This window comes from Erithacus rubecula, assembly GCF_903797595.1.
Source record: "Erithacus rubecula genome assembly, chromosome: 26".
In the NCBI taxonomy this organism is placed as follows: Eukaryota; Metazoa; Chordata; class Aves; order Passeriformes; family Muscicapidae; genus Erithacus; species Erithacus rubecula.
Genome location: NC_136678.1, coordinates 564,205 through 628,237, shown reverse-complemented (window position 1 = coordinate 628,237; position 64,033 = coordinate 564,205). Strand labels below are relative to the sequence as shown.

The 64,033-nt window shown below is 50.1% G+C and overlaps 1 protein-coding gene across 2 annotated transcripts; it reads right to left on the bottom strand.

Moving 5' to 3' along the window:
- Window positions 1-10,958: 10,958 nt before the first annotated feature.
- On the bottom strand, window positions 10,959-59,988 carry PKP1 (plakophilin 1). 2 transcript variants are annotated; one of them, XM_079327135.1, is made up of 14 exons: window positions 59,558-59,988; window positions 51,823-51,923; window positions 40,122-40,540; window positions 31,934-32,078; window positions 29,389-29,596; window positions 28,529-28,706; window positions 26,376-26,490; window positions 24,910-25,065; window positions 24,631-24,807; window positions 22,172-22,325; window positions 21,544-21,730; window positions 16,504-16,588; window positions 15,180-15,279; window positions 10,959-14,206 (listed from the first exon to the last, which is right to left on the bottom strand). In XM_079327135.1, the coding sequence occupies exons 1-13, from the start codon at window positions 59,757-59,759 to the stop codon at window positions 15,208-15,210; spliced, it is 2,199 nt and encodes a 732-aa protein (XP_079183261.1). In that variant the 5' UTR covers window positions 59,760-59,988; the 3' UTR covers window positions 10,959-14,206; window positions 15,180-15,207. The 2 variants fall into 2 exon arrangements, with proteins under 2 accessions (XP_079183261.1, XP_079183262.1); XM_079327136.1 differs by lacking the exon at window positions 59,558-59,988 and adding an exon at window positions 57,165-57,247.
- Window positions 59,989-64,033: the final 4,045 nt, after the last annotated feature.

Here is a 64,033-nt window from a genome sequence, read left to right as displayed (position 1 = left end):
CAAATGTCCCCAAGGCTTCTCTCCACAAACCAGGCAAGGAACCAGAGTTGCTCCAGGCATGTGGGTACAGCATGAAACCCATCACTGGATTGCTGCTGAGGAACCAGGCACAAAACTCCTCCACAGGTTCCAGACCTCAATGTTTGAGACAGATGTTTTGGAAATCCGTCCCAGTGCTCCATGGAAAAGAGCTGAGCCTATAAGTTCTGCCTCAGGGTGGAGGTTACAGGTGTAGAAATGTTCCTCTGAGGCCCCTGACTCCTCCAGGGGAGGCTGCAGCTCTGGTTGTGGATTTCCAGTGCTTCAGAGAGCAGAGAGGGACAGCAAGAGCATTGAGGCAGCATCCTCAGCACCCTGCAGCCAGATGGAATGGGTGCCCGTGCTCCAGCTGGGAGTCCCTTATGGAAATCCAGCACTCCTGCGAGTGGGGGCTATGAGATGGGGCCTGGCATCCCTGAAAGGTGTCCTGGAAATGGGCATCTCCCTTGGAAAAGCCCCTTGAGCAAGACCCACAGCTGTGTTTTCTCTTCAGCAATGCTCCACAATCTGCCAGCTGGAATTTGTTGTAGATTGGAGGCACTGGGTTTAATTTGGACTGATGTTTCAAGGTTCTGCCTCAGAGACAGAGCTGGGATGTTTCCTGGTGGAAATACACACAGATCAGGAATCTCCAGACAAAATTTTTGCCTTGAAATCTCTACATTCTTCTGTAGGGCTGAGGCTCTGACATCATTTATCCATGTAAAAACCCAGTGTTCTCATCTCTATTTTGCCAGCTGAGGACCTGCAAGAGAAGTCACATTCTTGTGGCATTTAAGAATTTGCCCAAAGCAAGGAATAAGAGCTGGGACTAAACAGAGCTCCTCGAGCTGGAGGTCAATCTGCAAGGCTAAGTGTGTAGCACCCACAGTTATGTTAAGGAAAGCAAATTCTGCCCTAGCAGACAGTGGAATGGAGCTCATTTGGAATGAACAGTCCTGGGGAGAGGCTGTTTGCAGCCAGAGCCTGGCTGTGTGCAGCAGGATGGAGCTGAGCGGAGCACAGGGGTGTGAGCTCAGCAGTTCCACCTGCACATGAAACAGAGGAAGCCACTGCTGGGTTTGGGGCATTCCTGCTGAAGTGTTGCTCTTTTGAAGTTGCTGGGGCTTCTCCTGGGCTGGGTCTGTCCCTGGAATGTGGATTGGGGCGACTAGTTGGGCCAGTAAAGCCCTTCCTCCAAAATGAGTTTTTACTGAAAACTGCAAGGAGCTGTTGCAAGCACATTGACTCACTTGGTTTCTCAGCTCTTAGTTATGAGCTTGTGCTCTGGACAGTTAATTATTTGTTCTTGTGGAGTCTTTGAAGATGCAAGGCAGGCCAGGAGAGTGAAGTGTTATTAGCTCATTATCTGCAATCCCTTTTTTGTGACGGAGCAATGAAGTCCAGGCTCAGCCTGAGATGCTGAGCAGCATTAAAATCTGAATTGTCTTCATGCCCAGCTCTCTGATTTCTCTTATTCAAGGCTCAGTGACTCCTTAACACCAGGCAGGCAAAACTGGAGGGCTCAGAATCTCAGCCCAGGCAATCAGCAACAGCTCCAGGACTAACCTTGACAGAACACCTGGAAATTTTGAATTTGGGCCATGAATTTTAATCTTCTCTCGACTTGTTTCCACTCAGACACAAACAGGGAGACTGAAGCCATTCTGGGTTTTTTACAATTTCTACCCTGCTGTGGGTGTGTTCAGGGACAAGATCAGCAACTGAGAATCTGAGATTTTTATAGAGAGGAGTTAAACTGAAGCCACCCAGAAAGCCATGAATGAGCAGCTGGGGATGGCAGAGAGTATGACTGAGGAGCTCTGATGAGCTCTGTCCTCAGGAAGCAGCTTCTGTGTGTCTTAAAGAGCAGGATCAGTATTGAGAGTTTTGTCTGTGTGTCTGCAGAGGAGAGCTGGCCAGGCCCCTGCCCTGGGCACCACGGCAGCTCCAACCACTCTGTCTTATAGCTGGGCACTGCTGCTCCTCCTGGCAATTCAGGATCTCACCAGAGGCACTTCAAAAGTTGAAGTGTGCAGGGATTTGGGCTGCTCCAAGGAACTGTGTGTCAGGATTGGTGCTTCACCTCTGCTTGCCCCATTGCAACGGTCTCACATGCAGAATGAGCCTCTTGTTGAATTCCAGACCATCCCTGAGCAGAAATATCCATCTGTTCCTTAGGGAGGGATGGCACGTGGGCTGTCCTGGTCACCCTGCAGAGCTCTGGCCAGAGGCTGCAGTGGGGCCTGGGTGTGCTCCAGGAGCACCACAAGCCCTCTCTGTGGGAAAGGGCCCTGCTGAGTGTGAGCCTCAGCCCTGGGTCCTGCAAGGGCCTGAACATAAATGCAAATTTAATACCCAGCTGTTTCCAGGGCTCTCTCCTCCCTGCAGGTTTCACTGGTACCATCCCCCTGTGCCAGACCTGAGCACTCACCTTCCCAGTCTGTTACGAGTTTGGTTTCCTGGTGTGGCTGGACAGAAATGATTAATTCCTCTTATCCCCTGATACTAGGATGACTTCATGGCATTCCTTGTTTGGGAAACAAGATGTCTCCTTTTCACTGCCTTTTGTGGTTACTGGCACCAGTTCCCAATTTCCAGCTCTCATTTCAGTGCTGGCTCAGAGCCCCACGAGAGACAGGGCTGGACAACCAGGTGAAGCTTCCTTTGCTACCCAGCCTCTCTTTGCACTGCCTTGTCTGACCAGAGATAGGGAAAGCAGCCACAAATTGCCAAGGAAATGCAATTAGAAGGGTTTCCACAGAGGTTGAGCACAATGAACGTGAGTCAGAGCACTCAGGATTTACAGAGAAGTCTCTTAATCCTGGCCATAAAGATGCATTACCCTGCAGCACAAGGGTGGTACTGAGTGTGCCAAGCTTTTCTCTGAAAACTTCTGCTTGCAAACAGAAGAAAGCAAAAGTCCTGGGTAGGGTAATGACTGCAGGAGGAGGGAATTTCAGGGGAATGGGGAGCTGACAGGAGCTGGCAGCCTGCAGTGGTGGGAGCTCCTCAGGCACTCACACTGCTGAGCTGCTGTGTTTCACCTCCTGGGTTGGGCTGGCAGCAGTTACAGCTCCTGTCAGAGACACAAGGAATGTGTTGATGGACATCCCATCCTGCCAGGCCAGAGCTGGTCTGGCTTCCTGGAAAGAAGATTGTTCCTTTGCAGTGCATTTTTAGAGTGGGGGTTCTATGCCTGTGCTCTCCCAGAAGATAAAGGGTGAGGTTCAGACCACTCTTCTCTGCCTGAACATTGCTTGTCTTAAACTTCCTCAACCAGCAGTGGGAATAGAAAACTGTTCATTTGTCCCTCCATCCACCTCTGCCTGGCCATGAGGTGAACCATGTGCTGGGCAGTTTATTTCTCTCCACTGGCTGTGAAGGGAACCCAGAGCAACTATCTCAGACTTCAGTGTTCAATTTTAAGCTGTCCAAGTGAGGGTGGACTGATCCTTGGAGATTCCTCCTAACAAGGAAGGAGCAATAAAGGCCAGGAAGGTGGAGAAACCTTCCTACATGTGGTTGTTGAGCTTGGTTTGTGGACAGGTGTTGGTGGCACCTTAAAAAAAACAAAGGAAGCTGTCAATACTGCAACTCCATCCAGAGAGATGGGAGGGCAGGTGCTGTGGGCATCTTCTGCTTCCACACCTGGCACAGCTGCCCTGCCCTGCCCCAGCACTGCTGGCACTGCTGGAACATTTGTCCTGAATAAATTATGTGTGGAGGCACCCCAAGCTCAAAAACACAGAATCAAAGAACCATAGAATGGTTTGGGTAAGAAAGGACCTCAAGGATCATCCAACCCCCTGCATGGGCAGGGACACCTTCCACGAGACCAGTTTGCTCCAAACAGGTGCCTGGGGGTGTCACAGAGCATCTGAGGTCATGTGAGGAGTTTTCTGCCAGGATTTCCAGGAACTCCCCAGGATGCCTGAGCTGCCTCTCCAGCAGGGAGTTGTGGAGCCAGCTCAGGACCAAAGCAGGTGCCCCATGTTAATTGCCTGGGACCTTCCCAAACCCAGCACAGCAGACACCCAGGGGCCCAAACAGGCACTGGAAAAGAGAAACACACTCCTGGCTGGGCCTTGAATGTTGAAGAAAGAAACTGGTGCCAGCCCCACTCCCTCTGTAGTCCCAAGGTAAGGTAATGAGTGGTGGCAACAGCCTGGGCATGGGAACCTTGTGTTCCTGGTCCTCCTGGGAAGGAAGAGCAGCCCTGTGGCACATCTACAAACATGGACAGAAATAGCCACAGTGCTCTCACATGGCCACTGTCCCTGCAGCATCTTCCCAAAAGAAAGCTGGACACCAGTGGATTGATGATTTTGGCCTGATTCCTCCTCAGGGCTTGGCCTCGGGCTGTGCCCACTGTTGCTCCCATGGTGAGCAGCCCAGCTCTGCACTGGAGGGTGTGGAGGGGCTGCCCTTGGACAACTTCTGGGCAGGCTGCATTGCCCTTTGGATAGTTCATGGAAGATGCCTTTGGCTCTGCTGCTGCTGGATCACAGTCACCACCCTGTCCTTAGCACAGCCACAGGGCTGCAGGACACTGCATCTGCCTCCTGCCACCATCTGCTCCTGTCCCCCAGCTCAGGTGAAGGGGAAAAGGGTCCCTCACTCTGCCAAATCCCAGGAGACGTGTGGGACAAACCCCAGCCCTGGTTTCTGGTGACTGCACAGCTCCAGAAATGTGCTGGCACTTCCCCCTTCAGGGATGGCCCATGGCAGGAGGGTGATGGCAGGAAACACTCATTGGAAGATGCACCCACATCCCATGCTCTTGGCTCTGTCAGCACTGGACTCCGCTTGACCTGTCCCAGGGCGAAGAGGAGCAGTCCTGCTCATAAGTGAAGGTGTCTGCTCATCCCATCCCATCCCATCCCATCCCATCCCATCCCATCCCATCCCATCCCATCCCATCCCATCCCATCCCATCCCATCCCATCCCATCCCATCCCATCCCCATCCTAGAGACCTGACAGTCACAATTCAGCCTATCTCTGCCTCAGTTGCTGGAGGAAAAGCTCATCCATCCATCATCCATCCATCCATCCATCCTCCATCCTCCATCCATCCATCATCCATCCATCCATCCATCATTCATCCATCCATCATCCATAATCCATCCATCCATCCATCCATCCATCCATCATCCATCCATCCATCATCCATCCCTCCATCATCCATCCATCCATCCATCCATCTATCTATCCATCCATCCATCCATCCATCCATCATCCATCCATCCATCCATCCATCCATCCATCCATCCATCCATCCATCCATCACTGCAAATACCACAAACACTCCTTGAGACATCTCCTGCTCCCTCTCTCTCCTGCTCCTCTTCTCCTGCTTTGGCATGTTCTGCAGGAAATAATTTCTGTGACTTGTGGCTTCCCTTGGGAAAAAACAAGGAAAATATTTGGGATAGGCACAGACAGTTTCTCATTGCACAGCCAAGAATGACAGAAGACATTTAAGAGAGGTGCTGCTGCCTGGGAAATCCAGGGTGCCACTGAAATCTGCCACTGGACCTGCTCCAAAGATCCTTTTCAGTGTCTTTCTCCCTCCTGGCTGTGTCTTGTCCCCTGGAAGGAAGCAGGAATCAATTTCACCATGGGTAAAACATGCCTAAAGAAAAGCTGAAGGTGGAACTCAAAGGCTCCCAGATAATCTCCAATTTTTCCCTTTATATTTTTTGAGCATTTCTTTCAGCCCTGGGAAAATCAGCAGGACTGATTTTCCTGTTCTGCCAGGAGAGCTCCTCGTTGATTGAAGCAGGAGTTACCTGTACTGGGAGACAAAGAGGCTTCCTAGAGAAGGAGTAAAAAACATTGGGAAAAAAGCACTGATATGCACAAAGGAAATCTCTGCTGACTTTTATTGGATAGCAAAGGGCATCTACCACACTGAAACTTGGCCTGGGGACCCAAAAGCAGTGACAGGGAGTGCCTGAGCTCTGTTCTCTCAGTTAGATCCTTGCCTTGTGAGGCTCTTTGTGGAGAGAAGTGCCAGGGAAAGGCAGGAGAATACTTCTCTGGGAAAGTATTTGGGTTTTGCAGTGCCAGGAATATCCAGTAGATTTATGACCTTTGAGAATTTCCACCTGCTTTTTTTCCCATGGCATGCCCTTGGGAGGCCAGACCCACCCGGGACACGAGGGGGCTCTTCCCTGCTGCCCAGCTGGGGGGTTTGGCTGCTTTGCTCCTTTGCAGAAATGCAGCCAGTGCAGGGCACCTGCAGCTCTGCACCCACACAGTGCTGAGCTCTGGGGCTGCTGCAGGAACTGTACTCAGCTTTGGCCACATCCCACCTTTGGGATACTCGAGACCTGAAATATTGGCCAAAATGTGGATCAAGACTAGATCTGCTTCCTAGAAATGCCTGTCAGCAGTTTCACCTTCCCAATGCCATTCTCTGGTACCCTGCCATGATTCCTGCAGTGCTCTTTTTGTGCCAAAACATTTCCTTGGTCTCCATCAGCTGGGATGAGGAGGCTGGGAGCACGTCATTTCTGCACCAGGGATCTCATCTCATTTCTGCCACCACGTCCAGGAGGGGGCAAGAGGGAGGTAATTACATCAAAACCTCTCATAAAGCCTTTTGTGCATGAGAGGATCAAGCTGCAGAGTTGTGATGGGAGCCTGAGAAGCATTCCTGGGGCTTGGGATTAGATGCCACATCTGATGAACTGCTCTCAATTTTCTTTACCTGGGAAATGTTGCTCTGGGTGTCACTGCTGCCCCACTCTGATGGAGACGGTGCTGTGAAGGCTCAGGCTCAGCTTTCTGCATCCCAGCAATGCAGAGGAGAGGCTTCCTGCTCCTGGGTGAAAGGGACATGGCCCTGTGCTTGGGGTGCCTCCTGGGGGTCCCTCAAAAGGCTCTCCTGAGACAAAGACAAGCTTTGGAAGCAGCAAAAGGGGGCCAAGGATGATCTGGGATCTGTAACAATTTCTGTGCACGATCCAGTCTCCAGGGCTGGAGAGGTACAATTGGGGTTGTGTAGAGGAGCTCAAAGTGCTGCCTGTTCCTGTCCCTGCCTGTTCCAGGGCAGGCAGGGAGGGACTGAGTCCGTGTGGGACTGCTGCCCTCTCCTGAGCCAGCCCCAGCCCAGGGAGCTGCTCTGGCAGGTGCTGGGGGCTCTGGGTACAAATGCCAGACCCTGATGCATGGGGCAGGGGCTCCTGCCATTCACCCCCAGTGTCCCCTGGGGGCTGTGGCACTGCCACCCTGTCTGGCCATGGGGCCAGTGCCCGGGGTGACCCCACCCAGCAGCTGGGAAACTGAGGCACAGGGACTCTGCTGAGCCAGTTTGTCCCAGTGGGAGCTTTGTGTGTCCCTGCAGGAGGAGTTGGTGCTGACAGGAAAATTGATCCATAAACACCAGAAATTTATGTTCAAAAAGGAGACAGAGGAGTCCCTTTACTTCATACAAATAAAGGGAGAGGCCATGGGGCATTCCCCTGGAATCTCTTAAATTTTTGGATACAGCCTCCCTTTTTATCCCAATTTCCTCTCTCTTTCCCCATTGGCTGAGGTACTTGAGATTACAGACTTCCCAGAATGCCTGATACCTAAGATTCCCCTTTAATCTATAACCTTCTCTTTTAATTTTTCATTCTCATGGAATTAATGGTTTTTCCCCTTTTCTCCTTTCATCTTTCAATATCCAATTTCATTTATCAGCAAACCTACAGTTTGTTTGTAATGGCAAATATCTTTTTCCATTCATCAATCAGTGGAATCCATCCCGTTGTTCCTTTAATTTCTCAGTGCTAGCCTTACCTACCAGCAGACCCACAGCTTGTTTTTAAAGATAAATCCATCATTCCTCTCAGTGCTGTGGGGTCCTTGGGGCTGGGGAGGTTTCTGGCTTGGTGCTTCCTACAGGTGCCCTACCCAGTCCAGGATGGAATCTGGGCCATGGAATTCTCTTTCATGGCTGCCTGGCTGGTGGGATAAGGCTTTGCTGGTGGAGACCCATGGATTATTGGAGATCCTGGGGCTGTAGGACCTGTATGGTTTCCAAAGATTTAGTGCTTGGAAGAACAAGTGCTCTATGGCTGCTCTGCACCCTGTAGCATCCATTTGCTCCCCCCTGAATCCTGCTGCAAATCCTGCAACACCTGAGCCAAATCAGTGCATGTGTGACAGTCAGAGCTGGGCTCTAAGGGACCCCTTTCACAGCACAGCTGAGCCCCACTTTGGCTCCCTTTTCCTGCAGCCTCCCTCTGGTCTTTGTGTGTGTCCACAGACCTCCCTGCCCAGAAATGGATGTGTCCACACACAGGATGCAGACCCCAAAAAGACTCAGTGGTTTCTTGGGATTCATTTCACCTGCTGCACATGGGCAGAGATCCAAGCATGTGGTTGTGTGTTGGCTCCACTGGTGAGCAAGGATTCATTTCCCAGCTGGAGGTGTGTTCTGAGCTACATTGTCATGTTCTAGCCCTTGTCCAGTGTCCAGGGAGCTACTCTGGACTGGACAGTGGGACTCACCTGCATTCCTTGCAGACACTCCAGATTGGGTAGAAGGCAACTCCCTCTCCCAGCCTGTCACTGATCTGACCTTTTTTAGATGTGACTTCAGGTGGGATTCATGCCTGAAGCAGCTGCAGACTGGACATCCCCAGTTTGTGATGTTTGTGATGTCAAATTTAATCCTCCCAAGGACTGCTGGATGTGCTGCTCCCTAATGGGCTTTTATAAACCAATTATGTACCACATTCAAAGCCAGTTACAAATGCTGCTGCTGTGCCAGGGCCCAGGAGCAGTCTGAGGAAGGAATGATCTCAGCTGAAATGCAATTATGTTTTGAAGGGCTGTTGGGTCCACCCAAAGCTGCTTTAGACATTTGAGTTTGGGTGCTTTGCCTTTGCACTTAATCCCTTAGTGCTCACCCAGCCTTCAGCAGCCTCAGCAGAGCAGCAGAGGGTGCTCCTGGAAGGAGCTCTGAGCCACGTGCAGGGACTGGCACCTGTCCCTTGTCCCTTGCACAGGCTCACAGAGTGTGCCCAGCCTGTTTGATGGGCTGCAAATCCTCTGTTCATGAGATCCTGGCAGTGGCAGAGGATTATTCCTCAGCCTTGCCTTGAGTAAATACCAAACACAGCTCAGAGCTGAGCTCATTCCCTTTGCCAGGTGTTTGCTTTGAAGAGTCTTCTGAAGGAGATCAAGAGGTGCTGCTTCCTTATTCCCTCTGGGAGGCTGCTCCAGTGCTTGCCCACCCCAGTGGTCCCCAGCAATGGAATACAAAGTCCTTTGTTCATCCTGCACTTCCAGCTCTCCCCCTGTGCACTGGGCTCATGTTCCTGCAGGGTTTGATGGAAAGACCAAATCTTTTGATGTTGTCAACAGTAATTCCAGGGAGCAGGCTGGGAGTACCCAAAGGGTGCAGATGCAGCTTCCAGTTTGGTCCTGATTAGCAGGAAAAGTCTGGGCTTAACAAAATCCTTCATATCCACCACCACAGCCTCATTGTCCAAAACAGGAACTTAGAGATGTTTTTAAAGGGAAAATGAAATGGAGAGTTAAAGTTTCCAGGCAATATGGGCTGCATTAATCATCCTGAAGTTCAATCCCAGCACATCCCAGCAGTGAGGAATTCTCTGAGGAACAGCAGAAGGCAGCTGGCCTGGGCAAACAACAGGAGAAAAGAGGCACCAGCAGGTGTTTTTCAAACAGCTGAAGACAAAAATAGGAAAGGCTTCCCAACATCTTCCAAGTTCAACATAAAGTACACTAAACCTGCCAAAAGCAGTTGAAGGAACAACCAGCTGGGGTCAGAAGAATGAGCCAAAAAGTCAGAGCATCTCCCAGTAAGGGGGAATTGCCAGGAGATTGGGGGGTCAGTGGGTGTGGGAAGAAGGAGCACTCAGGAGGGAGAGGAGCAGAGAAGAGCAGGTATTTACCTTTTCCAGTTTGTTATGCCTGTGAGAATTGGGGAGGATTCCTACAAGCTGCTATACCTGGCACATCAATGACATTCCTGAGGATGGAGGAATGTCTGTGGAATTTTGGGGAGCTAAATACTAGTAAGTAAAGGAGGTAAACGGCAGACAAACATCGGTACAGGGAAATGTTAAGTGATACACGTGGGGTGAAATAATCTTTTAATTTGTGGGATGGGCATGGAGGTGACTCCTTGGACCATTCATGGCCAGCCCATCCCAGCTGTACAAAGACTCCAAGGGAACATCAGGTATGGGTAGAGATGGAGCAGGTATCAGGAAGGGCTGTGATGAACCAGCAACAAGAAGGAAATCATTCCATCAGAAAGGGCCAGAGGAGGTCACAGAGAGCCATGAGCTGCTGGGTCTGTGTGAGGAACTTCTCTGAGCTGGGCCTGCCCAGCCTGGCCCAGGGGAACTGGGGAGGATCCCCTCACCCTCAGCACTCCTTTTCAATATCAGAACCAGGGAGCTTCAGCCACAGCTCTGGTGGGACAGGTCCAGAAGAAATTGAGTTTCCCTGCCACAGTCTTTGGATCCTTTCACAGTGACACAAATGACACTAATGGTAATTAACTTTTTAATGGACTGAAGTGATGACTGTGAAAGCTCTTGGGAGAGAAGCCCACTGAGGATGAAATAATGGAATCATAGAAATCCTGGGCTGAGAGGGACCCATAGGGATCACAGAGTCCAACCCCTGTCCCTGCACAGACACCCCAACAACCCCACCCTGTGCATCCCTGGCAGTGCTGTCCAAACTCTCCTGGAGCTCTGGCAGCCTTGGGGCTGTGCCCATTCCCTGGGGAGCCTGGGCAGTGTCAGGTTGGAGAAAATGGGATTTACAGCTTCCTCACTCCTCTTAGATATGGCACAGCAGTCCAAGCTGATTCCTGCTGCAGGGTAACAGGGTTTTTTTCAGACCTTTCTTCTTTCCTAACACTGGCAAAACAACCAAAATAAAACCATCCCAACCAAAAACTTGAAGAAATTTCAGCAATTTTTATTGATTTCAGTTTTTCCAATGAAGCAAATACATACAGTACAGCCAAAACAAAACTCTGAGACATTTTTCTCACATACCTATATCTTACAGAATACACTGTAGAGCTATGGACTGGTAAGGCTGAGTTGGTCTCACACTGGTGTGTGTTCAGAAAGGAATAAATCTGCCTTTGACTTGTCCATGAGGCTTCTGAAATGCTGGGGTGGGATTGTACACACACAAAAGAAACAAAGCATTTATAAGAAAATAGACCAAAAAAGCTCTGCTGTGCCCAGGACAATGAGGGTGGTGTTTATTTACAGGGTGTCCACCTGCTCCTGCTCCTGCTGGCCACACTCCTCCTTCCTCCTCAGGAATTCCCCATCCCTGTGCCACAGACCTGCCTTGTCCCTGTCCTGGGGGTGTGCCTTACCTTGGCTCTTCAAGGAACAGGAAACCAGCCCATCAGAGAGGATGTCACAGCTAAAATCATGCCTTAAAAAAATACCTCCCCAGAAGGAAAAAAAAAGTACTGGAGGTGAAAACAGCATTAATTTATGTTGGACAGGACCCCACTGAGCTCCCAGAATAGCTGGTTAGGAGCAACACCAGTTATTCCAATGTCTGATTTTGCCTTCTCACAGTTGGACACCAAAGTCACTTCACTGACTTGGGTGGAGTCTGATGTCCAGATTTTAAAGAGAAAATGAGAGGAAAATAGGTGGTATCAGAGAATTTCCCAGGGAAGATCCAACTGCAGAATAGCTGTGGGATGGCAGAATGGTTGTGAATCCTGCACCCAGAGCTCTTCTGAGTGGGCTCTGCCCTGAGGTTTGCCAGCAGGGACAAACAGCATCCTAAAAACAGCTCAGTGGGAGGAACCTCTCTGGTGTGCCCAGATCAGGGCAGGGACACCCCAGCTGGGTGAGATTGCTCAGGGCTGTGCCCAGTCACATTTGGAAGAGCTTTGAGAATGGAGACAGATTTTATTTTCATAATTTTGTTAGCTTTGAAAAAAAACTGTAATAAAAACAACTGTAACAGTGGTTTTTGTAATAAAATTTATGTGAATGATGAATCTGTCTCCTGGAGTTCAATACTCACTAATGAAGTCTCCAGCACCTGTAAATTTAATTGTGAACTGATGATCATAAAGCTACAGCTCTCTGTGCCTTGTACAGTGAGTCAGTAACTGCATTAGGGATGTAAGCAGCTGCACTGTTTTAAAATAAAGCTTAAATCACAGCCAATTAGAGTGAATTTCCTCAATATTCCATAATTCCATTTTGTAGTTCTGTTTCCCCAATTAGTTTTCTAGAGAAAAACATTCACTCCCAGGACTTGTGTTGGACATATCATTACAGAAGAAACCCCAATGGAAAATTGCACAGAACACTTTACATCCAAACTGAATCGGTCCTGTGGATGCTGCAGCCCTTGGGGACATCCACAGATGGATCTTTCCCAAAGCATTTGGAACATTTTGCATCTGGGAATGCACATGCACCAAGGGAACTGCTGGGGGGTGGAAGGGCTTTGCCCACGGGCTGGGCTCTTTGCTCTGTTTAAATCCTCCTGGAACACTTCTGTCCTACTGGATTCTCCTGGTTCTGCCTCTCCACTTCAAAGGGGCTTTTTTTCCCTTTCTCATTTGGCTGCAGCTTGGCACAGAAAGTTCCCAACCAAAGGTGGGAAAAGAGTGGCTGCTCATTAAAGTGCACAAGATGAGCCATCCTTTGTAGCCCAAGAGGAAAAACAGCTGGGAATGATCCCCCTCTGTGGGCAGGAGCTCCCTGTCCTCCAAATGGGGACCAACAAGGGCCACCTGGAACTGCAGCAGAGCAAACCCAAACTTCACAGGGGGTTCTTCAGTGGGCACAAATCACCCCATGGATGTGAACTGAATATCCTGAGTCCTACCAATTTAGGAGCCTGACACTTAAAATGAGACTGCTTTTCCATTTCCAAGCTCATAATCCATCCTTCCCAAGCACCTCCTGAGCCCCTGATGTTTGAAATGCAGGGCCCTGTGCCCCTGCACCCTTTGAGGAATAATAACCAGCACAGGCAGCAAGCACAGCCTCAGCTGCTCCTTCCCTGTAAGTCTGAGCTGTGTCCTCTCCATGGGAAGGATATTTTTCTTCTAAGAGAGGAAGGTGGTGAGAACTGAGTTGCTCTGCAGAGCTCAGCAGTCCTTCATCACAGCCTCAGCATCACAGGCAGATTAAAGCAGTTCAAGATCCTGAGAAATGAAACATTTCCAAACCTGACATCACACGAGTGCTCACATTCCTTTGCACATTAATACCAGTTCTTTACATTGATCAATAAAAACAAAATATGATTAAAGAGGCCACATCCCTCCCTTCTTTCATTCCTGTGGCAGTCAATGATTCCAGGGGGAAAAAACTTGGTCTGTGCTGCTGAGCTTCTCAAATGCCACCTTTGTCCAGGCACAGTCAGGAACTGGAATTGTTCTGGTGCTCAGAATGGAGAATGGGAATGTTCAAGCTCTGCAGCTGTGTCCCAATTGTCCTCTCACAAACAGCAACAGGGAAGGGTGATTGAGGCCTGGGAGAGAATCTGCAGGTGTCAATTTGCTTCTTGAGATAAAGAGTTCATGTGACAGGAAAGAAAATGCTAACAATTACCAGAGAAAAATCCTAAGCAGAGAAGAAGCCCTTGTTCATAATTGTTAGGAATAACCAGCCTTGGAAAATAGAGCATCCTTGTGTGTATCTGTTAATAATGGACAGATGCAAAGGGGGAACTTGACCTAAGATTGACTTTTTTGTGTTTGTGGATAAAAACACCTTGTGACAAATTTTTAGCAAAGCAGTATTTGGTGCATGGATAGGGTGGATTTGGAATAAAACCCTGCAAGGGGTTAAACTGCACAATCACCCTGACTTTGGGTGGAAAACAGGGGACAAAGCTGGAGGAAGATCCTGCTCCCCACGTGTACTCTGTGTGCTGCCTGCACACACCTCCACATCACACCCAGAGTTACACAGACACACTCTTGGCAAAAACGAAAAAAAATTATTGACATCAAGAAAGTATATAAAAGTCCCTTCTCCCCCCTAAAAAGAAGAAAATGCTTAAAAATATCAGTGTCATCCACATGAAATCCACATGTTTGGTTTGCTTTACAGTTGAGTTGAACTCAGAAACTCTCTACATCTTTAACATCCTAAGGAATCATGGAAGTGTTGCTCTTCCTGGACATGAACCAACTCCAAATTCTGAAATGGGAAAAAAAAAATAAAGGAAAAGCAAAATCCCAGATGATTAAAGCATCCAAGAGATCTTTTCATTACAGCAAATCCCAACTTTTAATCTTTTCTCTGAGCCTGGCTGCAGTTTCTAAGTCACCCATAGCTTTTTACCCAGCACTTCCACGCTCCTCAGAGTCCCACTGAAAACATCCCAACAGAGCAGGCAGTGAAACCCATTCCTGGGCAGAGGGAAGGAAGGGGCTTTGGCACTGTTTTCTCTTGGTTTGATCACAAGGACCATGCTGGGGAAGGAAGTAATTAATTCCCTCTGCATAACCTCTGATATTTCAAAGTGCTTAAAGCTCTTTCCTTCAGTGGGAATCATGAGTGAAAAGTGCCTGATGTGTTCAATCCTAATTTCTTACTGAATATAAACCCATAATGATGCCCAGGAAATTCTGCCCATGGTTTCTCTTCCTTGGATTCTCTATGGAGATTTTCAGTTGACAGAATGTGGTTGTCAGTTCTGCCCTGAGGTTGACAGCTAGATTAAGGGCTCAAACAATTGCTAAGCTGAAGCCATGGGTGTGCTGGAATTCACTGCACATTACTGTCACTGTCTAGATAACACTGCTCAATGTTCAGGAATGAGTGCAGTGCCAGGGAGAATCCCAGGAAGAGTCCCACCTGTGAGGATTTGGAAAAATGCACTGAATCAGTGATTACTTGGAAAAGGAAGGGAGAGACACAGTCAAGCCCAGCAGCTTTGTCTGTCCTGTGACATCTGTGCTGAGCATCTCCAAAATGCACAGCTGGGCCATGGGGGCAGCATCTGCCCTGGGCCCAGGGACAGCACAGCCTCTGACCACTCATAGAAACAGATTGGGCTGGGAAGATTCAGGATAAAAATGTCACAAACAGACTTTGGGGGTGATGAAAAGTAGCAACAATCTCAAAGGATTCCTGTGCCCCAAATCCACCACAAGGGCTGTGCTCTCACCTGCAGCCTGAATGTGAATGTAGAGGCTCTAAAATCTGGAGGAGAGGGTCCTGAAGGTCGTTCCAGCTAAAGATCCCATCATGTTCTTATCAAAGCCTTGCTGAAAAAGCAGAAACATGAAGTGCAGTGAGTGCATATCCATTTCTACAGAGAGCAGCTATTGTGCAAAGTGTGCTTCATTCTCAGTCAACCTCCTCTGTCAGCCCTTGGGTACCTTTGTCACCCTTATTGATGAGCTCCATAGAATCACTGAACCATGGAATGGTTTGGGTAAAAGGGACCTTAAAGCTCATCTCATCCCACTCCCTGCTAAGGGCAGGGACACCTTCCTGTAGACCAGGAATGCTTTTCCTTGCATTGCCTTCCATCAACCCAGAGCTAGATCCCTCCAGGTTTTTGGAGGAAACTTTTATTTAATCATTCACTGATACTCATTCACTGAGTATTGTTTCATTAAGTTACTCATCCTGAAAAAAGAATAAAATTCTTTGCATGATGCATGTACCCCTGCAGACTCTCATCCTCCTCCCCTGACATTTACATATGCAAGAAACCTCTGTGTGTACACCAGAGTGACTCAGTCACACCAAAATGAGCTGGCACAGGCTGTGAGCAGAGCCTGGCACAAAACTACCCCAGCTCCTGTGCAGAGTCCCTCACTGTCAATAGGGGAACAGAGTTTGGGTGCTCTGCTCCTGCCTCCAGGTGTTCCCCTTTGTAGGAATTCCTCCTCCTCTTTAATTTGGCCCTGCACTCTCTGCAGGTTCTGCTGCTCTTGAGTTGGAAAAACCCAGCTTGTTCAAAGAAAGCAACTGGGAGCAGGAGCTGGGAATTGGGAACTGGGAGCAGCTGGAGCTGGGAGCTGGAGGTGGGACCTGGCTCAGTGCCCATTTGGCTCTGCACTTTCCCAGCTTCTGTTGCAGGGAGCAAAATACTCCTCTCCTTTTGGTTTGAACGTTTACCCTGACTGCAGGGGGATGTGACCACAGGTCAGGGTTATGGACAGAGAAGAAAATGGGGGCAAAGGGAGGAGGGACCTGCTGGAACCTGCTGGACTGCAATGAAGGGAATGCCCTGAATGAGGGTGAAACTCCCAGAGTGTCCCAGCCCAGAGCGAGGGGGCTGTGCTGGGAACATCCCAGGAGGTGTCTGACACAGGCATGTCACCTGCTTTGTCCCCAAAGTGAGTTCCAGCAGTGACCCCCTGCCACCTGCTCAGATGCCAGGTGGGGACCCTGCCCTACTCACTGCTGGAGCAGGGCCTTTACAGCTCCCCTCTTCAGCAGGTGAACAACCCAGGGCTGTTCCTGAGTGCTGTCCTTACCTGCTTGAGCACACTCTGGAGCTCCCTGTTGGACCAAAGGTCTGTCAGGAGAAGTCGAGCAGCTTCAGCTGCTTTTGGACAGGAGCTGGGAAGATGAAAGCAACAGGAGAATTACAGCAGGCACAGAGCAGCACCCCACTGACTACCTGGGACAAAGCCAGGTCCAGCTGGAGCCTGGCTAGCCACAAATAGGACTGTCAGTAACACCCTCCTGCTCTCTCAGCAACATTATGTGACAACAACTGTGACCAGAACAGGGCAAATGAAGGAGAGGGGAGATCTGAGTGGGAAAATGAATATAAAACTGAGCTGAGTCTGAAATTTGAGAGAGGGAAAGAGAAGGAAAATGGTGCCAACCCCTTGTTTGAGTCTGCTGGGCCAGCGTGGGTGGACCCTGGGAGGGGGCAGAGGAGCTCCCTGGAGAGGCCAAGGGATGGGAGTAGCTCCTGCTGCTTTGCAATAGCACCATCTGCAAGCAGCCCAGAGCCCTGACTCAGCACAAGGGAACAGATACCTGCTCACGTAACAGCTCGAAACCATGAGTCATGCAGGACCTTTTATAATTTTGGAACATTTCATACCCAGATATCCCCTCCCTGCTGACTGCCATCACTGCTCCCAATCTCCTGGCTATGGGAGACTCCTGCTCTGGCTTCAGGGCAGCAGCCCCAGCCTGTCCCACCGGGGTGATGGAGAGGAACAGGACCAAGCTCAGAACCCTTCCTGTCTGATACAGCTCCACAAAACCTGGTGTCCTCAAAAAAAATCCTCAAAACATTCCTCAAGATAGTCCCCAAAAGCCTACAAGAAATGGGACCAATAGATTGTGAGGAACCTGGGACATCAGCTCCACACTTGTGAGTGTGGGAGGACAGGGATGGAATCACATCCAGTAAATTTTGGGGCATTTCTCTGACATACACAACAGCTGTTACCAAAGAAAGGGTCGAGTTTAACTTGGTCATAAACTTCAAAGGTGTTGTGCAGCTCCTGGTGTTGTGTGGAAGGCTGGAGGACAGCCAGAAATTCCTGAGCAATGCTCAGGACAGAAAAAAAACAGGTTTTATTGCCAAATCTCTTCTCTAGTTACAACCACCCTATGCTCTATCACCAGAATGACAATGTTTTAAAACATTTTTTGGCTGAAATGTTGTCTGTGGCTGAAAAGCCATTAAATCTCTACAAACCCAAAGGTAGCTGTGATCAGATAAGCAGAACATGAACTGAACTCTCTCTTCAAGGATTTGTAGTTTCAAGTTGTTTCTCTCTTCCTAAGCCAGAGTAATTTTCTCTTATTTTTGAGATAATTTACTTCTAATGATACTAAATATGTACTTTTTGCCACTGTGTCTCCAGAGAACCCCTCAGAAGTTTTGTAGTTTCAAGCCAAAATTACCAACATCAGTGAGTCATCCACGAATTCAGGCAGAAGATTTTCTAAACTCTTCATCTGAAGGACTGGCACTGACTGTTTCTTACAGCATTGACTGTTATAATTTAGGTATAAAAAGCTCAATATGAGCTGGTGGAGCAGTGATGCCAACTTCAATAGGTAAAGCAGCATATCTCAAACAAAATAATGTAAATGTAATAGTGGATAACATGGAGCAGAATATTAAGGACAGCTGATTTGGGGGAAAAAATTCTTAAGAAAAAATTGCCTGAAAATCAAAGTTGATTTTAAGTACAGTCTGTCTTTAACAAATAGAATTATTCATGAAAAAATGTAGAAAGGCAAGGAAGGAGATGTCCCCTGGTGGCAGTGGCAGGAGTCAACCAAAAAGCTACAGCAAAACATAAAACACAAACAGAAGGAAATGGTGGGGAATGGGGAGAAACAGAACGGAGGCAAAAAAGACAATAATCTTGTCCACAGATATCAAATAATGGGGAGAAATAATCCTTCCTCAAAGGACAAAGGTATAAAGAACTTTATGTGTGTCACTGAGAAAGCCAAGGAATTCCCAGAACATGGATTTCTTCAGGATGTGAAGAGATGATAAAATTTATATCAAGGTACAATCTTTGTAAGAAATGTGAAATTGGAAATGTGAGAACTGGAAAATTGGAAATGAGAAGAACTCTCTGGAACACAGAATAATCAAGGGAATACCTGAGTTTCTTGTAAGATTAATTTTGATGAAGTTTTGTGGTGGAATTAAACTACAAGATAAAACTGCAATAGCAAATGTGTGAAAAGTGAAGGAACAAAGAGAAACAGAAATAAATTCATGGTAAAGGGATGAACTGCAAACGTGATGCTTGAAAGCACAGGGAGAGATTTTGGGGAAAACTTTGAGTGCAGCCAGTAGAACTAATGAGGAGAATTTCAATTTAGTTAGTGAAATAATATAGCTTGAAAATGAGCAGAGAAGTGTTTTTCAGACAGCTGGAGGAAAAAAAATTAAGAGGAAACCAACCACCCCAACAAATCAGGTCCAGTGGCTTGATTTTCAGAAACATCACCAAAAATTGAAAGGAATATCCAATATTTTGGCAACTGGGATTAAAAATAATGAAGAGTGAAGGAACCCCATTTGACCCTGAACCCCATGTCATAGAAGAGAGCATCTGCAAGAGACACAGACAATTATTTATTTTAGATGCTCCAGGAAGAAGAAGAAACCACATCCATCAGATAAACTGTTGAACCCTTTCTGCCTTTCAGTCAGAATCAGCTGTGAGACACACGAGGAGAAAGAAATATGGAAAGGGAGGAGAACATGGGGAAGGGCAAGATCTGTAACTCACTGGTCTGGAACCTGGAGTCTCTTTCTAAGCTGTGACTCTGAAGCTGTTTGAGCAGCTGGTGCTCCTGGTTTGCAGCTGGTAAAGCAGTGAGAGCCCAGCTCAGAATCACAGGGCAGGGTCTGTGGGTGGCACAGGAGACACAGGGAGGGAGCACCCAGCCACCAACCCCAGCCTGGGGGTCAGGGAATGTCCTGGGGAACTGAGGCAGGCTAACAGAGAAAACTGCCAAAGCCTGGCAGGGTGCAGGGTGCCCCTGGGTCTCCCCTGGAGGTTGGATCACCCCTGAGCCCCTGTCCCCCCGCCCCCCTCCTCTGCTGCCTGTGGTGCTGGGAAGGAGGAGATTGATGGAATGGGACTCACCACATTCAGAACCACAGTGGGCCAGCCCCCTGCACAGGTGGGGACTTAATGATTTCCATTGTGGAGGGGGGAGGCTCTTTCTGATGTAGGACTGGACAAGTCCCACCCTAATTTTTCTTGTTTATCTCCACAAGTGACATGTGATACTGGGAAAATTTCACCTTGTGACCCAGCAAGAGGCAAAATTCTCTCCAACATCTAGTGTACTGAAACAGCCTGAAATAATACAGCTCAGACAAGTTAGATCAGTCCTGGGTGGAAATGATTCTCTTTTTCTTTTTCCCTAAGTATTGAACAGCATAAAAGTCTTTAGGGACAGAAACTAATAATGGAGGCAAAGGAAAGCTCAAGTTTTGTACATTGTAAGAACTAGGGAGTTTCTTGGGAGGACTTTGTGATCCAGGCAGGACTGGAGACATCTCCAGAGTTTGGTAACACCTCACAGTTCAGTGAGTCACCTCCAGCAAAGCTCATCCCAGCAGCCAAGGCAATTAAAGTGTTCCCAGCCCGGGTTGTGCAAGGCTGTGCTGGAGCAGCAAATTACTGAGCACTGGTGTGAGGGAGCCACAGTGGGACTTGGGCATGAGTAAATACCATTTGAAACAACGAGGGCTTAGAAGAGGGCTGGGTTTCATGGTAATTGGGCTCCTTGGAGAGTGGAAGCAAATAAAAGTAGCAAAGACAGCAATGCTCCTTGGCCCAGGCCCAAACTACACAAGCAGCCCTGTGCAATCACTGAGTGTCTCTGCCATGGAACAAGAGGTGGATTGGAAGAACTTTATCAAAGGATGATGAAGGCATGCAAATGGATTTTCACAACAGAAAACAATGGTTACTTGTCTAAGGCATTTTAAAACAAAGACAGATGGCAGGAGAGATGAAAGCCTAGGAAAGAGAGAACATGGTCAAAGATAATGGAAGTTTAACACCAGTTTGGCCAGAAATGAGCACAGAACTTGGCAAGGCTTGACAGGCTTGTGCTGCAGGGAATATGGATAACAAACAGGACAGAATTCCTACAACCAAACCCCAAACCAAATCCTAAAATAGAAAGTGGTAAAATATTATGAGATTGCCCAGCTGGTGTAAAATACAGGAGTAGACCAGGGAGGTACTTAAATTAATTCCTGTCTATGTTTCCCCAGAGCTCATTTTGAGGAGGATGATTCAACAAAAAGATTAACAGATTTGCACATAAAAGTTAAGCACAATCCTTGTGTACCTTCAGTGATGAACCTCAAACCTGACCTTCATGACAAGGTTTGAGGGAAGCCCAGGAGCCAGGAAGTCACTGACATCCCCTGTTCTGAGGGCTGGAATTTTTCAGAGATCACAGAACCCCAGAGTGGTTTGGGTTGGAAGGGACCTTAAAGATCACCCAGTCCCATCCCCTGCCAGGGGCAGGGACACCTTCCACACTAGCCCAGGCTGCTCGAAGCCCCATCCAGCCTGGCCTTGGACACTTCCAGGGATGGAGCAGTCACAGCTTCTCTGGACAATCTGTGCCAGGACCTCTCCACTGTCATAGGGAAGAATTTCTTCCTAATATCTAGTGTAAATGTCTCCTCTTTTAGTTTGAAAGCATTCCCCCTTGTCCTGTCACTATCTGCTCATGCAAAAAGTCAGTTCTCTTCATTTTTTATAAGCTCTATAAATACTATTTCTAAAAGACTTTAAGATGTTGGTGGTTCAGTTATTTTCAGAACTTCCTAAAATTCAATCAGAAATTTTCCAGAGGCCTCTTTGCAAATTCCATCCTGGATGGCTCCTGCCTATTTCCAAGAAACCAGTACTGAGGATTTCTGCCCACCAAATGGCCAATTCCTTTATTAGGAAGGGATAATGCTCTGCTCTGGCTCTGGAGGGTGTTGGGAAAGCTCTGGGGTCAGTCTGCCTCTGTCCCTGCCCCTGCCTCATGCCCACACTCACCCGTTCCGGCACAGGCTCACTACATTATTTAGCAAGTTGCTGGACAAGTAAGACTTTCCCAGGTGGGGGTTGGACATGATGAGGTTCCTCAGAGTGTAACAAGCTGATGTCATAATCTCCCCATAGCTGCTGGTGTTTCCAGACTGGAACGACAGGAGACGGGACACATCTGGGAGCACCTGGTGAGCTAAAGAGGTGGAGGAATGTTCCAATCAACAATTCAACACAATCTGGCACAAATTAGTGATGCTATTTGTGTTAACATCAAGCAAAGTTATCTCTGCAGGGAGGCACTGGATGTGTTGGACAGCAATGGCATCATCGTCATCAGTGGATTTTTCCAATACCAAACAAGGACTGCAGGCCTTTGGAAGGGCAGTGCTGCTGGCCATGGGCACTCAAGTCCAACTCAGTTCCCAAACACTGTCACCCCTGTGGTCCTGCAGGTTTGTCACTGTCTGTGGAGCACAGCACATGTCACACAGCAGTGGTGGCTGTCCTTGGAGCCAGAGGAAATGACACAGTTCTGGAGCTTGGCTAAGTCTCCTTATGGGGCTTACAAAGTGAGCTGGGAGCTCAGCATCCCAGGGAGCTGAGGGCTGGGATCCAGCGTGGGGAAAGGACTTACCCATGGTTTTGTGGAGCACAGGATGCCTGGACATGTTGCTCAGCAGAGAGGCCCCGGAGCGGACGACCTCGGAGCTGTTGGACTGCAGCAGCCGCGCGATGCGGGGCAGCCCCTTCTCCTTCAGCCCGATCAGCTGGCTCATGGCACTGGACATCTGAGGGACAGCAGAGGTGTCCATGACTGCAGTGCCAGGGGGAAACAGCTGGGGTGATGGTCAGGGCTAGAGGAATGCGACTACCATAAAACGAGCACCCTACAGTCCTTTCTCCTGCTGCCATAAGCCCACTCTGTCAGTTTTACCCCTCTTCCCCACAGTTATGGGAGCCTGGAGAAAAGGAGGCTCGGGGAGACCTTCTGGCTCTCCTCAACTCCCTGACAGGAGGGTGCAGCCAGCAGGGGGTCAGGCTCTGCTCCCAGAGAACAAGGGACAGGATGAGGGGAAAGTATCTCAAGTTGCCCCAGGGGAGGTTTAGATTGGATATTGGGGAAAATTCTTCACCAAAGTAGTTGCCAAGCAGTGGCAGAGCTGTCCAGGGCAGTTGTGGAGTCACCATCCCTAGGAAAATTTAAAAAAATATGTGGATGGGGCACTTGAGGACATGGGTTAGTGGTGAACATTGGTGATATCAGAGGACTTTTCCAAGCTTAATTGCATTTTTCTGTGACATTTGAAAAGTCATCCTCTCATCTGCTGTGATGCAGTTGGTTCTGCTGATTTCTGTAGCCACAGTGGAGCAGTTGATCACTCAAATGACATTCCAAAAGCTGGAGATGTTTTGCTTTCATGTCCACATTGCCCTCATCCTTCACAACCCCCTGTCAGCTTTCTGCCCTGGCCCTTTACAGCTCCCTGCCATGCCACAATGGGCTGCTGGGGAGCAGGAACAAATAACGGATGCCTTTAAAAAACTGTCTGAGGACCAAAAATACTCATCTTAGATGTGATCTTATGCTAGTAAATGTAGAAGGTCTCAGGATGCAGACAGGGCAGATGATTTTAAGCACATCCCCCGAATAAACTGCACTTATTGAAAGAGCTTAAGCTGAACTTCTCAGTTCCTGCTCCAACAGAAAGGCTGCTGGAGACACATTCCATCAACAGTGACATGGGAATGGAGAGAAGGGGCTGGAAAACATGTGCCCTGTTTCACACTCATACCAGCAGGAATGTAGGGTGTGTAAAGTGCAGTTGAAAGACATTCAGAGCTAAAGGATCACAGCAAGCTCTGTAAGCTCATCCCCAGATTCTCTTTCCATCAAATGACAGCAAACTCAGCAATGCCAGCTCCAGCTCTGAGCTGGAATGAGACCCTTAAGGGGAAGAGCCACTTTTGCACATCCAGACAAATTTCAGTCATTCCATTCCAGGAGACTGAATTAAGTTGCTCCAGCACTGTCAGAGCTGGGTTTGGTTGTTTGTCCCTTGTGCAATGTTGTTGATTGCTGAAATTTTCTTTTCCCTGGAGCATAAAACTCCAGCCCCATTTCTCTGACCAGCTCTACCCATATATGACAGCCTCTCTCCACCTTCAGGTTCATGGCACTGCTTAGCTAAATTGCCAAAAGTCAAGGTTCCCAATTATTTAGCATGGAAATTGTTGTGACAAAAAGAGATCAGAGCTGGCAGGTTAATGCCATCCTAGCAGGGAAGGCTCCATGTGAGTCACCCGTGTCTCTGGGTGGGACACTCCCCACACGTGACACGCCTCTCCTACCTATGGAATCATTATCTCTTTATCTCCCCATCCATCTTATTTAAATTGGGATTGACAGAGCTGGGCACAAACAGACAAGTCAGGGGCCGTCCCAGGGGAGGCAGCCTGCAAGGACGTGCCCAGGGCAGCGACATGGCCCATGGAGCCACGATTGTGACATGTCCCTTCCAGTGCCACAGCATCACCCAGCCCCTGGCACTGCCATGCTGCCGTGCCCATGGGTCAGGACATCTGTCACAGCTATTTTACAGGTAGCTCTGAGGTGTGGAAAAGCCACAATCCACAGCACAACCCACCCTGTCATTAGAGCCGCCTCCGCTTGGAGCACACGCGGGAGGGGTGGCTCAGCCCTTCTCCCGCCTCTCAGCACATCTGGTGCACATCTGGGCTCACCCTCACTGCTGTCCTGGGGGAGGGTGCCAATACCAGCAGCTGCTGCCAGTGCAACCAACAGACTGGGGACACTTGGAAACCCAGTGTATGGGTCTGGGATAGGTCCTTGGGATGCTGATTGTAGCACCCCATTAGACAGAGTTTGGAGTTAATAAACATCCCACTGGATCAAACACTATGGAAGGACTGGCTGAGGTGCCCTGAGGTTTAAGGAGGGCATTTTCCTTTTTCATGACTGAGAAGTGATGATGATCAGTGACCTTAGAGATCTTCCCAAGCTTACTGACTCTCTGATTCCATGGAGGAGCTGGCACATTTGGGTGCACATGTGGAGGGGAGGGAAGCTCTTACCAGCCCTCGGCTCGCAGTGAGGTTCTGCAGAGCTCCAGCACAAGCTTCCAGGGTGGCATCCTTCTTGCTCTGGTCCATCAGGGACAGGTAGGTGCGGATGGCTTCTGAGTGGTAGAGCCAGCTAGGGCCTTTGGGTTTGAAATCCTCCTCAGGAAGGGGGACCCCATACTCATCATTCTGCCAAGACATGAGAAACAGGGAGCTCAGATCATGCTCTTCCCTTGCAGGCCCTGCTGGGGCTGAACAGCACATCCCCAATTCCTCTGTGCTGCATCCTACCTCCATTTTCCCACTCCTGCTGTTGAAGCAGCCTGTGAGAGTTTTGTCCATGTAAACACTCCGGGCCATGTGGTTGAGCTGGGTGTATTTGTTGGGAACTTCAGCATCCAGGCGGTAGGAGAGATTGTGCAGGATGCAGATGCAGTTCTCCACAGACTGCATCACCCCCAGAAGAAAAATGCAAACATCACATTAGGCAGAAAACTATGGAGCAGCACCAGAGAGGACATGGACTGGGCCATAATCAGCTTTTCAGCACAACAGATGCTCTTTAGCCTGGTTTAGGGAACGAGGGATGGGAGGGAAGGAACTGGAATAGCTGTGAAGGAAAGATCTCAGTGAGCTTCTGACCCACAGAACCTAGGGAAGTCTCACTTGTCACAGACAAGTCGGCAAACAGGAAAAGAGAATGTGAGAGTGCTTGGATCAAACCATGAAATTCCCAATCTTGAAATCCCCCTCCCACCAGAGGTAACTTCCAGTGACTTTCTCTGAGTCACAGCTACAGACAGGTGACACTTTTTGCCAAGAACAGGTTTTAAGCCTCCTTTCCCTGGATGTCAGAGTGCCCAGTGGAAAGAGCAAGGAAGAATTTGGGCTGGATACCCATAACCAACACCAGAACCTGTGGTTACATTTCCAAAGAGCTGCATTCTGTGTGTGCTACTGGAAAGGGGCTTCCTGCAAAAGCCATCCCCAAAAGAGGGTTGGCTCAATCCTGAAAGAATGCAAAATAACTATGGTAACTTTGAGGGTTACACCTGAAAGGTGTCTACAAACACTATTTTGTCCAAGGCAAACAACACAAAGCAATCAGTCACAGCCAGGGGACTGGCAGAGATGACAACTGCTGACTTCCTGCTTAACATGGTGCCAAGCTGGGTGACAAGATGTGGGGATAAAGAACAAGAGATGGAGATGAAGACACTAGAAGATTCCAGGGAAAGGAAGGGAAGGGAAGGGAAGGGAAGGGAAGGGAAGGGAAGGGAAGGGAAGGGAAGGGAAGGGAAGGGAAGGGAAGGGAAGGGAAGGGAAGGGAAGGGAAGGGAAGGGAAGGGAAGGGAAGGGAAGGGAGAGAAGGGAAGGGAAGGGAAGGGAAGGAAGGGAAGGGAAGGGAAGGGAAGGGAAGGGAAGGGAAGGGAGGGAAGGGAAGGGAAGGGAAGGGAAGGGAAGGGAAGGGAGGGAAGGGAAGGGAAGGGAAGGGAAGGGAAGGGAAGGAAGGAAGGGAAGGGAAGGGAGGAAGTATCCTAGGAACTCAAGAGCCAAAGTATTTTACTGTTCTTCTGTGTGTGTTAAAGGAAAATATTAAAGCCCAGCTCTACTTCAGGCCCAGAGACTTACAACCCTCCAACAGATCCCACTGGGGCTTGGAAGGACAAGAGCAGCCAGAGTGCAGCCACCTCATGTTTGTTGGAAAGGGGTTTTCCCAAGAGTGCAGGTGTTAGCTGGGGGGCTGGAGCTGGTACCTTGTCGTCGGGGCGGCTGGAGGCCACACAGTTCTGGGCATAGGTCATGACAGAGTCGATCAGGCCGGGGTAATTGCGCATGGTCTGGCGCCCCATGTCTGCAGAGCTCAGGTTCCTGAGGAAGCCATCGAGAAGCATGGCAGGAGACAAGGAGGAGAGAGGGTGAGTTGGACTCTGTTCTGGCTATGTTTGTCACTGAATTCAGGGATTTTTTGGCAGATTCAGCAAGGTTGAAGAGCTGCTCCTGTTCTGGAGGCCTTTGGTGGGACTGCACCAGTGCACAGCTCTCTTGTTGCTCTTCAGGACTGATTTCACCTGGAACATGTCCTGCAAGGGGATCTGCATAGAAGACACTCTCCCAGGGACAGTCACCACCAGGAGGTTGCCTCAGAGGTGCTGCATGTGCTACTACAGAGACTCTGTCTCCTGAGAGGAGTTTCCACAGGGAAGACTGGCTAAAGACCACCTGGGGTTGTTGTGATCATCAGGAAGGTGCACAGGGCTGTAAGGACAGACCTACCCAGGGTCAGCAGCATTGTCTGAAACAGAGTGGAGATGCTGGAGAGCAGCAATGGCTCTGGCCAAAGGGACTGAGTCATCTATGAGGTTGAAATGGGTTCCTGGACACCAGTGTCTGTCAGGACAGGGGAGTTTTTGCAGTAACAGGATATGGGTTTTGTTGTTTTGTGCTTTTTTTCTTCCCTATTTTATTGCCTTATAGCTTGCAAATGAAAAACAAGGAGAGGTTGGCAGTGGTTGTGAGATATTCACTGCAGGCATTCCAGAACTGGATCTGATGTTCACTGTGATTTGCAGCCTCCTCATTAACATGGGTTCATCTGCAATCCAGAAATGCTTGAGCAGCAATGGCTCAGGCCCAGGGCAAACCCAGGGCTGTTCATCTGTGGGTTCTGATGTGGCAGGGCAGTGACTCAGAGCAGTCCTGGCTCAGCCCTTGGAGCAGGGGCTCCAGATCCAACTCCCAGCTTCCCTCACTCTGCCTGCTGCCCAGTCCTGCTCCCTCAGGCCTCTGGAGCTCCCTTGCTGTCCTGTAGCTGCCAGTCTTGTCTTCTCTGGGGTGTTGGCACTGCTGCTACAGGCTGGGATCAGTCTCAGGAGACAGAGCCTACACCAGTAAAACTCCAGAGGGTTTTTACAAGCTGTTGCCATTGTCTTTCCCTCATTTTAACGGGATATCTCATGGTGTTGGCAGGCTGGGGTGGCCTTAAAGCAGAGCAGCTGATACCCACCATAGCCCAGCTGCTCGGGGGAGCTGCCTTCCAGGAGAGGGAAGAAGGGAGCAGCACTCCCTATCTCCCAGACACGGTTCCCAGCCACAGAAGGTGATGGTATCAGCTCTCCAAAGGCCCTGCCATGATCAGCCTCTCGTTTCATAAGCAGCTCCAGCTCCTGTGAGCTGCATGTCTGGGAAGGGCGCGGCCAGCGCTGCCTCCCTCGGGGAGAGCTTCCCTTGATGAAAGCACCTCATTATACAGGGCAGGTTTTTTGCCCCACTTGTTCCCATTGAGACAAGGAGCTGACATCCAAGTGGAGGAGGAAGGCGGGAGAAACAGCAAGTCAGGGCGAAGATCCTCTACGAAAGGACTCTGGTTTCCCGTGAACAAAATAAACTACTCTGGGCTCAGTCAGCACCTCCTGTTTCATAGCTGAGTCTCCTGATGAAATGAGCCAGGAAAAGTCTAGGACAATGGGACTGTTCTGTGCTAAAACAGATACCAAAAGAAGTGGGAAAATTGTTATTTTCCCCACATAGAGAATTCTGTCTTTTTGGCACCTAAACCCTAAATCAGTTTGTTTACTCTGGAAGCCTCAAATCTGTAAAGGCAAAATCTGTCCAGCTTCCTGGTCTGAGTTAAACACTGATGGGTTTCACTAGTGCATAAAAAAGCTTCCATATTTTTTGAGAATAGACTTAGCAAGAACAAAATTATTAAAAATAAAAAGCTACTAGAAAAGTATTTTACATGTAACTTTTTTTCCTGCACCTTCTCTTAGTCAAGAAAACTTTCTCGAGAATTTTTCATTAGCACAGTTGTAATGAGCATGAATTCAGTTCATTGTAAGAGGATTTAGATGGCTTCAGCTTTTGCCCACAGACACAAGTTGCAGTCAGTCCCTGCCTGGTGACTCACCTCAAACACCCTGTGGCATTAAAGAACACTTCTGGGTCGATAATTTCTCGTGTCCTGTTGCAGCTGCTATCAGACCAGCCCGAGAAAGGGATGATAACACAGTCTGTCAGCACGGGCAGAGCCTCCTGTATCAACTCTTCCTTTAGTTCATCAGTGGAGGAGAGGTTCCAGAGAAGTCCTAGGAAGTACATGGGACAGAAGCTCAAGCACAGGGTCATGTGCATTAGGAGCTTTGTTTAAGTCCTAAGCAAAATTTTTCTTCCCTTCACCCCTCTGAGCTCAGGGTGCAGAGGCTGCCTGCAGCTCTGGTCCCTGTCAACTCCCATGGAAGACAGGCAGGATGGGTTCTGGAGGTGGGCATTTAAGCATCCTCCCTCCTTCCAAAATTGCTATTTATTGCTATTAGGTTGCAGGGGACAGCAGCATCTCTCCAGGGACCATGGAAAGGCTTGCAGCAAAAAACCTGGTACACAGCTGAGGGTGACCTGCACCAAAAAAATTGCATCAATTCCTCAGGCAAAGGTGAGGCACCAGAGAGAACCCAGCAAACTCTGCTGGGGTTGGCAGCTCCCTTGGCCATCCCTGGGAACAGCACAGGGGCCAGGGTGCAGGGAGGCATGAGAATGGCAGTGACCATAATTGGGAGGAGACTGTGGCAGGTGCTTCCCCACTGGGCACATAGGAGGTGAGGAATCTTTATGGACCGTGGAAGGGCCAGCAACTCCTGTGCTTTCTGACTGAGGTCACCCTTTGGTGCAAGATCATCAGAAAACCCCCTCCCTTTGCTAGGGAAGCACCGGGGCTATGGACCCAGGCAAGGGGAGCCCAGGCCCTGCTGGGGCTGAGCAGGCTGCGGGTACCTGTGAGCTGTTTCTGGATTTCAGTGTTCCCTGTCCTGCGGAGGAGGCTCACGCACTCCCTGATCCCGTTCTGCCGCCGCGTTTCAATCTTGTTGGTGGGGTTCTTGAACACCAGGTTCCGGAGGGCCCCAGCTGCCGCCCGCTGCACGTTCTGGTTCTGGCTGCGGAGCAGCTCCACGAGCTTGGCAATGCCTCCCAGCCGATAGACCTGGCCAGGAGAGATGGGACAGACATGGGAATGAGCATGGGGTACGGGGACAGACACGGGACACACACAGGACAGACACAGGACAGACAGGGAACAGACACAGGACAGACAGGGAACAGACACGGGACAGACACGGGAATGAGCATGGGGTACTGGGACAGACACAGGACACACACGGGACAGACACAGGACAGACAGGGAACAGACACGGGAATGAGCATGGGGCACCAGGACAGACATGGGACACACACGGAACAGACACAGGACAGACACAGGACAGACACGGGACAGACATGGGACAGACACGGGGCAGAGAGGGAACAGATACGGGACAGACACGGGACAGACACGGGACAGACACGGGACAGACACGGGACAGACACGGGACAGACACGGGACAGACATGGGACAGACATGGGACAGACACGGGACAGACACGGGACAGACATGGGACAGACACGGGACACACATGGGACACACACAGGGCATGAGCATGGGGCACTGGGACAGACACAGAACAGACACAGGACAGACACAGGACAGACATGGGACAGACAGGGAACAGACACGGGACAGACACGGGACAGACACGGGACAGACACAGGACAGATAGCTGCCATGAGCACAGCACCAGGACAGACAGGGGCCAGCAGCACTGACACAGGACACTGCTGGGACAGGGACACCCAGAACTGCCCCAGCAGTGCCGGGGGTTGGACAGCTCTGGCTGGGGAGCTGGAGAAGCAGAGCTGCCAGGGAATGAGGGCCACAGATGACCAGTCTAGTTCAGGCCATAGGTCATGAGCACAAAGCTCCTGGCCTGGAGGTTGGAAGGAAAAGCTTGAACTGCAGGAGTCGCTGCTGTGAGTAATGGCCATGGTCAGAGTCCTTTGCCCACGGAAATGCGCTCCTGCAAACTTTCACCCACCTCACAGTTTGCACTGAGCGGAAATGCTGCCCTGCCTATGTGCAGAGGCCATTTATAGCCATCTAATGACATGCTGTGGTCATTTATCTGCATCCTGAGATCACAGGCTGAGCTTAGAGCGATGGTCATGGCCAGTGTCACCACCCTTGAGGGCAGCCAGAGGCAGTGGAGGGAGCCCAGACCTGCAGGACAGCACACTGACACCCCCTCGGCTGAGGTCTGCTGACAATGGCCACTGAATGAGCACCTTTCGGGAGGGAAGGAAAACAGGCGTGTCCTGGGATGAGTCACCGACCTGCTCTGGCACATCTTTCTGGGAACAATGGGATGGCCCAGCACTCACAGAGGCTTTGCAACGGTAACAAAGGACATGGCCACCCCACAATCGGCCACCTGAACGTGGGCTGGGCACCTGCACTAATCCAGGAGTAGCCAGGGCACAGGGCACAGCTCCACACCGGGCCAGCACCACAGCTCCACTGTTGTGCCAGGACAGGGAAAGCCTCTAAACCAACCCTCTAAAGGGTTGGCATCTCAGTGCATCCAGGGTGGGGATAATCTGTGGTTACATCCTTGCTGCTTTGGATCCATCCTTCAGGCTGCCTCCTTTGCTGCATGTTGGCAAAGGAACTGAGGAGGAACAGCATCAGAAAAATAACCCATGCTATCAGAAGAGCTTCTCTGTGGTCAAGTATCACAGAATCACAAGCGGTTTAAGTGGGAAAGGGCCTTAAAACTCATCTTGTACCACCCTCTGCCATGGCCAGGGACACCTTCCACTATCCCAGGGTGCTCCAAAAGCTGCCCAACCTGACCTTGGACACTCCCAGGATAGGGCAGCCACCACTATGGATGTGCAAAATTATCTTTTTACATGATCACTAATTAACCAATTGGCTCAGGTGGCTGAAACATTCTGAAAAAGGGCTGTGAAAAAGGCTGGCAAAGGGCTGCAGGGTCCAATGGGTCCGATGCCCAGGAAAGGTCACAGTGGGACTTTAAAGCAGCTTTGTCTGGCAAACTCTGCAGGTCCAAGATAGTGAAAGATTGATGTGGAACTGGGTGCAGATGCCCTCAGGAGAGGACACTGGATGGCAGCTTCCACACTTCCACACTGTCAAACCCCATCAGCCTGTGTCACAGCAGCTCTTGGTGACAACAGGAACAGTCTCCTCTCAGAAACTATTCCAGGCATTAAATCCTGACCAACTGCTGATGTGAGAAAGTGGCCATTAATAGCTGAAAAATCTACTTAATTAATACTTGAGCCTGACTAATGAAGTATAAAGCACCCTCCTGAAAACCAAGATCCAAACTATGGATCCTTGGCTCTAAGGAAAACCAGTCCCATCCCTCATCTTGTGTACATCTTGTGGTGTGGCAGCAGGGCACTGGAGGAGTCTGCTCACCTCTTGCTTGGCAGACTCATCCTGGAAGCAGGTGTGCTGCAGGTAGTAAGCCCCCATGGCCTGGTACTTGTCATCAGAGGAGCACAGGAGCTGGATGGCCTTCTGGATGGTCATGGTGCCAGCATCAATCTCATCACCACAGATCCTGTGTCAAAGAGAAATACAGAACTGCATGAGTGCTCAGCCAAGACAGCTATGCCAGCACTGAGAGTTGTAGGGAAGGAATCAGTGATAAAATGTTATCACATTGCCATATAGAGCACAGAGTGCACCTCTAGTGGATTTTTCTGTTTCAAAAAGAGAGATGGTAAAAGATGGAAAAGACACAGTGAAGAGCACTAAAGGTAATAAATTCCAGATCCAGTCTATCCACAAGCAAAGGAGACAGAAAAGGAAATCTGTGGTGAAGTGGTGGATGTCTGATCATGTCCAAAGTGGAAATTTAGTGAACAGAAACCCAATTCACTGTTGCCCAAATAAAGGAGTGAGTGGATAGGAGTGAAAGGAGTGATCTGCCAGTTCATGAGGACATGGCAGGTGGTTTTTCCACACTCTGGGATACTTTGATGTGAGAGATGGTGGAAACAGAAATGTAAAAGAGTAATTGATGGTCTGGGGAAGCTCAAGCAGATCCCTCAGGAAAAGGCCTGTCTGGAATCATGGGATGGACAAATAGGCAGTTTATGAAATGTTAATAGCTCTGAGACATCCTGCTCCCAGGGGATGTTCACACTGGCTGTCTCCAAGCTCTTATAAAAGTTGACCACTGTCATCATCCCTGTTAGAGGTAAAGAATGTGCCTGAAACTTCAGAGAAAGGATGTTAATTCCTCTGGCTTGGGGCAGGACTGGAACCTCAGGAGAAATACAAACATCAGAACGTTCTTCTACTTGTTTAGAAATGTGCAAGTCCTGCTCTTTTTGGCTTGCTCTTATTCAGTACCACCTATGATATTTTAACCCCATAAAAGTAGAAAAGTGTCCAAACTTTTAGTGGGGTCTGAACTTCAAAGCTTGTCTGTGCTTCCAGTTGTAGAAATTAATGTAATTGAAAGTTCCTGTCTCCTCTCAGCACCCTTGCAGCTGAATCCTTCAGAGGCAGCTCACAGCAGTGGTGGCTGCATTATTTGTAAATCCAGGACTGAGGAGAGTCAAACCCAAGCTCCTGTTTGGTTTTACTGTCAGCAGTGATGGGATACAAATGGAAAAGGCTTTATCAGCAGTGGATGGAATCCAAAAGTGTGAGGGCTTCCCCAGCCAGTGAAGTTGTGGCTGTGCATGGCTGATGATGTTCCCTGGGACTCATGGGGAGTTTTACCTGGAGATCAGAAATCAGTCCCTGACTAAACCACATTTATTTATACACGTTTTTGCTACGTGTCACACCAGGGATTGACTCTGTAGAGGGGCTGCTCATCTTCAAACAATGCCATAGACCAACAGAACAGTGATTTTAAATGAACCCATTACATTTGAAGTGTTAAATTTCACCAAAAGACAATAGCACTTCTAGGCATGGGATGGACAGAGTTGCTTTGACTGTGCCAAAGAAATGTAAATAATAAAGGTCTGGAAAGGACACTTGGTCACCACAAGCAGCACTGACAGTGAGATAAAACATTTATCCTTACAAATACCAGGGTTCCCCCACACACAGCCCAGAGCAGGGAATAACATGCACAATTCCACAGGGAATTTCACACAAAAGGCAGCATGAAGGACTCTGGTCTCCACTGCCCTCCCTGGCATAAAGTTACACCCAGCCTGCAACACTCATTCAAGCACCTGTGGAGTCAATAGAAAGATATCAGTGCTTCAAAAAAACCTTGCCTGTGTGTCTTGGACATTTTTTCAAGGAAAGGAAGCCCTGCCCTTTGGAGACACCTCTGCTTCTCTTGGTATGCAGGAATGAGAGACAAGTCTGGGGTTGGACCTTAAGCATTCCATGTCTAAAGCTGGGTAAACCTCATTCCACTTTTATTTCTACACTGCAATAAAACATCACTTCCTCACAAGACTTTTCAACAGTTTGAACCCCTATCAAAACCTGACACCAAGGAACTTCCATTAAACTTGCAACAAGGAGACACAAAACTGTAAAGACAAAGTAAACTAGAAATTATGGAGCCCCAGAAATCCTTGGGTTGGATCCAGGATGTGATTTTCTCTCAGGGCTTTTTTATGCTTCTGAAATGATTGAGCTGAGAACTGATCCTGCAGCAGGGAGGGGCTTCTCCTTTGGGAATTGAGACCTGCACTGGAGGTCTGGGGAGAGAGGCAGATTGGTAAAAATACCAGGTCAGTGGCCATGTAACCATAGTGATCTATATTTCCTTACAATTATTGAATCAGATGCACTTTTTCTGAGACAGAAGGATGTCCACTTGGTCTAGCTGATAAAGGATTTCTTTACATCCACTCCATAGAGGGACAAACCTCCTCCAGCTGGGAAAAACTGGGGATGCAGGTGCAGTTCAGTGGGAGAAGATGGGGAAGGTTCCCTTTTCCCTGCTGTCTCCTCCTCAGCAGTTCTCAGCAGGTCAGCAGGCAGGCTCTGTCACAGTGCCCAGAAAGCAGCAGGGATTTCTCCTATCTGGGAATAAAATCACCTTAGCAAAGTCCCACAAAGAGGAGATTGTTCCTCAGTCAGTCAGGGATATTCCTGACCAGATCCACACTGTGGGAACAACAACCTGCTTCAAGACAAACTCTTGGACTGAGCCATCTCCAGCCTGGGCAATGTGACTGGTAGGAAGAGCTCCAAAGGTTGCTCTTCCACAAGAAAGAAGCAGACTGGGAAGAGACTTCAGCTGGAAATGATTCAGTGAAGATAAAAAAGATCAGATTCTGGAATGGAAGGCAAACAAATTCTGAAAAGGATCAGTAGCAGAAAAAGGCAAATTCCCTCATGTTTCATGAGCAGATTGTTTTGTGTTAATTCCTATCTAAGTTTCTGCCCTGCTTGTTAGGGCTACAAGTCTCAAGGAAGGAGGTAGCCAGAAAACTCTTAACAAAGTCCACTGTTTATTAATAAAATCAGAGTAGAGACTCTCAAAACAGTGTTCAGCACATCCCAGCATTTTATCCCAAATGATAACAAACCAAAATGAAGGTGCCTTTCATTGTACTTGGTTCTGCATTCACTGCATTGCTCAGTCCTGAGGTGTTAATGTTTTGATATTGATCACCTTTAATTACCCCAAAAGACAAGAGATGGATCAGAAAACACCCTTGGTACCTTTCCTGACTATTTCAAGAACTCCTGTCCTTCTGTCTGTTTGCAGTTCTTCAGGGAAGCTGATCTCAGGAGGGAATGGTTTTAGGGGACCCACTGTCCCTGAGCTTCAGCCACAGCACTGCAGCACCTCAGCTGGGGCCAGGTTGGTGTCACCAGAGCCAAATATGACACTAAGAAATCCCAAAGGCTTGCCACAGTCTTTACTGCCTCCTCCACAGTTGCCAGCTGAGGCACCAAGAGCTCTGACAGAGCAACTCTGAGATGTTACAGATTCCCAAGTGCCTGGAGAGACACTTGCTTCCACAGGGTCTCTAATGAGGTGCTTCATCTCTTTCTCCACAAAGAGAACTCCAAAGGGAAGAGCATCCACGTCTCCCAATGGGGCCAAAGGTAAATGTGGGTTTGCAGGTGGCCATTCCAGGCTTCTGATCCAGATCAGCAAACCCTGAGCCAGAGACTGTCTGCAGACAGTCCCCATTCCATGCTCCCAAAGGAGAACACCCCCAGTCCTTCTCCAGGGGTGAGATGAGTCTGGGCTCTCAGCCATGTCTCCAGACCAGACATCTGGGGTTCCCTGAGATCAGCAAGAGGTGCTGGCTTTGTCAGGGGGCAGATGCCTCAGCTCAGACAGAGGCATCTCCTGAAGTGGTGTGACCAGCTCAGGCCACTGCAGGGCCACAGACACCAAGGCCACCAGCTTGCCTGGCCCTGCCTGTCACACGTGGCCCCTGAAGCACAAAGTACAACAGCTCTAAGCAGAGCTAATACCATGTCAGCCCTTGGTGGACACAGCTTTCTTGTACCCCAGGTTCCAGTTGGAGGGGCACAAAGACTCCAAATTTCCTAGGGGCATTAAACATCCTGTTGTTTGTTACTGCTTCTCATCATTGCTCCCTGATGACCAAGCAGGATGCAGAAACTTTTATCCTGTATGGGCATAAATAGTATCAATAACATCAATAACATTGCAACATGTAATTTAGCCAAAAGCTGCCTGCTCAGGGTGCTAGTCTGTCACCTGGGGCATGCTGCAAGTGCCACCCAGCAGAGGAAATGGTTAAAAGTGGACAAATAAGGGTGGTCTCCAGCAGCTGCTGAAATCACTGGTGCTGCAGCTTCCAGGGTGAAATGTTGCAGCTCTGGGGGATGTCACAGGAGATCAGGAAGGAGAAGGGTTTTGTGGAGAAGAGAGAGTCCTGGACACCAAGAAAATTCCTCCAGCACCACCAGACTCCAGAGAACTGCATTTTGGCAAAACATAAGTGCTGCTCACTGAGAGCAGCCTGTGGGCAGGAGCCACTGGAACAACCCTAAACATCTGAGCCCAGGCCAGAGCTGCTGAGCTTGGAAATGTCAATCCAGATATGACATAATGATTACCAAGGCTCAAGTCTCTGGGTGGTTATAGAGAAGTATTTCTGGAATGTCAGAATCCCAGATGTTGGAAAAGACCTCTGAGAGGATCAGGCCCATCTATGGCCAATCCTCACCTGGTCACCCAGCCCAGTGCCACACCCAGGTGCTCCTTGAGCACCTCTGCGGATGAGAACTCCACTATCTCCCCGGGCACCCTCTTCCAATGTTTAACAACCCTTTCTGTGAAGAAATGGAATGGACATGAGAAGGTCCCTCTCTGCTCACTGAGGCAGGATCATGACAATGGGGTTAGTGGAGAGGAATAAACTGCATGAGTTTTCACTTGTGTTCAATCTCCTGATCTGGGAAACAGTGTAGAACTCAGATTCCATCACCAGAACCAACAGCATGGGGTGAGTAAACCCCTGTGATGTGATCTAGTTTATCAGGGAATCACAGAATGGCTTTTCCTGGAAAACAGTTCAGTGTTACACTGCTCATCAGGCAGCTGGAAGAAAGGGGCTTTGGTCAGTTGCTGCTGTAAGAGGGAGGACTCTGAGGGATATCAGTTATCAGAGGCAGCTCTTCCCTGTCTCACACAGCCAAAGTCAGTTCAACAAATGGCAGCAATCACATGATCAAGAAGAGTTGCAGAAATTAAATAACTTTGTCACCAGATGCAGAGGGACTGCTCAGGACAGACAGTTTGACAGTTCTTGCACACTCAGAATTTTGATACCTACACACCACTCTCACCCCCTAAGAACACCCAGTGACCAATTTTTCCTCTCACACCATCTGGGTAGACCAGATGCACAGCAGAGGATGCCTGAGAAGCATTACTGAGCCACTACTGAACATCAATGGCCATTACAGAGTTTTGTACCACTGAGAGACCCAGCAGATCACAGGTGAGCAGTCCCTCTCACAGCAATGGAAATCACCTCATGGATTACCTCAGATCATGAAATCCATCCATCCTCAGAAAGCATGGATAGCATCCAGCCCTTCCCTGGCTCTTGCAGCTGTTTGCAAGCCTCCAGAAAAGACATCCAACACATCCCAGGAGATCTGCAGCACCAAAACTGAATACAGAATCTTCCATGTCACAAAGGCACAGACTCCACTTGGAGAATGACCAGAATGGAAGGACAGAGCCCCAAACTGGGAGCTGGCAGCAGTGTGACCCAGCTGAGCCCTGTCCCTGCATGTGGAGGTTAATAATGGGGTACCTACAAGCAAAGCTGTCCTTACTCAACACTGAGGGAGACAAGGGAAGATTGAAATCTCCAGGTGGAGAATCCTCCAGACACAACAGCCCTATAGAGCAGGGAGAGCCCAGACATGGTCCTGACCCACCTCAGAAGATCCTCTCAACAAGAGCACACTGAGAGCAAGGCCAACAGTGCCCTGCAAGACACTTCTGAGGGCTAAGAGTCATCCAAAAGAGACATTTTTCCAAAGACAACAACTCCTTTGTATGTCTCCAAAGCTTTCAGGACAGCTGCTCTCAACCTCCTCCCTCTGAGCACAACTTCTGTACCAGGTGCCCCCTGCCCCAGTCCAGCTCTGCAGAGCTTCAGGCAGAGCAGGGGCTGTGCCACAGCCACATCAGATTCACCCAGGGGACACAGCCCCAGCTCAGCCCACAGCTCAAAGCCCAACTTGAAGACCGACTTGGAGCCTGAGGTTTCCACAGCAGAACCAGTTCTGCCAGATGAGCCGTGCCCCAAGCCAGAAGTGTGTAAATGGAGCCACTCCCTAACCAAAGGCAGCCAGAGCTGGAGAGGATCCTTCTCACAACAGCAGCAGCTCTCCTCTCAGAAAATGCCATCATTCTCCAAGTGACCTCTCCAAAGCCATGACCAAGCCCCATGAGTGTGGCTTTGGCCAGAGCTTGCCAAATTGCTCCAAAGCTGTGTCCTCCTAGGAGAGGGCAGCTGCAGCCCTGAGTTCAGGCATCCTGCCACCCTCCCCACTAAACATTTCTGCTCTTCAGTGAGAAATTCCCTAAAACAAATCACTGCCATTTTGTGTAACATCTGTGGTTCCTGTTCCAGAGGATTTAGGGAGCTGCTGACAGCAGCAAGCCAAGGCCACCAGTGCTCTGGGCTGACCAGGGCTAATTGGCATGTGTCAAACATAGAGTAACTGGGCACATGGGCACCCAGGGGCTCATGATAGTGTTCTAATGGGACAGTGACGTTTTTTGGCATCCATGCTCTGGGACACACCCTCCTATTCAATCCCAAAGGAGGGAGGCTTAGCCAGAGTCACCTGGGACATGCAGATGTGGAAAAGGGCATGGTTTGGCTCATGCTGCTGACAGGGAAGGGGATTTTCTCAGTATCTCCATCATTCCTTGGGGCAACGGCTCAACAGTTTCAGGCCTTTTGTGGGAGTTGGAATTAAGTCTATGAGCCCTGATAAACAGTCTCACACACATCCTGCACTGGGAAATTTCTCTTTGGGACCAGGGATCACCAGAAAAGAGTTTGGGAGCTTTTAGGGGTCATGTGACAAAATTCCCTTTCTGTCAGGGAGTTGTGAGAGTTTCTGGGCTGGTGCAGAGCAAGTCCCGGGTGATGCTGCAGAGCCCTGGGGGCTCTGGTGGAAGCTGCAGTCCCTCCTTCTCCAGCTTTCACTGCAATGATTTGCAGTTCAAAACATGCAAACCGTGGTCTCCCAAGGCTTCCAAGACTATGGTTTATGCAGACCAAGTCTCTCTCAAGACTGCAACCAAATGTGGTTGGTGCTCCAGAGCTGAGGTAGCTCAGGGCATTGGGGCAGCGTTCAGTCACCACCCAAACCAGGTGATGGTCAGTGGGAGCTCAGCTGCATTCACAGGTACATCCTTGCGAGGGTCTGAGCTCACTGATGTGTTTTTCATGCCCTGTGCTTGTAGGCAACATCTACAAGAAGGGATCTGATGCTCCAACATGATGGATCATCCTACACTTGGATATTTCCTACACCAAATGGAACTGGATGGAAGGAATTGAACAGCTTCCACTGGCTTCTCTTTCCTGATTAGTCAGATTATTCCAATTAGGGTATTTATCTCAATTTATGACTCAGCTTTTTCTGGAATCCAAATCAAACCTTTTTTTTTTGCAAATGAAGCAGGGGCTGGGTAAGAAAAGAGAGTGGAACACCACTGCTTAGTAGGCTCTCAGCTCTGCTCTGAGTCAGACTCTCTGGAACTGACTTCTTCCAAGATGGGATTTTTTTGGATAAGTTTTTTGCCAGACTGTAGCAAGAGGACAGCCAGGAGAGACACCCTGACTGCGTACCAGACCTTCTGCTCTTCACCTCCCAATCCTCATATTGTTACAGGCCAATGCCACCACAGACACTGAGGGATTGTGTTGCCCAATATCACGAGCGACAGCAGAGATATCTGCACTGAGCCAGTCCTGTCAGTTCCCCTCCACAGCCCAGGAAACGAAGGAGAGCCCATAAGAATGACCTGCTATCAGTGCTGCAGGACGCGCTGTAAGGGCTCTCCAGCGGCTCTGGGGCAGCTCAGGTGCCTGGCTCTGGTGGGCAGAGCTCCCCAGCACTGCCCACACACCCTCAGGGTCAGAGCACTTACTTGGAACCGGACTGGGCCTGTCCATAGACCCCGTCCTGCTTGCAGCTCATCATGGGCTGGGCATAGACCACGTCGGGCTTGTTGCTGGAGGGGCAGGACAGGGCCCGTGCTGGCATTTTTTTACTGGTCCTGCTGGTTCCCTGCTGGGTGCTGCAGGAGCTGTAGATGCTCTGGCGGTTGAGGGTGGCCTTGTGCTCGGCCCGGCCGCCGTGCGCCTTGCGCAGGGTCCCGCGGGGCGGCTCGCAGTACAGGTCGGGCTCGCTGCGGCTGCTCTTGATGTTCTGCACGAAGCAGTAGTCGCTGCCGGCCCGGGGGCTGCACAGGGCCTTGCCGTGGGCCCGGCTGGCCCAGCCCTCCATCTGGCTGTAGGAGCTGTAGCGCCGATTCTCCACGTCCCGCTTCAGCGTCCCGTTGTAGAGCTGCCAAGGGCAAACACCAAACAAACACGGCGGGTTAGGGCCGAGCTGCAGCTCTGCACCGGCGCCCCCGCCCTCCTGGTCTCACTGCTTTCCTGCGCCTCTCAAGCTTTTCTGTGCCCAACAGTTTTGGGGCATTATCCAACCTGCAGCCCTTACAAAGGAGCCAAACGCCACCTGGATATCAGGGACGCTGAGGGATCAGGATTTGGGATCCAGAAGCTTTAAAGTAGAACTTCTTATAAGTACATATTATATTATTGACTTTTTACAAATGTTAAAATGAATGCTATATATATAATGCTGGAAAAAATTGCTGAATGAATATAGTTTCTTTTAGTTCTACTTAGAAATAGCAGTGTGATAAATACATTTTTTCTTGGATTATAACATAATGATGTAAAAAGCTTTTGTTCATGTAACTAACTCAGAAAATAGTAAAAAATAATAAAAAAAATCTTCGCATCCTTATATTATCCTAGCTGAATAAAAACAGAGGTGACGAACACCAAAACTGCAAGGAAAAAATTTACTGATCTCTGTTATCAAAGAGTATACCAACAAGAAAGAGCCACAAAGAAAAAAAAGTAAAAATGTTGATTTACAGATTAGAAGGGGTAATTTTGAATAATGTGTGAAAGGTCTATAAATATGCAACAAGTTAATGCATTCAACGAAATGTTTTCTAAATCAAGGTGTGCTCTAAGCTACACGCCAAGCACCTGGCCATTGTAACCTTTTGCTTTGTTGTCTCTTATTGTCTTTTATTAAACTTCTTAAAATCTACCAAGAAACTAAACCTTGTTTTTCACAAACTGAAAGCTGAAATGTGACCCTGGTAATAGAGAAAGTGCTTTATTCCCAACACACAGGGTCTAACCCACCCTGTAACTACAGGAGCTCACTGCACATCTCCCACCATCATGGACCTTGATGTCCCATTCTGACCTTCCAGCAGTGCCTGCATTTATTTTTAATTTCCTTATGCTCTTTTCTTCCCCTCACAACTATTAGGTTCTTAGAAAGGGAGTAAAGGGAGTGAAAAATGAGTAAGAAGGGATTCTTGAATCAAACTGTGCCAAGAAACAAGTGGAAACAATGAATATCTGCTTATGAGTTACAAGGCGTGTAGTATCTGCTCAGATAATGGGATGCTCTGGGAACAATGGGGAATGTGCAATAAAAACTCAGATGACTAAGACAGGAAGTAAAAAAGAAAGGATAAGAGATGGTAAAATAAACCATCTACAATTAGCAAAACAAAAAGATGGCTTTAGCTGCCCTGCTGTCAGTTCAAAATGCCTTCACCACTTCACCAGAAGTCCTCCAGATTTGCATCAAGTTTGCCACACCAGGATTGAATTCAATCTTCTTCTGCAATATTAAACCTTTGGGATGTCATTGCTGGATTGTAGGAGCCTGTAGGGGTATGTCCAAATGAGAGACAACTCATTCAGATGTGCACTCCAGAAAGAAAAAGAAATTAAATTGTTTTAGTGCTGTGTTTGCCCCATGATGCTGAGTTTGTGGTCTGCATCCACTCAGTTGTCTGGCAAGGAGATCTCCAAGACATACAGCAAACAGGGATAAAAAGAGCTAAGGAATAAAATTGCCTGGCCCATCCCTCTTTGATTATACTGGGAAAGCTCATCCATGATCTCCTGTTGGATCAAACTGATTTCTTCTCATCCAGCTCTAAGCAGTGGCACTTCAGATGCTGTTGTCTGCAAAGGGCACCCAACGGTCTCTTTGGCTGGGACAGAAAAGTCAACACTGGCTCCTAATAATTTTCTTGGAATTGTGAAAAGCCTGTTCCTGGTGTAAGAGTTCATGTCACTGAAAAAAAAAATCCATATTTCCTAACCTAGAAACACTCCATGACAGAGAAATGGGAATGCTCTGCCAGCTCACCCCAAGTTCCTCAGCTCTGCCCTAACTCTATCCCAGCCCCAACACACTCAGCATCATTCCTGCCTCCAACACTGTACAGAATTGTCATTATGTTAATTAATTAAGCCAAATATTTCCATTAACAAACTGATCTTCAGGAATGCAGGGAATCCTCTCGGCTGTGTCCCAGGGAGCTGCACAGGTAATGGCGAAACCCTTCCCCAAGGGGCTCCCTGGCACCACCAGGGTGGGACTAAACCCTTTGGTCCAGCTCTGCTGATGCCTGGATCAGTTATTTGAGTAGTTTTCAGACTTTCAGATGAGCATCTGAACAGGAGAATTGCTGCAAGAAAGCAAAAGGGGAGCAGATTCTCTCTTTGTCTTCTCCAGAGGACACAGAACAAATCTGGTGCTGAGTGGGGCAGGGAGAGGTTCAGAGCCTCCTGCAGAGCTCCCAGGGTTTGGAAGGACAGACTGCCAGTGAAAAGAAGAGCCAGGGTGAGGCAAATCAGAGTAGAATGTGATGAGTCTCAGGGGCTCTCTGGCAGTGGGACAAGCCCTCTTCTGCCCAGAATAAAATCCAGGATAGCCACATATATACTCTCTTCATCCCAGGTTTGCTTGGGATGCAGCGCACACGCAGCAACAGAAGTGACCTTCCATGAAGTCATGATCTAGCATATATATGTCCTTCTGCGGTGATGTCATCCCCATTTCAATTCATTTTCCTGGGTTCAGAAACCCTGGGGACAGTGAGGGATGGACAGGGTTGCGGTGGGAAGGTGCAGGGGGGACTTTGTGCTCAGTGGAGCCGCTGGCAGCAGCTGCAGGACAGAGAGCAGCTCGTTAGCTGCTGGATTTCTTTATGAGTCAGTTTAAGCTGGGATTATTCTGTAGGGCTTTCTGTCAGAAGCTTGGCAGAGCTGTGGAGCCCCTGGGCATCTGCTGAAACTGACTCAGGGAAGCCTGGAAGAGGAACTTGTTGTTTATCCAAAGCTGAGATTTGCTCTGCAGTGCACTCACTGAGGGGGGGGGGGGGGGGGGTGCATCTCTGTTTACTGAGACAGAATCATGGGTTCTGGATTTCCTGCTGGGTTTTAGAGTGACTGTAGCATTGTCCTCCTCCTTGGCAGCCCCAAGATGGGTGAAGCTGTTTGCAAAGACACCTTTCTGCAACACAGGAGCCCTGGGCTGCAAGTCCGAGCAGGTCCCGGCAGGGCGGGGGAGCCTTTTGCAAACTCATGAGAAAATCGTTCCCGTGTGATGTGAAGCTCATTACCAAAGGCAGTCCACGACTTTTATTGCTGATTCTACCAGATGCTTGGCTGATTTTAATCTCTTTCAAGTGGCACGGACCTAATTGGTATCTCAAAATTCCTTTTTGCAGCAGAAGCCTGATCCAATGGCTCCAGATTGATGAGGATTCTCCTGCCAGCTCCAGCAGACCTCAGACCTTGCCGAAGAGTCTATGAATCCCTGCATGGCCAGGGCTGACCTGATCCCTGCCTGCTCCTGGCAAAGTGCCCTGTCTGTGCCTTAGAGCAGCTTCCCCACACTAAAACCTAAATCCTTGTCTTGGATGCTGACCCAGCCAAGCCAGAGACCATCACTTCTAGCACTGAGCAAATATGGCCAAGGGAGTGGAATTCCCTGCAGCCACCAGTGAGACAGGATGCCCAGCAAGGCAGAAGGGAAGCACTCTGTGCCTGGAGAGATGCCATCTCTAAGGGGGAAGGTGATGTTGTCACACAGTCTGTGGTTTAAAGAGCCACCTGACAACATCTCCCAACTTCTGCTAATGCCACTCTGTGTGCAGGGAGCTCTCCATGTGCAGAAGGGCAGCAGTGAAAGGAAAGAATCAATCTCTGGCCTTCAGACCTCATCAGTGCCCAGATTTCCTAATGCTGCGTGCATCTGCCCACTGCCCATGGGTGTGTGCATGGTGTGCCATCCACAGCTTTGCCATTTAGGAGTGTGGGGAATTGCTGGGAAAGACCAGGAAGTCCCTCAAAGTGGAGTGGAGACAGATGCAGTGATTGTCTCTGCACTGCAGGATCTGGGAAGCATTTTGTAGGGGTCAGGCTGTCACCCCATGGCAGCTGAGAAGTTGTAGCAGCTTGGAAGGTGTCTCCTTCCAACACACAACTCCTTTGCAATGTGCACTGGCAGCCCAGAAAATCATCCATGTCCTGGGCTCGTCCCCCAGGGTGGGCTGCAGGGAGAGAGAGGATTCTCCCATCTACTGTGCTCTTGTGACACCACAGCTGGAGTACTCTGAACAGTTCTGGTGCTCCGAACATAAGGAGGACATGGAACAAGTCCAGAGGAAGCCACCAAGGTGATAAGGGGACTTGAGCACCTCCCCAGTGGAGACAGGCTGGGAATATTCAGCCTGGAGGTTGTGTGGAGACCTCACATCCCCTTCCAGGATCTGAAGGGGCTACAAGGAAGATAGAGAGGGACCCTTCATCAGGAACTGGAATGACAAGACAAGGGGAATGGCTTCAAAGTGCCAGAGGGCAGGGTTAGATGGGATTTTGGGGAGAAATTCTTCCCTGTGAAGGTGGAGAGACCCTGGCACAGGATGCTTGGAGAAGCTCTGGCTGCCCCATCCCTGGAAGTGCCCAGGCCAGGTTGGACAGGGCTTGGAGCAGCCTGGGCTAGTGGAAGGGGGTGGAATGAGATGATCTGTAGGGTCCCTTCCAACCCAAATCCTTTCTGTGATCCCATGATCCTATGATTCTGATTCCAGCCATTCCATCAGGCCCTGTGGATTTAGGATGCAGGAGGATGCTTAGGTGCAGCCAGGCCATCTGATATTCTGAATTTCAGCCTGAACTTCTCACTGTGAAATGAGTCTGTCTGTGTGAGGTCAGGCCTCAGGAGCTGTTCATTCACATCAGACAGGGAAAACAAGGAGGGAGGAAAGGCACTGGAGATGAGCACTGGTGGCACTGGTGCTCCTGTCAGGCCCAGGGAGTGCTTCCCTCCCTAGCAGCAGCACAGACCTGCCTATAAATTAATAACCATTTGTGGATCTCCAGTTCTCAGCCTGCAGTATGTTCTAGGAACAGCAAGTGGAATATCCAACACATGAGACAGGTAAACAAACATCTTTAACCTCTTATTTCAGCTGGAATAAAACTGGTTCTGGAGAGTAAGTCAAAATGGCATTGTCCCAGCTATCAGCCATGAGCCTTTTTCTGTTTTTTTTCTTCCATAAACCGTTTTGCTCGGCAGGAAAAGTCTCCATCCTCCCCTACTTTCCAGAGAAGCAGAAGAAGGAAGCAAGGTGCACCAGGACAGGAATGGCACCTGGATCCAGCTCTGCCTTCCCACGTCAGAGCCCTCCCAGAGAACTGGGTGGTTCTGATTCTGCATCTGAGGACGCCATCAGTTCATTACCTGCCTGGATTTTTTTTTTCTTGCAATTTGTTTGTTTCTAGAGCAGCAGACAGAGAAGTGAGGGCTCCGTATAAACACGTCAGGAGCAGGTTTCTCCCAGGCTGGAGGGCAAAGCACAGGAGATGCAACCTGAGCAGGTCCCACCCTGAGTGCTGGGTGGGGAGAGCTCCTCACGCTCCTTGCGAAATCCTCCGAATGCTGCTCCCTCCATGGCAGGGAGTAAAATTGCAAAACCAGCAAATACATTGTTTATCTATTTCTGAAATGCTCCTTCCCATCTCTCTCAGGACCTGACTTTCCCTATGATTTTTCATCTCTTTTTTTATCATTCAGCTGAGATTTAGGTCTTGCTGGTTCTGTTGGTTCTGGCCAAGGAAGGCAATGTCCAATTTGCTATTCCAAAGCCTAAAGCCTTGTGCAAACCTCCCAGGGACACCAGGTTCTGACCAAGCAATGACGTGCAGTGACTCTAAACCTTTGTTTTCTCTGGCAAGATTATCCAAACCACTGTCTTTTGGGGTTTGTTTCAGGTTGGATATATCATCACAACAAACAACAAATTTTGACCCGAAATTCTTATGGAACAAAGCTCCCACTGACAGTGAGAGGTTTTGTCCAAAGAGGCAAAGGCAGGCAAGGACAACAGTGATCACCTCTTATTCAGGTAATGCTCTGGGGAGAGAAAGCTCTGACTATTCCTCCCACAGGAGGATTTTTGGTTAAAAATATTCCTACAGTCTCTGGCGCAGAGGGATCACCGGTGTATGTTTCTCATTAGTGCCATAACGGATGTAATTACTATAGGCATATGCTTTAATCCAGCACCAACAGGCCAGCCAAATATTCCTCGGTCTGGGAGCAAGGCTGCTCCCAGAGGCATTGCTAAAGTAACACCTGCCCCCTCCACCCCCCTCAAAAAGTGAGACACTGAGGGGCTGGAGCTCTGGAGCTTGCCCAAGGAAGGGAGCAGAGCTGGACAAGGGGCTGGAGCACCAGGAGCAGCTGAGGGGCTCAGCCTGGAGGAAAGGAAGCTCAGGGGGACCCTTGTGACTCTGCACCACTCCATGACAGGAGGGGACAGCCAGGGGGGTTGGGTTCTGCTCCCAGGGAACAGGGACAGGACAGGAGGAAACAGCATCAAGTTGTGCCAGGGAGGTTCAGGTTGGACATCAGGAGGAATTTCTTCACGGAAACAGTTGTTGGAGGAATTTCTTCACGGAAACAGTTGTTAAGCGTTGGAATGGTCTGGCAGTGGTGGAGTCCCTGGAGGCGTTCAAGAAATTGCTGGACCTGGCACTTGGTCAGAGGTTGGACTTGATCTTAGAGGCCTTTTCCAATCTCAGTGCTCCTGTGATTCTGTGAAGGCCTCAGCTCAGCTCTGTGGGGATAAGGACCTGCCAGAGACAGGACATATCCAGTGTTTGCTCACCCTTGCTGGGGACAGTGCTGGAGGGACACACTGTGGACACTTCCACATCATGTGGAGGATTTCCTTCTTGTGGAAGCAGCAGCACGGAGAGCCAGGAGGGTTCTGTACCTTGTCCTGGTCCTGCCTCATCTTGGTGAAGCCGTGGGACCTGGGAATGCTCCGAGTCCCTGCCAACCCAGCAGACCCAGGCAAGGGCAGGGTGAGAACTGAACCTCAGAGGTTTTTGCTGGTGGCACCCCACGTGCTGCCCTCCATGTGTTTGGGATTTGGCTGTGCCTCTCCAAAGCTGTGCCTGTAGTTGGGCTGAGCACCAAGGTCCCTGCAACCCACGGCCCACCCGACTGCAGCTGTGGCTTTGCAGCAATGCTGGTGAGGCTCCATTTCGGTGTGAACTGAGCTGACAGAGACAAGGGTGTGGCTCATACTGAGGCTTTTGCCATGACTGCACTGCTCTAGGTGCCCAGCCCAGCTTCCTCAACCCTCCCCTGGGTTCGTCTGTGTAAATGGCGGCCACCACTGACCCTCCTGTGGGACCTGAGGTGTTGCTCACACCAGGACACAGTTCCTGAGGCTGAAGGGCTTTGGGAGCTGCTGGCCACTCATAGCTCACAGTGGCAGTAGGGGGACAAATATCTCTAAGGCACCACAGCACCTTGGCTGAGATATGACCCCAACCCAGAAGGGTTTGCAGTTACAGATCTCCCATCACTGCATCCCAGTGTGGTCTGTGAGCAAAGGAATTCCCCAAGGCTGAACATCCTTGACAGCTGTGCCAGCCCCTGACACATTAGCCAAGGAAATTCTGCAGCCAAGGGCAAACCCACTGCCCTCCAAGGTTCTGGAGTGGCCCCACTGGCTCAGTGTTCCTTGCACTGGCAGTGAGAAGGTGCTCACTGGAGACAGTGATGCTGCAAATGAGGCACCTCCACTGGGATTTCACAGAAAATAATCTGTAATAATGGGTGAATAAAAGAGTTTAACCCAAAGTGTTAGAAACAAAAAATCATGGAATCATTGGATTGGAAAAACCCTTTAAGATCAAAGAATCCAATCATTAACTCAACACTGCCACATACACCCTAAACCATGTCCTCAAGAGCCACATCCACAAGTTTTTGAACACTTCCAGGACTGGGGACTCCACCACTGTCCTGGGCAGCCTGTTCCAAACTGAGTGATCCAGAAAGAGCTCTTTCTCCATATTAATAATTTTTTGTACTCTAGTATTTGAACATCAGTCCCACAAGATTGGGAAGAAAACACAGAAGTGAAAAGTTTGTCATTTCTAGGAAGACACAAAACAAGACAAAAAGAGGAAGTCAGGGACAGTAGCTTTTAAGAGCTGTGGGTGGGACAGGACACCTTTAGTGTCACCATCTGAGGCAGGGCTTTAGATTAGGGCACTCCAAGAGCAGGGCCTCAGGTGGAGGTGCTGTGGAGCAAGCCCCTGGACATGGATTCCCCACTGGACCTTTTCAACTCTGGGGGACTGGGAGTCAGTCATTCCCTCAATACTACACTGTGCCACTTCCCTGAAGTACCTGAGTTTGCCTGTGCATCTCAAATAACTTCCCACTCTTCAGACACATTCACAGCATCAGCTCCAGCTGGAAATAAATCCAGCAATTCTGCCTTCAAAAATAGATTTGCTTTGTCTTTGGTTTCATGTGTAACAACACAGGAATTACAACCCGGAAACATTTTTTAGGAAGCACAGAACCTGCACAGATTTCAAACAGGTCTGTAGGCACAAGCTGAAGTTGTCCCAGGCTGGAGGCTGGTGGTGGATGTGTGGAACCTTTAATACTGTCTGAGTGAAGCAGAATGGAGGAGGCTGCTCAGTGTGGCTGGGGAGGCTGCAGTCTGTTGAGCTTGTCAAGCACATTTACACTTGAGGTTATATGTTCCAAAGTGTCAGTGGCACCTGGGACTGCTTGCCCTGAGTGCAGTCATCTCCCTGTGCACTCATCTCCCTGCTCCATGCAGCTCCAGTGGCAGCAGATAGGGATCCAGAGGGGCTGATTCATCCTGACCTGACAGATTTTCCAGATAGAGGAGATGAATCACCACCCCTACCTCTGTCTTTGTTGGCCAGGGGAGGAGTCAGACAACTTGTCAGGACTAAATGGCTGATTCTCAGATAGAATCAGTTAGGTAAGACAAATTTTACTGTGAATCCTTCACAAGTCCCAGTCCTTTTTGATAAAGTAATCCAGATCCTGAAGACCTTTATCAAAAATATTTAGAATTAAAGACTTGCATGACACACTTGGAGAAAGACCTTTCCTCCTCAGTAAGTGCAGAGGAGTCTCTCAGAGAACAGACAAAGCTGCCTAAATTCCCAGTGAGCCTGAAGGGACTGAACTGTTGTGTCCACAGGTGACTAATGGAGGTCCTGACCTTCATCACCTTCACCACCACCTTCACCACCACCTTCCAGCTGTTCCCCAGAACACAGGCACTGCTGACAGAAACCCCCAGCAGCCAGTGGCATTCTCAGCTACCCAGCATTTGTCCAGCTGCCACAACGATTAGGAACAAGATCATGAATTAACAGGAAACAATAACCCTCACATCAGCAACAGGAGCACCTCACCAGCATGAGCAGAGCTGGGCCTTGGCCAGCTCCCTCTTTAACAAAAAAACCCAATTACAAGCCCCTGGAATGGCTGAAAGAGAACAATTTTGCTTGGACAAAGCACAATAAACTCCATTCAGTAATCACAATAGACAAACACCAACATATCATCAAAACAAAACATCCCAATTGTTTGACTTGTGAAGCTCAGATGCTCCACCTCTGCCTCGGGAGCTATCTCAGTTGCACTTTTCTGGTGCCCACAAAAACTCTGCCTGGTTGTCATGGCTGGACCCTCTGCAAGGCTCCACCACTGTCTTAGGGATAGAGACAGGACACTTGGATGAATGGACCTGTGCTCTGACCCATCCCAGAGTCCCATAATGGGACTTGGGCTGGAAACCCTCAATGGGGTTTGGGTTGGAAGGGACCTCAAAGCCCACCCAGTTCCACCCCTTGCCATGGGCAGGAACACCTTCCACAGTCCCAGGCTGCTCCAAACCCTGTCCAACCTGGCCTTGGACACTGCCAGGGATGGGGCAGCCACAGCTGCTCTGTGCCAGGACCTCCCCACCCTCACAGGGGAGAATTCCTTCTATCCCTCACAGGGATGAATATTCCATCTAACCCCGCCCTCTGGCAGTGGAAAGCCATTTTCCCTTGTCCTGTCACTCCATCCCTTGAAAATAATCTCTCTTCATCTTTCCTGTAACTCCTTCAGGTACTACACCCCAAAGCTTCTCTTCTCCAAGCTGAACAATCCCAACTCTCCAAGTCTCACCTCACAGCAGAATTCTCCATCCCCCTGATCAACTTGGTGCCTCCTCTGAACACACTTTTCCCTTCTAAGGACAGAAGGCCCTCTGGTTGAGATTTAACCAGCACAGGAAAAGACACTGAAATGGGCCAAGAGGCTGGAAATAAACATTTCAAAGACACTCCAGTGCTCCCAGTTTTCCTATCACACCCAGTGATGCAAACTCAGCAAGTGACACCACTGCCTTGAAGCCATCATGCAACGACAAAGCCCAGGGAAGACCCAGATAAATCCTTCTGAAGCTGTGGAATGCTGGTGCTCTGAACAGGCAGAGGATCTGGCAAGCACTGTCTGTGTGCTTGCAGCCACCAAAATCTTTCCTGGTTCAAGCCTTTGATGGCTGACACAGAGCTGCTTTACAGTCCTAGGGTTGTTGAAAGGAGCCCTTTGCTTTCCTCATATTCAAATCCCAGATCTGTGAATTGCTCCTTTCTACTTCAGAGCTGATGAAAAGCAGGAAAGAGCAAAACACAGGCCTGAAATGGAGGGGCAGCACGAGCACAAGTTGTCCCAGTGGACTGTGGAATGGTTTGGATTGATACCGTGTGTATCAGAGGTCTGTCACCAGGGACCAGGATGGGATGTCCAGACTCACACTGCACAAAGACAGCTACCATCTCACCTGTGCGTTTTCTGGAAATCTGCAATATTTTTTTTGGAAATCACTGTGGAAGAACTGCACCTCCTTATTTGCAAGCACAGAGAATATCTGAGAAGGGTGTGCAGTAGCACTGAGGTTGGGAACAGCAGCACAGTTCTAATCTAAGTCCCCTGATCCACATTCCCCAGTCACACTCATGTCACTGACAGCCATGTTGTGCTGCACAGGAACAAAGATGGGAACTCCTGGATGTGCTTCAGGCTGGAACTGAGCTGTGGTAGTCTGAACCCAGTCCTGATCCCTCAGGTTGCTTCCAAACTCTTGTGCCATCGGATATCAACCCACAAATCCAAACTAAATCTTGTCCACTCTAAAATCCCCACATGAAACAGCTCTGGAGCCCTTGATCCTCCTTGTCCATGGCACTGAATCCCCTTCAGAGAGCCAGGATCCCTCTCAGGTGAGTTTCTGAAGCACTATGACCTCCCTTCATGACCATGAGAGGTTCTTCCTGTCCAGGTCACCTCAGACTATGCCACAGTTCCCAGAACAAGGAGTGTCTTACCGGGTATCCCCAGCTGCTGTTCCCTGTCTGGGTCTTGGTGTAGTAGCTGCCCCGGGATGTCCCATAGCCATAACCATCAGCTAAACCATCGTACATGGAACCTGCAAATGGAAAAGGCATGGTCAGGATGAGAAAGCATTCCCAGGAGAAGAGATTCCAGCAGTCCCTTTTCAGAGCACAAAGCTCTTTTTTAACAGCAAGTTTAGTATTTAAAAAGTGACATAAATAAATCTCAACAGGAACATAGGGAATACAGGCAGCCCTCTCTATCACAGACCCCCTAAACCACCCCAAGGTTTGCAGCACATAAGACCAAGGGCCATAAAACCCAAAGGAGAGGAGGAGAAAGGGTCAGAGACGGGATCAGTGTCTGACATCATGGAATCACAGAATCCCAGAATGAGTGGGTTGTACCTTGAAGCTCATCCATTTCCACCCCTGCCATGGGCAGGGACACATTCCCCTAGCCCAGGCTGCTCTGTTCTCCATCCAACCTGGCCTTGGCCACTGCCAGGGATGGGGCAGACACGGCGTCTCTGGACCAGGGCCTCACTACCCTCACAGGGAAGAATTCCTTCTCAATATCTCATCTAACCCTGCCCTCTGGCAGAGAGAAGCCACTTCCTGTGTCCTGTCCCTCCAGGCCCTGGTAAATAATCTCTCTCCATGTTTTCTGTCAGTTCCTTCAGGTACTGGAAAGCCACAATTAGGTCACCCCAAAGCTTCTCTTCTCTAGGGCTGAACAATCCCAGTTTCTCAGCCGTTCCTCACAGGCAAGGAGCTCCTTTCCTCTGATTAACTTGGTGGCCTCTGAGTTGTTGTATGAGAGGAACCTGATGATATTTTGTGCTACATGTCCCGGAATGTCCAGCCATGGAAGTCTTGTAGTAAACACAATTACCCTCTCTGAAGGCAAAACCTACCCCTGACCCTTTCACCAGTCCACTCCATGTCTGAATCCCACCAATCCCATCAGCATGAGCAGCCAGAGCAAGGCTTGCTAAAATCAATCAGTGGTCACTAACAAACACCATGAATAAAGGATGATCCAGTCTATTTAATACCTGGGATCTAAAATGTTCAAACACTACAAAACCTCATTGCACTCTTTGAATTCCAACCTCATCTCTGAAAGATCTTTGTGTGTCTATACTTTCTTTTCCTGAAAATGTATAGAGATCCATCATTATTTTTGAGATGCTGGAGAGATAAGTTAGGCTGGATCACACATATGTTTTTTAAAGATGCAAATATCTTGGATCAGGAAGGACTCATCAGTGCTTTAACCAGAGTTTGGATTTACCTACCCAGCCCTTCTAAGAGCTCTCCCAGTCTCTGGCATTGCAACCTTTGGATCCCTCCTAAAAGTATTTTATTCAATGCCACGTTCATCACTACCAGACAAATGAAGTGAATCATTATCTTTCCACAATGAAATTCTCTTAACCCCCTTTGGATGGTCCAAAAGAATTTAGGGTGATTTCAGTTTCATTTTCAGAAGTGCTCGATAATTGTGGCATCCCAGGTCCCGTTATGAGGAAGTGCAAGCCCTACACTCCAATTACCTTCCAGGGGACGCTCTGAATGTCTAACAAAGTACAAAATCAGGACTTACCTGTCCTTACTTATGCGCCTAAACTGGTGGGTAATGTCAGAAATATCCTAATCTCTGTGATTGTTTGATAAGACTCATCTCTGAGATAAACTGGATAAGCTCGACCACAAAGGCCCTGGAGCCACTCAGGTCTCCTCCAGCCACTGATCCTTGGAATAAACCTTATTTATTGCCCTGCCTGAGGCACCCAGAACCTGTTATGGTGATTTGGTTTGTGGCTAAAAATTCTTGCGTTTTCTCAGGAAGATGATTCCTGTGGATGTGGTGTAAATAATGAGATTTGCTTTCTATTGTCAGCAGGACTGCACCTGGAGAACATCCCTGGATGGAGAACAAGCAACAGCCAGGTTGGCTCCCAGCCCTGCAGCTGTGCAGGAAACCACAGGAGCTCCTTTTCCACAGTCTGGAGACTCGGTGGGCCCTGCTCCTCATCCTGATCTCCCCAACCCTGAGTGCCTCATGCACAGAAAGTTGCACAGCAGAACAAGGCAAGGAAGGGGCCATGGAAATGAAATGGGAGATTCAGTCATGTCCTTCACCTTGTGCTCCCTCTCCACCCTGGGATTTCCTTTCAACTCAGGACATCAGTGATGAGCCTCAGCAGCAGCAAGGCAGTGCTGGAAGTGGTGATTTTGGGCCAGGTGTCTCCCCAGGACACAGAGTTATCTGATAACCATAATTCTGAGCACGAAGGTAAAGCCATCCATGATAAGTTCCTGGGAATTCCTTCTTCAAATCAGCCTCTCGTTCTCTATAAACATCCTGTAACTGCAGATGTGAGCACCTGGAGCATTTTCCTGAGTGTGTAGCTGTAAAAAGGGATTCTGTGCCTGTCCCTCTGACCAGTCCTGACTGGGGACCACACTTTCCCTTTCAGGATCTGTTCCTGCCATGCACTCCAGACTTTGGGGTTAGAGCAAGGAGACACTTAAAATAAGCCAGTTTAGGCACATCTGTAACACTCTTCAATAAATTCCCCACTACATGGCCAAATTCAGGAGATCAGGCAGTTAGTTGAAGTTTATGTTCTCCAGCAGTGGAGGGGTTGCCTTCGCCTCCCAGAACTTGTACATAACAGCTTATAAACACATAATTACACAGAACCTCAAATGTTCAAGGCATTTTAAAGTCACCCTGCTGGTTGGAGAAGATGCTTCTCCTGCCACCACTCAACTGGGATTTATTGCTTGGAGAGTTCAGTCTTGAAGCCCGGAAGAACCTGGGCATTTTCAGGTGGAGATGGCTGAAGAAAACTTGATCTTTGTTTGTACAGGTTTGGACACTTCTCTGCTTGGCTCATCTTGACAGCCAGCTGGGAGCTGTATCCCCAGCCCTCAGGCACAGGAAGGAGATCCCTCTTTTCAAACATTTCAAGAGTAAAGACCACAAAATCTGGTTACAGGTCCTTGGAATTTGGGAAAAACCCAGGATAAATCACATAAAACCATTTGGGCCAGGGTGGAAATGCTCTTAGTGAGAGATGCCCCCCTTGTGCTTTTTTCTGGCAGTGTCCACAAGTGTGTGGACAGGTGTGTCCCAGATGCTGTCACCCAAGCAGCTGTTTAGGTCCCTGAAGGGGACAGTGCCCTGTGCACTTGGGCAAACACAGAGCCAATTCAAATCACTGCACTCAGAGTAGATAACACAGAACCACGGGATCACAGAATCACTGAGGTTGGAAAAGTCCTCTAAGATCCAAGAGTCAAACCACTCTCCCAGTACTGTCATAATCACCACCAACCCATGTCCCAGGTGTCACATCCACATAGATCTTGAACACCTGCAGGGATGGTGACCCCACCACTGCCCTGGCCAGCTGTGTCAGGGCCCAACCACCTTTTCCATGAAGAAATTTTTCCCCATATCTAACCTGAACCTCCCCTGGCACAGCTTGAGGTAATTTCCTGTGGTCCTGTCCCTTGTTCCCTGGAGCACAGCCTGACCCCCCTCTCCCCCAGCTGCACCCTCCAGTCAGGGAGTTGTGCAGAGCCAGAAGGTTCTGCCTGGGCCCTTTTCTCCAGGCTGAGCCCCCCCAGCTGCTTCAGCTTTTCCTCACGACAGAGAACCCTCCACAGCTGGGACAGAGCTGGAAAGATGTGGTAGAACCACACAGGTGAGGTGCAGCCTCTCAGTGACCATGTGGGCAGAAAATAACCCTGAAGGCTGCTCAGATTCCCCCTTCCCCAAATTATCATTCCCCCATGACATCTCCTTCAAAACTTACACACTTTAAAATTTCTTTTATCTTCAGTGGGACAATTCACGAGGATAAAATCAATTACAGCAGATTAGAAGGGCAAGACCTTACAGAGCATCTCTGTGAGCCCCCCTACACTGCTCCCACTACCCTCATCCCCTTCTCCTCTGCCATCCATTATTGCAGAGCAAAATGAGGCTGCTCTTGATGAGTTACTTCCTTTTCTCAAAGGCAACTCTCCTCTTTTGTAGCTGGCACTGCTGGCAAGAGAACTGTGTTCAAAATGCCATTTTCCCAAGCCAGCCGGACACACAGAGCCAATGTGGAGATTGTGGAAAAGGATGTCTGTTAATAAATATTAATCTGTGGCAGGGAAAGGCAAGACAAGAACCAGTCACTCGCAGTGCAGGCTTGGCAAGTTAAATCATAAACTATGCACAGCTTTAAACAATAAGGATGATTAAACATAGGAAAAACACAAGGAGAGCAGAGGCCTGTGGGAGGCACAAAGCAAAGCCTGGGTGCCTTCTAGGAGAGAAGTGTCAGTGAAATCCCAGACACTGAGATTCCTGCAGGAATGACAAACTCCAACTCTGCCTTCTGGCCTATGAGCTAATGGGCTTGGGGATTTTTTTGTATCCCAATAATCTAAGGTTTGTGGAAGAGTGGAACCTTTCACTGAATCATCTCAAGCTGGGAGAAGTTACAGAAGTCTTAAAGACATTTTATCCCCCAGACCTCCTCTTCACATCAGAGTCCTGATCCCCACCAGGTGGGGTCTCATCAGACCCTGGTGGAATAGCCACAGCCAGCACAAAAACTTCTCAGCACCAGCTCAGCCATAGGAGAGTTGGATCTGACACTCCTTGGATGTGTCTCCTCAGTGACAAAGCACTGGCAGAACTTTCCTTCAGCCAGAGGACTTTGCAGAGCAGAGCTAATGGCTACAAGAAGCTGGTCAGCTTGGCCTGGCCTTTTCCTCTGCCATGCCTCTGAAATGAATTTTCCCTGGAAATGTGCATTACTCACAAATTCGAGGGGAGACATCTAGTTTAGTATTGCCATGGGGAGAAGGACAGATAAGCCCTAGAGCAGAGCCCATAGACACAACCCCCAAGGAGGAGAGACCCCACAGACCCCACAGATTCCACAGACCTCACAGACCCCACAGAAACCACAAAAACCACAGACCCCACAGACCCCACACACCCCACACCCCACAGGCCCCACATACCCCACAGATCTCACAGACCCCACACACCCCACAGACACCACAGACCTCACAGACCCCACAAACCTCACAGACCCCACAGATCTCACAGACCCCACACACCCCACACCCCACAGACCCCACAGACCCCACAGCCTCCCTGGGAGCAGCTGCAGCCGCAGTGCTGTGCCCAGCCCTGTGCCCTGGAGCGTTCTGTGGCTGCAGGGCTCTGCTCACTGTCCCACCCACTGCACCCAGCTTGGGCCCGGATCGGCTGCCTTGCCCTGGGAGACACCAGACCTCCAAAGTGGTCACAACACCTTGACCTGCTGGACTCCAAATCACCAACTAACTCATCTATGGCTCCATCAATCGCTGGTATGGAGAGGGAGTGTGTGCCAACCCCCTTAAAGGATCTCCAGTGATGGGATGCTACACCCTGCGCTCCTGTGTGCATGAAGGTGAGTGCCTGTCCCTGCTCCCCATCCTACACATGCCAGGGCACGGCTCCTGCAGCTGGGGGAACCTCTGGGCCCTGCTCCAGCTCCAGCACAAACCACAGCTCCAAACACAGCAACAAACCTGGACCTGGCCCAACACCTGCCCAGCCCCGCGCTGGGACTGTCTGGGAGCAGAGGGAACAAAGCACTCATGCACTTGTGAGGAGACTTGGGAACTCCTCAGCTTGTGCTGCTGCTGAGGAGCATCTCTGAAAAACCTCTGAGAAATGCAGGGAGGTGAAGTTGCATGAGGGTTTGGACAGGCAGAATCCACATTTAACAGACCCACATAGCCTCATTGTAGGAAAACTAATTTTTCTCATTAGGCCTGCCCACTTGATTTTTGGGAAGAGCAGTAAAACCCAACACCTGAAAGCTGAGCCTGACCCACTCCAACACCAACCAGGAGACAACCCTGGGAACAAACAGCAACTTCTCATCCTTCTGGGATTCCATCCAGGAATGCACTGGGATGAATCAGCCCCCCGGACCTGTGCTGGCCAACCACCCCTGCAGGAACCAGGGGAGAGGGGCTTGGCCCTGTGCTTGGAGGCAGCTCCTGGGAGTGGGATGTGACTCAGCTTCCCTGGGACACAGAAACCAGAGCTGCACATCTCCCCGCAATTCCCATTCCCAGACGTTCCCCAGAGTGTCTGGAGGAGGGGTTTAGCTTGTTGAGCAGAAACAGGCAGTTTGGAAATGTGCTATTTTTTTTCCCCAGAGGTTTCTCTTGGCCTCCTCTCCAAGCAGGATAATCCTCCTCTGCCTCCCTCCCTTGCTGCCTGTGGATCCCTCTGCCCACTTCCCCTCCACCCAGAGCCCCTCAGCTCATCCTGCTGTGTATTTTATTTTGTCACTGTAGCACCTTAAGCAATAAACCCTCCGGAGGTGGGGGGAGATTCCTCTGCCACTTTGGTGGCAGAGGAAAGCTCTCCTTGCTCCGGCCCATCCTCACCCGTTGGAGTGTGTGTCACAAAACCAGTGGAAGCAGGGATTTGCTCCTGGCAGAGACCACCTGCCCTTGCTCTGGAGCTGCTCCATTCCCTCTGTTCCAGCAACTGCAATTCCCAGAGCAGGGGCAGCTCCCGTGGCAGCAGCACCTTCACACTTCCCCCAGCATCCTACAGCCACCCAGCTTCTCTCACTAATCCAGCCCCAAACATGTCTCTGGACCATGGCACAGGTCTCTGAACCTCACCAGCACAGGATTCAGCCTTACAATGCAGCTTGGAGGAGCTGCTGCACAAGGCACAGCTCCCAAAGGAGGTATTAGAGCCTGTCCCAGCTCACCCAGGACCCCCCTGCACGCTGCTCACTCCAGGCTCAGCTGAACGCACCCCTATGGCCTCCAAAGCCTCGGGATTTCCTCTCCCTGGTGGATTCAGTCAGAGCTCTCTGTGGCTGCTGGAAAAAGCACCTCCAAGAGCCAGGAGGTTTTGCACAGAGGTTGTCACAACCTTCTGGGTTTGCAGCTTCCAGCTGGGGAAAGCTGGGTTTTACCTCCAGATCAGCTTTCTCCAGACACAGGATGGCAGAGAGAACCATTTGCCAAGCCTTGATCCAAAGAGGAGGGGGTTCCAGCAGGACACCTGGCTGCAGGACTCAGCTGATTGCTTGTTTCTGTGGCACACCCTCAGTACACAGAGGTGGAACAGCTGCCTGGATCCCAACACGGGCAAAGTGGAGGGGGCTGTGAAACACCCCCACCAACCAACACCAGGGACACTTCTCCCAAATTATCTCCTTCCTACCACTCCCACTGGGGGTCCCAGACACTCCACACTTGTCAGTCTGCAAATGGGAGATGTGCTGGGAGTTCCAGAGGCAAATCCCCAGCCTAGGTTTGTGTCCTGTGTGTGGGCACAGCCTCCTGCTCTGCAGCTGCCCAGCAGAGCCCCAGCCCATGGCAGGGTGGAGGAGGAGCATTGTCAGCTCTGCCCATCCACAGGAGGGGGCGGCGGGGAATTCCAGACACGGGGGCACTTGCAGAGGAAGGATTTGAAAAACCAGGCAGCTACTCCAGCTTTAGAGCCAGGGGAGAATTGGTTATAGCACCACACTGAAATGTCCAAGTGCCTCAGGGATGTGGGGCAGAGCAGCACTCCCAGGGATCAGCTCCAGCCAGGAAGGAGTTGATGCATAATCTGTCCCCCTCCACAAAGCACCCCAGAGCACCAGCCCTGCCCAGAGGCCCCCTCGCTGCAGGACTTTACCTCGGTTGGAGTGGCCCACGCTTGATGACACTGACGACTTTTGCTTCTGCCTCTTGACCGTCATCATCACCTGCTCCTGGACCCGCTGCTTGCCCGTGCCCTTGGTTTTCAGCTTGTGGTCGGAGGGCAGGGCCAGCGTGGAGCTGGCCTGGTCCTGGAAGCACTCGTAGGCCAGCGCTGTTTTCAGAGGGGAGTGCAGCATGGCTGGAGATGGCGGGCACAGGCCAGGCACTTCACTCACAGGACAACACGAGGCACCGAACGCCGTCTGTGCTGGGCTTAGTCCCCCAAAGCCCTCCTTGCCATACGTCCCTTGGCCCCGGGTGTCTCAGGGCTGCTGCTCGCAGCTCGGCTCCCCGGCGTGTGAGCAGTCACACCCTCTGCCAGACTGGATATACAGCCCTGCCCGCACACACCCACGCGCTCCCCGCCAGCCCCGGCACCCCCAGCTGCTGCAGGGCAGCTCCCGGCCCCGAGCCTGCCCCCCGCCCCTGCCCAGCCCCGGGGCAGGGACACGGCTGACAGCGGGCAGTGGGCGAGGTGGGGGGCTCAGGGCTGGGCATGGACATCGTATCTGACAGGTCTTGGGGAGAGGCTCTGTGGGTCTGGGCAGGAAACGATGCTCCCCCGCTGCCAGGGGGCTGGAGCATCTCCCCTACGTTTCCTCCTGTGTTCCATATTTCCCTCAGTCCAAATTGCACCAGCCCCTGGTCTCAGTGCCAACAGATAGCCCTGCCTGTAGCAGCAACACTGCCCACAGTGCCCACTCAGACCCCAACTCTGCCAGCACCGGTTGCAAATCCACCCCCCCCAAGCCCAGGAACACAGGACTCCTGCAGACTCCTGCAGAACACCAGCTCCAGGGGCCAGGGAAGGTCCTGACAAGGTCCCCTGGAAAGTCAGGGACCTCTCCCCAGAGAGTGTCCCACTTGTCTGAGGAACAGGCCTATGGAGAAATCAGGGCACATTTGGGGCAGTCTTTGCACACAGCTTGGGATAACAGGGAGGAAAAGAGGACATTCAGCAAGGAGATAAAATGGCTGTGCAAGAAATGACACGCCAGGCTATGAATGGGAGCAGAGAGTTCTCCCTCTGCCAAGCCACACTGCAACTGGTTTGCAGAGAACCGAGCACCTCGCTGCTGGTGTGACCAGTTTCAGGTCACAGCCAGTGCTGACAAAGCTCCTGCCAAGCCACAGGAGGCTGATACAGGAGAAGAGGAACAATCCCCATCAGAAGGGAGGCTTGAGGAGAGGATGTCCAGGGTAAAGGCGTCCTGGGTGCTCCAGAAGCAGGACCTGGGTGCTTGTGCCAACATTCAGAGGAGCAGAGCCCTTTGTACTGCCAGATGGATGTGTGGAGTTTCTCTCCAGTGAGAATCAGCAGTACCCAGAGTCTGACCTGGTACTTTCACTCCCATCCATCAGGTTTTGCGTTTCCTTGGTGGTTTGTGTCCACATTTCATGTTTTGTTGGAACAAGAACAGCATCAGAAAGCAGAGAGCAGGCTCCTGGGAAAGATGATCTTTGTGCACTGTCCTTTCCCATGCTCCTCCCATGAAACCCAGGAGCAGAAAGCCAGGTATTGTCAATAAGACACAGAAGTAGAGCAACTGGAGGGTATTTATTTACCTTTGGTCCCCTCTCCCCACCTTTCTTGACACCTCACCAAGGGATGCATAGGCTTTACTCTGCTCCATCACTCAGCCTTCTGAGATTTTTAGACCATACCCAAGCAAGGCCAGCCTGGAGGAGGGTGGGTGCTGCCCAGGGCTGGGTGGGTGATGCCCAGTGGGATGGAGTGGATGGAATGAGTGGAGTGAGTGAGTGGGTGCCCTCCTTTCCTGCTGCTGCTGAGCATTTCCCTGGTGGGGATCAGGCCGTGCTGTCCCAGAGCAGGCAGGAGCAGCACAGCAATCCCGGCTGTTTTTTTCCCCTGCCCCACTTGTTTCTCCTGAAAGCTCGATATCGATGCCAAGTGGTGTTTTCGCAAATCAATGACAGGCTGTCAGCGTCAGGTGGCTCCTGCACAACAAAGTGCCAGCTCTCGCAAACCTGTAATGTCACTTGGCCCGGGGCGAGGAACAGCCCTGTCCCTGTCCCCGCGGGAGAGCCGCGTGTTTACCGCATCCCGTCACTGCGCTCCGGCATCTCCCGGTTTCATAACTCGCCCAAATTGCTGAGCTGGGCTGCGGAGCTGCGGACAGGGAGCTTAGGGAGGCTTTCAGGAAACAATGGTTTCTTGCGGCGAGTTCGCATGGTTTAGCCCAAGGGAGGGAATCTCCCGGAATTCTGCAACAGATTCCAAACCCGTATCTGGAAGAGCGAAAGGTGCTTAAACAAAGGTTTTTATCGCAGTTGTGTGCAAACTGCGGTTCCGGTATCGGGCTGGGGGTGTCCCTGAGCGGGGCACGGGGAGCATCATCCCAGCAGACCAGCGCAGCAGAGCTTTCATCCAGCAGCGCCCCGAGCAAATTCCCTGTCTGCCTTTGTGTCTGGAGCTCGGGGCAGAGCGGGCAAGGCTGAAAGGGGCGCAAATCCCGTGCCGACCTGGGGGTGCGCTGGGCAGGGACCGGAGGGTGACTGAAATCGAAGTCATTGAGGAGGGGCGGCGCTCCGGGGCTCGGGGGTCTCGGCGCATGGCGAGGCTGTGACTCACGCTCCGCACCCACTCCGGGACACGCCCTGTGCATCTTCAAAGCATTTTTGTGCGAGTTCCTGGGATTCCTGCCAGATGCCTGATCGCAATCAAAGCGCTCGCTGGCCTAATGCTGCTCCCAGAGGCGCAGGTTCCCTGTTCAAACTTGTCGGGCGCTCCTGAGCTGGAAGGATCTGCGGCGCGCTCGAATTCTGCTGGGGGGAACAACTGTGCCCAGCCCTTGTGTCAGGAAGTCCAGTTGTGGGGGTCACTTCAGCACCGGGGGCTGATCCTCCCTCCGGGGAGGTGGTCGCCAGCAGGGGCAGAGGTGCGGATGCTGGGGATTTCTGGATTTCCCAGGATAATGGCGCTTTCTGAGCAGTGACTCATCCTTGCCCCAGCACAGCTGAGACTTTCCAGAGCCTGGCAAGGTTTCTGCAGGAGGAAACCTGCTCTTCAGACTTGCACACCTTGGTTTCACTCTGTCTGCCTTCAAAGTATCTCTTTTGTGGGTCCAGAAAGCACCGTAGGAAGGGGGCAGATGGAGAGCTCAGATCCAACAGAGCAACAGGATACAGCTAGAAGGGAGCATGGAACTGGCATGGTAAGGAAAGCCAGGCAGAACCTGCTGAGACTTGTGGCAAGGCTGTTCTTGAGCAAACCCCACCTCCACTCCTTGCACACATGTGGCACTGAGAGGTTTTTGGGGTGGTGCTGTGGGAGGACAAGAAGGCAACAGTGCCAGGCAGGTCATGGGCCTGGCCCTTGGCAAAGCAGGAACACTCCTCCAGCCCCAGAGATCTCTCAGTGTGTATGGGAGCTTGGAAAGTAAGGAAATCCCTGATTTCTCCCCAGAACAAAAGGATGCCTCAGGCAGAGCTGCTGCATCCAGCCAACTGAAAGCCTGGGCTGTGGAAGGGAGATGAAAGACCTGGGAACATCACTGAGGTGCTCCCTGAGAGAAACATGGAATATGTGGGTTAGGAAGGGGCTGCCCCTCTGCCCAAAGTAGGGCTGAAACAAGTCAGGTCCCAGTTGCTCCAGACGTTGTCCAGTGGAGGTTTGATGGAAATTCCAGAGCCTCTCAGGCCTGTCTCCCAGTATTTGACTGTCCTCATGGTGAATTGTTTTTCAGGTATCTGAAAGGAATTTCCCATGTCCCAGCTTGTTCCAATTGCCTCTCCCCACGCACCTCAAAAAGTGTGACTCCATCTTCACAGGATCCCAGAATGGATTGATTGACTTGGAACTGACCTCAAAGCTCATCCTGTTCCACCCCCTGCCACAGGCAGGGACACCTTCCACTATCCCAGGTTGCTCCAGGCCCCCTCAAACCTGGTCTTGGACACTTCCAGGGATGGGACAGCCACAGCTGCTCTGGGGAACCTGTGCCAGGGCCTCACCATCCTCACAGGGAACAATTCCTTCTCACAATCCCATCTAACCCTGCCCTCTAGCAGTGGAAAGCCATTGCCCCTTGGTAATGGTCCTGTTCCCCCAGGACTTTGTCCACTATCTCTCTTCAGCTCTCTTGGAGACCCTTTAGGCACCAGAAAAGGAGGTCTAAGGTGGAGCTTTCTCCAGGTCTACATCCACAGCTTGCTCAGCCTGGCTCCAGAGCAGAAGGGCTCCAGAGCAGAAGGGCTCCAGCCCTTGGGGTATCTTCATGGCCTCTGGACTTGCTCCATCCTCTCTGTCAACTCCTGTTAATTGATTGCAGAGAGCTGAAAGATCTCTCCAAACTTTCCTTCTCCAATCTGAGCAAACCCAGCTCCCCCAGCTTTTCCTTTGTCTCCTCTTCTCCAGTCCTGATCACCTGGGGCTGAAGGGCAGGCCAAG

Coding starts and splice junctions, on each gene's coding strand:
- PKP1 (XM_079327135.1), bottom strand. CDS start 59,759: ATGCTGCACTCCCCTCTGAAAACAGCGCTGGCCTACGAGTGCTTCCAG. Junction 28,707..29,388: donor AATCCAGAAACAGCTCACAG/GTACCCGCAGCC, acceptor TGTACTTCCTAG/GACTTCTCTGGAACCTCTCC. Junction 15,280..16,503: donor TCCAGAGTGTGCTCAAGCAG/GTAAGGACAGCA, acceptor CTGCTTTTTCAG/CAAGGCTTTGATAAGAACAT.